This window comes from Oncorhynchus clarkii, chromosome 25 (assembly GCF_045791955.1).
Source record: "Oncorhynchus clarkii lewisi isolate Uvic-CL-2024 chromosome 25, UVic_Ocla_1.0, whole genome shotgun sequence".
Taxonomy (NCBI): Eukaryota; Metazoa; Chordata; class Actinopteri; order Salmoniformes; family Salmonidae; genus Oncorhynchus; species Oncorhynchus clarkii.
The window spans coordinates 26,167,982-26,240,032 of NC_092171.1; the positions used below are offsets into that span (position 1 = coordinate 26,167,982).

At 42.6% G+C, this 72,051-nt stretch overlaps 2 protein-coding genes across 3 annotated transcripts; one reads left to right on the top strand and one right to left on the bottom strand.

Moving 5' to 3' along the window:
* Nucleotides 1–1,092: 1,092 nt before the first annotated feature.
* On the bottom strand, nt 1,093–9,032 carry LOC139384159 (spermatogenesis-associated protein 7 homolog). Of its 2 annotated transcripts, XM_071128856.1 has the most exons (12): nt 8,890–9,032; nt 5,125–5,196; nt 4,903–4,992; nt 4,750–4,797; nt 4,517–4,653; nt 3,888–4,342; nt 3,598–3,646; nt 2,842–2,969; nt 2,691–2,741; nt 2,431–2,508; nt 1,951–2,008; nt 1,093–1,788 (listed from the first exon to the last, which is right to left on the bottom strand). In XM_071128856.1, the coding sequence occupies exons 1-12, from the start codon at nt 8,927–8,929 to the stop codon at nt 1,201–1,203; spliced, it is 1,794 nt and encodes a 597-aa protein (XP_070984957.1). In that variant the 5' UTR covers nt 8,930–9,032; the 3' UTR covers nt 1,093–1,200. The 2 variants fall into 2 exon arrangements, with proteins under 2 accessions (XP_070984957.1, XP_070984958.1); XM_071128857.1 differs by lacking the exons at nt 5,125–5,196; nt 8,890–9,032 and having other exon boundaries at nt 4,919–4,992.
* Nucleotides 9,033–13,417: 4,385 nt separating this feature from the next.
* Nucleotides 13,418–56,994, top strand: LOC139383606 (potassium channel subfamily K member 10-like). Its single transcript, XM_071128164.1, has 7 exons — nt 13,418–13,475; nt 21,287–21,699; nt 52,975–53,092; nt 53,701–53,861; nt 54,786–54,978; nt 55,494–55,636; nt 56,311–56,994. The coding sequence occupies exons 1-7, from the start codon at nt 13,418–13,420 to the stop codon at nt 56,992–56,994; spliced, it is 1,770 nt and encodes a 589-aa protein (XP_070984265.1).
* Nucleotides 56,995–72,051: the final 15,057 nt, after the last annotated feature.

Here is a 72,051-nt window from a genome sequence, read left to right on the forward strand (position 1 = left end):
AGTGAGCTCCAGATTTAGCTTGTTACAAAGAGATCAACGACTTTTGCTAATACCCAACATTCTATTACAACGTTTAATACAGGTTAGATGGTAGAGACGGACAGTCTATCATATCTTATTTGACGTTAGCTAGGTAGATGACGTTAACTATAGCTAAATTAGCACGTTGGCTAGCTCATTGACCCTATCAACGTTAGCCAACAAGCTGAAGCAACACGTTACCAATACTGTTATAAATCAGAGAAGCTTCCAAAACAACCGAAACGTATGGCTACGTAACGTTATCTAGTTAGCTGGCTAGCTACAAACTAGTAAGTACACTAGCTAATTAGCAAGCAGACTGAGCATTGCTAACGTGAACGTCGTCGGCGTCAAAACGGTCTCTTCTCTCCAGGCGTCACCTAACAAAATCCCTGTAAATAACTAGCTAGTTGATATTAGCACGGTTACCTTATTGATGTCCGCCAAAACCAAATGAGTCCATTTGTAAATCGTGCATATCCAAAGCGGCTATCAGTGATAATATGTGATACATATGTCCAATATAAAATAAAGTGTAGTTTGTTTCAAGTTTAACCTGCATCATGCCAAAACGCTTCACTTCCTGCCGAAAGAGCATCAAGTGTATGAATCTCTATCTACATCTGCTGATCTACGTTGATTTAAATGCACAAACAAAACTACGAACAATAAAATAATTCAGGTCCACTAGCTATGGTTTAATCGGCTGTATTCCTTATAGAAGTTTGAGTAGTTCCTCAACAATAGCGTAATACACGGCAGATTGAGGCCATGACATCATACAGCCGGAATGCCAAGTACAAAAATGGGACAGCTGCCTCCATGCTTGATTTACCTTATTCAGCACCATCACTGCAAATCTATAGTTCTGCTCATATTGCACTCATTTGTGAACTGTCAGTTTAATTACTTCATGCCAGGTTGCTGTAAAATATGAATATACGGTCTAGTTCCTTCTCATCATTGTGTAACAATAATCCAAATATATATTGGTCAATACTTTGTACTGGAAATACACATGGCAATAGTGCCCAGAACAGGAATAGGCAAAAAGTATGAGATATACCTATCAGCTCCCATTTATAAAACACATTTAAGATGCAAAAACCTATACCAAATTGTTGTTATCGAAAATAGTCTCCTTTGACTACAAAACTCATCCCTAAAATACTAATAAAATCAGAACTCATCATCACTGAAAGAGGCTACTGTGTTTATATTCTCAGTGACTACTGGCCCTGCGGAATTAGGTGCATTGGAAACATGCAATGACTCGGACAGATTTCTCTCGAGATCTTCCAGGTCTTTGGATAGTCCACCATAATTGTCTTCTAGGTTTTGATTGTGGTCCTCCTCAAGGGTCAGAGGGGTATTTTCACCAAGTGAAGGAGGAAAGTCATTTTCCCTGTCATGATTGTGCTCATCCAGGCCCTCTGCACCTCCATCAGCATCAGGTGAACCAACAGGCAGACTGTCAGAGTCAGTCCTCTTAGGAGGGCTACCATATAACGGTGTGGACACTGACAATGGAACAACATTCTCCAGCCCACCACTGTCCTGGTTAAACAATGCATAGGGAAAAGGGTCATTGTCCTCTTTGGTTTCTGATAGTGCTCCTCTGTCCAGAGACTCCAGACCCTGTAGATGACTATGAAGAAGGCCAAGCTCTGTCTCCTCACCATTCTTAGGCTCTGCACTAAAGGTAGGTGTGTTGGCTGGACTTTGCAAGTCATTGCGCAGAGTCTCCAGAAGGTGGCACATTTTGTCCTTAAAAAAGAACAAAAAATGTTCACTATGACCCTGACATCTCTAATTTTAAGTACAGAACATATCAGCTTTTTTTGGTTCTCGCTTTGCCATTTTGAATGTAGCATTAGTGTAAAAAACATGATGCCAGTGCAGATGCCCATGTCAAGTTTAGACACCCACCTCATCCAATAGATGTTTATTCTTGTCAACGTGACGTTCAAACACCCGCTCTAAGACCCTTTAGAAGGAGAATGAATTGGTATGAATACCTACTTGAGGTAACACATTCATATTCAGTGACACACAAGCTGCGTTTACACAGGCAGCCCAATTCTGATATTTGTCCCCCACTAATTGGTCTTTTGACCAATCGCATGAGATCTTTTAACGGCAGCGCTTTTTCAGAACTGACCTGATTGGTCAACAGACCAATTAGTGAAAAAAATATCAGAATTGGCTGCCTGTGTAAAAGCAGCCAGAGAGCAGTGCAGCAACATTAACATGCCCCCTATTACTGGTTTCATCAGGTGGGATTATTACGAATATCATCGAGGCCATCACTTGTGATTTATAGCCTAGCATAAATACCAGACACGGTGCTACACTGTAGCTACAAGGTCTCATGTCCTGAGAAAAACAGTTCATATAAAAGTGACATACCTGTCAGAGTACAGGCCCCTGGACAAGATTTCATTTGTTACATCAGCAATAAATTCAAGGTACATAAATTCTTCCTCCCTGTAGAGAAAGGAATGGTAAGTCAGAATGGTAACTTTACAGGGAAACTACATAAGTGAGACTGCTTGGAACTGCTAGGGTTCAGCAGTAATCATGAATTTATTATATCAGCCTATCATCTTTTCCTATATTTTATAGAAAAGTAGTGATTAAAGGTGACAAGGTTAAAACATGGTTCTTACTCTGCAGACACCCTCTTCATGATAGGAGATGTCATTCCTTCTGGTGAAACCCTGGAAGAAGCCAATCAAGACAAAATATGTTTTAAAAAAGTGTACAAGAAGCACAGGTACAATACCACAGCACATAGTCTGAAACCAGTATAAACATTACCTGAATGAGGGATGGAAGTGATCGCTGCTTACACTCTTGTTTCCCTTGCTTCGTTGTCCAAATGCTGACAGATTCAGTGTATGGGACTCATCGTCTGCATCCGACCACTCATGCTCTGTACCATGTCCCTATAATAGAGTGATCAATTAATTCAGTTTTAATCAGGCTCCATGTGTTTAATTAAGATGTATAATATTTACAAGTATAATCTGCTCTAGATTTGATCATTGTTTATGAGTTTGTTTCCTTATTTAGACCAGAGTTGGTGACTCTGCAACTGAAATATTATAGTCACTCCAATAACATTGACCTTGCAGTACAGCTAGTGTAATGCACCTCTCTCAATTTGAAAGAGTATTTTATTGGATGCCGTTCCTTGCTACTCCAAGCCAAACCAGGCTGTCAATATGATGGATGCTGGATTAGTCATCTCCACCTGTATTATGGCAAGACCTTGGCACTGCATCCATATCAATCATATTTGTCTCAATTCTCAGCCAATCCTACTTCTTGTCTATCATCTCCTTAGCATTTCCGAACACCACTTAGACCTAATTGTAATGGATGCTGATCTTGCATTGTCTTTCATTTGTGGTAGGTGCTCTTGAAAGACTTCCTCTACTTCCTCTATTCACACTACTGTCTCTCAATATAACAGCAAATATAATCAACTAATGCTACCACACTTTTTCCCTGACTATATCCTATAATACTGCAATATGTTCTTCCAGGGATGAAGGGTTTAATCTAACTTGCCAGGGGTTGATCATCCCATTCAGCCGATGAGCATTCCTTGGTTCGTGTGCTGCAGGAAAAGAAACAGGATTCAGGATACTGTCTGGACTAGCTGCTGTGTGCGAATGATGAGCATGCTCATCTTATTAGATCCTGTTCAAAGGTGAAACAACTATATGAAAGGATGTTAATTAGCCAATGTTTCCATGGTATCACCCTCTCATCCTGTCTACATCTCTCTCTTTCTCTCACCTCATTCACACAAACAGAAAAATAAGACACCTGTGCTGTCAAACAGGGAAACACGTCACCTTCCATGATAGGTCTCCTGCCGTGTCAGCCTGGGGATGGTCCTCTCCTGGTCCTGGGCTCGTTTACCGCGAGGAGGTGTGTAGTAGCGATACTGAGACAGATAGGACCTGCTGTCTGACTTCAGAGTCCTGGGAGTGAAGGGCTTGTCCTGGGTGAAGCGGTGGGCGTGTTTCTGAATCAGGTCCCCACTGTAGGTCTTCTGGACAGGGTCCTGAAAGGCCTTGTAGCTACTCTGGGTACCTGTGGTGGAGCGGGCTGGCTGCTGCCTCTGGGAGTTTGGGCTCCTATAGCTGTACTCTGATGCACAGTGGAAGAAGTGCGGGGGGCTCCCAGACCCTCCGACCATTTGGGACGGGTAAACTATTTGCTTGGTGTGAAAGGAGGTGTTGATTCTTGGAGTAGAAATCATTGAGCTTCCCAGGTAGAAATAGGCACTTTCTTGACCTGCTCCACTCTGAAAGGTAAGAGAGACCCATCATTAAAATCAATACAATAATCTTTACCATCTATTTCCATGTAATATTACACACTTATAATGACGGTGTGAGTGCCAGTGTACACTTCAAGAATGATTTAAAATGAGGTGATAACTAAACTACATGCAGAAATCACTGCAGTGCCTTCTTACTTGCGTATTTTGTGATGGGCAGGAGGCTTTGGTGTTGGCTCTGCTGCTCCTCTGTGAGTGTGAACCAGCTGACTGAGGTCGTCTATCAGACCTGGACGCATCTTTCCTCAACTGCTCCCGCCGTAACTGGTCATTGTCTGTGAGTGTACACACAACAATGATCAACTAAATCAGATCATATAGCCTATGGGCAATTTATTTCGATTTTGTGATTTCAGATGTAAAAAACGTACATTTTACACTGCTTAGCATACTTTTGGGTACTGATGAATCAATGGCAGCTGAAAGACATTGGAAGAGAATATTTATGTCAATAACCAAAGTCAGCATATGATTGAAATTCTAGAGGACACAAGTTATTTTACTTCACCGGTTGTATCCCTTACCTTTAGCTGAATATACCTTTTTATAATGGGACACCATATGGTCTTGAATAATGCACTGAGTTAGTCTGCTCGACGACCGAGGGCAGAACGCTGTAAACCCAAGACAAACATGAGCGGAATGTGGAGATTGAAGCAAGTAAACACATATCACCCCTGTGTGGTGTGGAGCTGTATGTTGAGGTATACATTACACTGTACACATTGTTATAGCCTAATACTTACGTCTGCTTTTTAAACTCATCTGTCCTCTGGGTGGTCCAGTCAGACTGTGGCCTGGGCCAGGCGATGCATTACCTAAAAGTGAATTAGTTTGTTAGCTAGTCAATGTTACTTAACATTGGTTAAAGGAGTGCTTAGCAGTCAGTGAGAGGAGTAATGTAATATTCAACCTCTTCCTATCCTAGTCTGGTGTCCCCATCTGCTTCAAGAGGTCCACCATTGTTCCCGTACCCAAGCAAGCTAAGGTAAATTAACTAAATCACTATCGCCCAGTAGCATTCACCTCTGTCATCATGAAGTCCTTTGAGAGGCTAGTCAAGGACCATATCACCTCCACCTTACACGAAACCCTAGACACACTACAATTTGCATACTGCCCCAACAGATCCACAGACAACGCAATTGCTGTGGCACTGCACACCTCCCTATCCCACCTGGACAAGTGGAATACCTATGTGACAATGCTGTAGCACCTTAGAGGCTGCTGCCCTATATACATAGACTTGAAATAACTGGCCACTTTAATAATGGAACACTGGTCACTTTAATAATGTTTAGATATTTTGCATTACTCATCTCATAAGTATTTACTGTATTCTATTCTACGCCGCTCCAACATTGCTCGTCCAAATATGTATATATTTTTAATTCCATTCCTTTACGTTAGATTTGTGTGTGTTGTGTGTATTGTTGTGAAATTGTTAGATAGTACTTGTTAGATATTACTGCACTGTTGGAGCTAGAAACACAAGCATTTTTCTACACCCGCGCAAGCGGCTGAAGAAATTCAGCATGGCCCCTGAGACCCTCACAAACTTCTACAGGTTCCCCATTGAGAGCATTACGTCGGCATGAATGTCTCTCCAGAGGGTTGTGCGGTCAGCCCAACGTATCACCGGGGGCACGTTGCCTGCCCTCCAGGACATTTACAGCACTCAGTGTCAAAGGAAAGCCAAGAAAATCATTAGGGACCTCCGCCACCCAAGCCACTGTCTGTTCACTTTGCTCCCATCTGTGGCTCCCTACCTTTTTCGATTACGGTACCAACAACTGAATTTTGCCCTGCCTGGAGTACCCCTGAAGTACCCCCTCGTGCATTTTTACCAGTAAGCCTATGGTCTCATGAGTCTTCTCAATCAGACTGTTGAACAGCCATCACTAGCCAGCTACCTGCCCTGCACCTTGAGACTGATGCCCCATGTATATAGAGACATTGAACACCTCTCACTTCACATAGTGTTGTTCACTCAATGTGCAGGTTTCTCCCCAAAGAATGTAAGAGGGGCTCTGCGCCACCTTGTGTATTGGTTGCGCCACTATGTAAAAGGAAATGGCAGATACAGGTGTTCAAAAACGCTTACAGTTACAGTCCCATTGTATATACCATTTTGTTTTCCAAATTATATACTGTCATCTATACACATCACACACATATTTATATTCTGGATTCTAACACTGCTTTCTTTAGAATGTATCTACTTGGGTTGTTAATTGGACTCGTTCTGAAATTTCTTGATTTCTTTAATTATTTGTGTATTCGCTAGACATTTTACTGCACTGTAGGAGCTAGTAAGGTAAGCATATCAGGCAGTAGGAAGCTCTCTCATCCATGTATATGCAGATGATAGTCTTCTACTCAGCTGGCCCCTCCCCGGGTTTTGTGTTAAACGCTCTACGACAAAGCTTTCTTAGTGTCCAACAAGCTTTCTCTACCCGTAACCTTGTTCTGAACACCTTTGAAACAAAGGTCATGTGGTATAGTAAGAAGAATGCCCCTCTCCCCACCGGTGTGATTACTACCTCTGAGGGTTTAGAGGTTGAGGTAGTCACCTCATACAAGTATTTGGGAGTATGGCTAGACGGTACACTGTCCTTCTCTCAGCACATATCAAAGCTGCAGGCTTAGGCTAAATCTAGACTTGGTTTCCTCTATCGTAATCGCTCCTCTTTCACCCCAGCTGCCAAAATAACCCTGATTCAGATGACCATCCTACCCATGCTACATTACGGAGACGTAATTTAAAGATCAGCAGGTAAGGGTGCTCTCAAGCGGCTAGATGTTCTTTACCATTCGGCCATCAGATTTGCCACCAATGCTCCTTATAGGACACATCACCGCACTGTATAATCCTCTGTAACCTGATAATCTCTGTATACACATCGCAAGACCCACTGGTTGATAAAACCCTCTTAGGCCTCACTCCCCCCTATCTGAGATACCTATTGCAGCCCTCATCCTCTACATACAACACCCGTTCTGTCTGTCACATTCTGTTAAAGGTCCCCAAAGTGCACACATCCCTGGGTCGCTCCTCTTTTCAGTTTGCAGCAGCTGCAAAAAACACTCAAACTGGACAGTTTTATCTCCATCTCTTCATTCAAAGACTCAATCATGGACACTCTTACTGACAGTTGTGGCTGCTTCTTGTGAAGTATTGTTGTCTCAACTATCTTGCCCTTTGTGCTGTTGTCTGTGCCCAATGTTTCTACCATGTTTTGTCCTTCTGCCATGTTGTGTAGCTACCCTGTTGTTGTCATGTGGTGTTGTTACCATGCTGTGTTGTTGTCTTCTTTTAGTAGTGTTGTGGTGTCTCTTGTCATGATGTGTGTTTTGTCTTGTATTTTTTAATCCCAGCCCCCGTCCCTGCAGGAGGCCTTTTGGTAGGCCGTCATTGTAAATAAGAACTTGTTCTTAACTGACTTGCCTAGGTAAATAAAGGTTAAATTAAAATATTTAAATGAATGATTTTCACTGCACCTGCTATAGAGCCCCACAGTGGAGGTGTGATAATACCCATAAAACCTAGAGATCAAACAGGGAAAATTGTTAAAATTTTTCCCATACAGGATTTTAGAAAGCCCCCTGGCGTGACGCCTTCATAACCATGTAAGTCTCTCTCGGAAAAACTTTTATCAAATAAATAAGATCTAGCTAGTTTAGGGTAAGAGGGTGGAGGAGCCTCAATTAAGTGAATGATGGTATTCAGTGATTTGGAACTGTGAGGTTATTGGTCCGTTTGAAATAATAGTTTGTATGCTCGGATTGGTTGCAGCAGGTACACATCCTCCACCTCCGGTTTCCTATGGTGGTGCATTTCCTGCCAGAGGACAGAAAGGGAAACAAGGCAGAGCTGCTGGTTGATAAATTAATATAGCATGTAACCACTAAATTATTGTAGCAGACCTGTTGTACTGAGAGTTTTGAGACTAAACATGTAAACAACTTTTTGTGGCAGTCCAAGCCTGCCAGCATACAGCTAAGCTTGTACATTTTAACTAGCTAGTTTATTTGTTATAAAACTAAGCTATATATTTTTTTGGTATCTCTGTTTGGCGTGTATGTAGCCTACCCAGTTCAGGTCTATATTGACCTAGATAAAAAATAAATAAAAAAGTAATCGTGTAACCTAAGCACACTATGGCACTGTAGTTAAAATATTTAGCTAACAATTAACGTTACTGAATATGCCCTATCTAACCTGGTTAGCTAGGTAGCGCATCCAATTTCATTTGCCTTGTTAAATTAGCTATCGAGCTAACTAGCCAGCTTTACATAATAAATCGCCATGCAGCTAAAAGTAGCCAACACAATTTGATAGTTACAGTTTTGCCATACACTTGTGACATGACTAACGTTACTTGCCTTGTCTAACCGTAAACTTGTGACTTGTTGAAGTAAACATGAGCACATTTCAGAGAACCTTTGCTAACATGTGGTTAGCTAACGGTTAGTAAACTAACGTTAGCTAGCAAACCGTATCTACCAACCTCTTTTTGGATCCATATACTCGGTGTATCCCATGCTCATACCAAGTTCTTCAGGTAGATCAATTGTGTATAGGTTGATTTACCAAGTGCTAGGTTATGGATTTACATATTTTAAACCCTCACATTTCTGGAGTCGAGCTAACAAATCCCTGAACTGCCGCTGACTCCGCAAGATTAGGTTAGGAAGCTTCTTTGTCTCCATGCCGGTTGCTATGACTGCGTCATTACGCTATACATAGAACATGCGTAAAGTTTTTCACTTGCAAAAACTCTAAAGCATGCGCACTATACATTTCTCTGGAACACATTTTTTTATTTTTAGCTGTCTTGATGTGTAGTTGTCTCTTGAAAACAGGCATGATTGATGTTTGGAATGTGCAACATTGACCTGTTTTTAATTGTGGCTTGTTTGATCAGTAGCAGCCTATGGAGGGATGGGACCTGTCCATGGTTCTGAAACACACACACGTGCGCGCTCTCTATCTCTATCTCTCTATCATAAACACTAGGCTACCACATCGGGCCACAACAAACATCTTGTTGGAAATGTGCACACACATAAGGCACATTTCAATATTTAATGTAAACCTATTTTTCATCCTGAAAGTAATATCATGACTAATTCATGCTCAGCCTTGAGGAGGTCCATTTCATTCATAATTAAACAGATAGTAAATGGAATTCTCAGTGGTGGTCCCTCACTTGCAAGTGAATAATTTAATTTACAGAACCAAACTAATTATAGTACAATACCTTTCCAAGACTTTGTGTTGGACAGAGCTTCTCTATAACAGAACTAACGATACTTAGTGATTTGTGTGTTTATATAGCATTATAATCAAGTGACCATGTTAATCTTATACTCTTTTCTTCCCTTTTGTGAATCATGGTGGTGTAAAACGCTGTCTCAGGTGCCGCTCCCGAATCTCCCATAAGTGTTCAATTGGGTTGAGACCTGGTGACTGACCTGGTGACTGAGACCTGGTGACTGAGACAGACATGGCATATGGTTAACATCGTTTTCATGTTCGTCAAACCCTTCAGTGACCACTCGTACCCTGTGGATGGGGGCATTGTTGTCCTATGAGAGCATTGCAATGGTAGCCAAAATAATGGCCTGCCCAGAATTTGTATACATGACGCTGTATACTTTGTATCCCTTGTTTACTCAAGTGTTTCCTTTATTATGTCAGTTACCTTTATCTCTCTTGGGGGGGAAAGCCAATTCAGACTCATCATTGAGGGAGCGGCAGGTAGCCTGGTGATTTGATTTGATTTAGAGCGTTGGGCCAGTAATTGAAAGGTTGCTAGATCGAATCCCCGAGCTAACAAGGTAAAAATCTGTCGTTCTGCCCCTGAACAAGGCAGTTAACCCACTGTTCCTAGGCCGTCATTGTAAATAAGAAATTTGTTTTTAACTGACTTTCCTAGTAAAATAAATGAATTGCTAGTGGGCATGGCATTTGGACGGAGCAATGTGGATGGGTAGTCAGGCTAGTGTTTAAATGTACAACCCATAATTTGCATTAATGTCAACAACCATTCAACAGCTGTGAGTATACTGTGTACCTTTAAGTCTTGGGAAGTTTAAGGTTATTGGAAGAGGCCTAGTATAGATACTTGTGTAAAACATACATATTAAAGACATGTCCGGAACTTTAACGACTAAGCTTTGTGCTGGATGTGTCAATGCTTAGTTCATGCATGCATAATCTATGAATAGAATTACTGTCTTACCTCAATTAGCCACAAAATCCCTAGTTTGATATCAACTGTTTTTCTCGAAGCTGTGCATTTTCCCTACATATTCCCCCACATGGGCCAGCCCACTAGCAATTTGAGTTCAACCAATGAGCTTCAGCCCCTCTCCATTTGAGTGACAGCTTGCAAAAGGTAAATCATGCACACACATCAGAGCTAGAGAGAGAGCAATTACGTGGGGCATATATCTGCACATATACGATGTAGTACGCAATTTCCGGGGACCACTTTTGTCTTGTGAGCACTACTTTCAGGGTTACTGGCTAAAAAGTATGCAAACGTACTAGAGTCTCTTTAAATTTAAGTACATGAACCATAGGGTCAAGTGTCATGTGAGCCAAACTTTTGTAATCATGACAACTTTGTGTACAACAAAGTAACCATTAGTTGTTGTTTATTGTCTCCAATGTATCATCCATGTAAAAACCTGAGTGCTATTCATTTCGCCACTATTTTTGCATCACAACATTAAAGTCTAAGAGGCCTCCAGTTTTTTAGATGGACAGGATCTTTGTATTTAGCATCTGGTTCTTGTTTTAGTAATAGTGACATCAGACCTTCCTGCTCCCTGACAGACTACAATTGTTATAGGAGTAGTTAAATCAAGCTAATAATGGAGCTTGAATACATAAAAATCAGGCTTGACATAACTCTACCGATTTTTCCAGACAGAAAGGATTTAATAGCCTCAAAGTTATTCCTCTGTAATTTGACCTTCACACTGATCTTTTTGTGCATTTGTTAATTTTCCTTCTTTTCGTTATTAGGAAATAAATCTTTACAGAAATCGTCATTCGGTGGGTAAGGAGGAGACTGGAAAGGAGAAGGAGGAGACATGTACTTAAAATATTTGGGGGGCCTGGACCAAGTTTATCTACCTGTACTGTTAGTTCCTGTCACAGGAGGTTGGTGGCACCTTAATTGGGGAGGATGGGCTCATGGTAATGGCTGGAGTGGAATCGTATCAAACACATGGTTTCTGTGTGTTTGATGCCATTCCATTTGATCCGTTCCAGCCATTACTATGAGCTGTCCTACACTCAACAGCATCCACTAGTTCCTGTATTTCCCTTGTTAGTGTTGTCTCTTTAGACCAAAACGGCTTTTTCTTTACTGATTAATATTGAGTTGAATGACCTGTGAAGTTACATTTAAAGGTATCCCAAACAATAAGGGGATTTGCTGAACATGTATTGTGATGGAAAAAAAATCAGTTATAGATTATTCGGTCTTATTTAAGAACAACTTGTCCTCCAGTAGACTTTGATTAAATTTCCAATATCCCGTTAGAGTGGAAAGGGCCATTAGATTATGGTCTGATCGCATTCAGTCTCATATCAATACTTTTTAAACCTTTGGTGCCAGAAAGTAGTTAAGACAACTAGCTTGATTAAGTCTCCTCCGTGTATATCTCACTAGATCTGGGTCTCCATATATCCACCAGTTCTAATGTATCCATGATCAATTTTGTGATCTCAAGGGCACAAGGTTGATAGTTTGTAGTGTGATTTCCTTTCTGGTCCATTGAGGTACTTAACATTGTGTTATTGTCTCCCACCATTAAGATTTGGTATACATATTTTCAAAGAGGTGTGGGTCATCCTGATTTGGACAATTTACACATGTATACAGCTACATGATTTTGTTATTTTGTATTATGTATTTTTTACAGTGGTGGCCTAGATTCAGCAGCAGTAGCGCACCGCTGCTAAGTGCATAAATCAAATCAAATCAAAATGTATTTGTCACATACACCTTTAGCAGATGTTATTGCGGGTGTAGCGAAATGCTTGTGTTTCTAGCTCAAACAATAAGGTAATATCTAACAATTCACAACAATACACACAATACACACAACCTAAAAGTTGAATTAATTGAATTAAGGAATATAAACATGTTAGGACGAGCAATGTTGGAGTGGCATAGACTAAAATATAGTAGAATAGAATACAGTATATATGAAATGACTAAATAAAAAATATGCAAACATGATTAAAGTGACTAGTGTTCCATTATTAAAATGGCCAGCGATTTCAAGTCTATGTATATAGGTGAAGCACTGGAAGACGTAATGGTTTTAGTAGTCTATTATTGAATTATGACTTTTACTCATGTGCCATGTCCCTGCAGTAAACGCCGATACCCAATCAGGAGTGGAGTGGAGCACTTGATTTAACCCAAACGAAAGGAGGAGGATAGGCGGTATCCCTCCCTGGCACAAAAGAGTAAGTAACGCATTTACAAACATTTGTTGATGATCATTTATATGCCTATAATTAGCGTACAGTAGGCTATTAGTGGTAATATAATTAGAACTTTTAGAAAAACGTGCATTGATGGAGAGGTAGACTACTAGACAATACACGTTGTTCCTCATTTATTGGGGGTGACATCCTCATTCGTGACTGTGAAATTCATGGTTCTAAAAGCGCGCAACTCACTGTCCACTTCTGTTCCCGAGTGGACTGGAGTGTGGATTGGCGTGTGAAATGAGTTGTAGCCCATTGGGTGTTCCTGAAAGGTGCGTCAGACAGTAGGCCTACAGAAACCTTATTACGAACAATTTGTCCAGGCGTGTACCCATGGCTCCAGACAATGCAATTTTCGCGTTACTTTTAAGAAATATATATTTTTTAATGACATTCTAAGCAAATATAACACAGAACTGTTACAAGGGCGCTGGCAGATTTGGTTTATTTTCCTTTATTTTCTCACGCGGTATTGAGCAGATTTATGGTCTTAGTGTGTATTGAGAAGAACAAAAGCTATGAAATTTCCACTGGAAAACCCTAGAAAACAAGTAAAATTGGACCCGGATCAACAAGGTTAGTAGCCTAAATATACCTTTTCCTCAGAAAGTGGAGTTTGACCCTGAATAGTTTGTCTATGCTGACTGAAGAAATGCTTAGGCTGGGTACAGTTGTCTTTACCATCCACTATCTAAGATAAAATGTGATTTTTTTATTTTTATTATTAGGATTGTTAATATATATATAATGCATCTTTCATTGATGTTATCTAAGATAGCTTTTTATTATTATGCAATGTGATTTTTATGTTGCCAGGTAGTTGGGAGTAGATATCTAGACTCAGCAAAAAAAAGAAATGTCCCCTCACTGTCAACTGCTTTTATTTTCAGCAAACTTAACAAGTGTAAATATTTGTATGAACATAATAGAATTCAACAACTGAGACATAAACTAAACAAGTTCTACAGACATGTGACTAAATGGAATAATTTGTCCCTGAACAAAGGGGGGTCCAAATCAAAAGTAACAGTCAGTTACACTGCATTAAGTACTGTAGTGTATCTCCTCCTCATTTACTGCACCAGATTTACCAGTTCTTGCTGTGAGATGTTACCCCACTCTTCCAACAAGGCACCTGCAAGTTCCCTGACATTTCTGGGAGGAATGTCCCTAGCCATCACCCTCCGATCCGACAGGTCCCAGACGTGCTCAATGGTATTGAGATCCGGGCTCTTCACTGGCCATGGCAGAACACTGACATTCCTGTCTTGCAGGAAATCACGCACAGAACGAGTAGTATGGCTGGTGGCATTGTCATGCTGGAGGGTCATGTCAGGATGAGCCTGCAGGATGGGTACCACATAAGGGAGGAGGATGTCTTCCCTGTAACGCACAGCGTTGAGATTGCCTGCAATGACAACAGCTCAGTCCGATGATGCTGTTACACACCGTCCCAGACCATTACAGACCCTCCACCTCCAAATTGATCCCGCTCCAGAGTACAGGCCTCTGTGTAATGCTCATTCCTTCAACGATAAACACGAATCCGCGACTTGTCAGTGAAGAGCACTTTTTGCCAGTCCTGTCTGGTCCAGCGACGGTGGGTTTGTGCCCATAGGCGAAATTGTTGCCGGTGATGTCTGGTGAGGACCTGCCTTTACAACTGGCCTACAAGCCCTCAGTCCAGCGTCTCTCAGCCTATTGCGGACAGTCTGAGCACTGATGGAGGGATTGTGCATTCCTGGTGTAACTCGGGCAGTTGTTGTTGCCATCCTGTACCTGTCCCGCAGGTGTGATGTTCGGATGTACGGATCCTGTGCAGGTGTTGTTAGACGTAGTCTGCCACTGCGAGGACGATCAGTTGTCCGTCCTGTCTCCCTGTAGTGCTGTCTTAGGCGTCTCACAGTACAGACATTGCAATTTATTGCCCTGGCCACAGCTGCAGTCCTCATGCCTCCTTGCAGCATGCCTAAGGCACGTTCACGCAGATGAGCAGGGACCCTGGGCATCTGTCTTTTGGTGTTTTTCAGAGTCAGTAGAAAGGCCTCTTTAGTGTCCTAAGCTTTCATAACTGTGACCTTAATTGCCTACCGTCTGTAAGCTGTTAGTGTCTTAATGACCGATCCACAGGTGCATGTTCATGAATTGTTTATTGTTCATTGAACAAGCATGGGAAACAGTGTTTAAACCCTTTACAATAAGATCTGTGAAGTTATTTGGATTTTTACGAATTATCTTTGAAAGACAGGGTCCTGAAAAAGGAATGTTTCTTTTTTTGCTGAGTTTATGGCTTAGCATCAGATGTTGCTGCCTGTTATAAGTGGACAAGAAGGTATGAAATTATCATACCATAGTCACCAATTATCATCATCATCATGGACGGTGGATACAAGTAAAAACACAACTTCATCTTCGTCATCCAGTAATTTTTCTTGGATTTAGATCCCCCACTGCATCACCTCACACTTGTCTTTATCCTGTCAGCGTTCAGTATTCCTCTTGTAAAGTCTGGATGAGAGACAGAGGTGGAAGACCAAGGGCAGTAGGAATGTATTGGATAAAAGCATTAGCCTACTCTCCCACATAATCAAATCATGTGGAACAATGGAAATCAATAGGAGACAGGTTTGTATCTTGTAACACAATTCATGATTAATGTTTTATACAGTATTTTGTGAAAGCTGAACTTGGAGCACAATAGTAATTTCAAAAACACGGTAGTGTTACGTTCGTCGTTAGAATAAGACCAAGGTGCAGCGTGGTAAGCGTACATCTTTCTTTATTGATCAAAAAGAAAAGAAAAAGATAAACGAATGTAACATTCTGCATGCTACACAGTAACAGTACAACAACAAGATTCCACAACTGAGGCTGCGAAAAAGGGCTGCCTAAGTATGATAGACAGCTGCCTCTGATTGGGAACCATACCCGGCCAAAAAATAAATATACAAACTAGAATGCCCACCCAAATCACATCCTGACCTAACCAAATAGAGACTCCGGAGACTGTGGACTGCGGACCGTCGCCGGAGACTCTGGAATGCGGACCGTCGCCGGAGACTCTGGACTGTGGACCGTCGCCGGAGACTCTGGACTGCGGACCGTCGCCGGAGACTCTGGACTGCGGACCGTCGCCGGAGACTCTGGACTGCGGACCGTCACCGGAGACTCTGGACTGCGGACCGTCGCCGGAGACTCTGGACTGCGGACTGTCGCCGGAGACTCTGGACTGCGGACCGTCGCCGGAGACTCTGGACTGCGGACCGTCGCCGGAGACTCTGGACTGCGGACCGTCGCCGGAGACTCTGGACTGCGGATCGTCGCCGGAGACTGTGGACTGCGGACCGTCGCCGGAGACTGTGGACTGCGGACCGTCGCCGGAGACTCTGGACTGCGGACCGTCGCCGGAGACTCTGGACTGCGGATCGTCGCCGGAGACTGTGGACTGCGGACTGTCGCCGGAGACTCTGGACTGAAAAAAAAAAAAGATAAACGAATGTAACGTTCTGCATGCTACACGGTAACAGTACAAAAACAAGATCCCACAACTGAAGGTGGGAAAAAGGGCTGCCTATGTATGAACCCCAATCAGAGACAACGATAGACAGCTGCCTCTGAATGGGAACCATACCGGGCCAACAAAGAAATATACAAACTAGAATGCCCACCCAAATCGCCAGGTCGTTTTGAGATATAGATTACCCTTACAACCATGAGTTATGCTAATAATGATGGAACCATTTGTTATTCAGAATGTGATTGGAATTTAATGGCTATTTTTAGACAGAAGCAGACTTAGTGGTAGATAGCTCAACCCCTTTCTTAAAGCACTCGTCCAAGTATGATGTACTGTGGTGCCCATTTATTCCATTCCACTCAATTTATCAGAAGCGATGAAAACCAAATAATGAATGGTTTTGTCAGATTAGTCAAGACACTTGACCCAGTTGGATGTTAAATGGGTGGGTTGTAAAGTTGGATGTTCTATAAAGTCCATCAGCAGGCTCTTCTCTGCAGCTTGCAGGTCTGAAAATATTAGATAAAATGTCTGCCTAAAGCTAATCCCACCCATCCTAAGAGAAATTTCATTGTGAATCCCCTTTATTGTGAAGTTACTGTTTTTGGGGCAGTTTCCCAATCGCCTAGTCATGGACTAAAAAGCAAGCTCAATCGGGAATATTAATCAAAAAATAGTTTTAAGACTAGGCTTAATGTGTCCAGGAAACTACCCCTTAATGTCCTAAAAATAGCTTGAGAATGTTCTCCTATGTTCTCCTCCTGTGGCTATGTTGATGTTGGTGAATTCCTGACCTTATGTACCCATCCTGATGACAAAAGTTTGTTTTGATTCATTTAAACTGTGATCAGTGTCAAAGAATGGACTAACAGGATTTAGATCCCTGGAAGTGATTGAGACTTCCTTGATGTCCTTGACTCATCATAACCGGTTGTGTTGGTGTTAGTGTTAGTGTTGTTCATACAGAAGGGTGCTAGACAGTTGTTTCAGGAACATAGTATGTGGTAGTGTAGTAACTGTATAATATAGCGAAATACACAGAAAGCCTACAGTGTATATTGAAAAATACAATTCTTTACAAATCATGCATTTTCTCTCAGGTATGCTGACATTACTGTATTAAATTCACAAATTACATATAGTATGCAAGGTGTGAGATTTATACTGCAACCAAGTCGCACAGTCCCCCACCTTGGGTGACCTCCCCCGTCTCCCTGCTGACGTACATTTATGACACACCCCATTTGGAAAGCAAGGACCCAGAGTGGCATTTATCCCCCTCTCTTACTGGCCACGCTTGTCTGTTAGACAGATTGAATCCTTCTTTTTTTCTATTGAAGAGGGTGGTTTTGCACCTCTCGCCAATGCTCTCCGAGTCTCTGTGTATCAACAACACATTGTCCTCCCCTTGATATCAAAGCACCCACCGCATAAAGTTGTTTAGATACAGCTGTGGAAATTAGAATTGAGGCTTGAATACAAAACAATTCTCACTGTTGTAGCACTGTGGTAGCTACTTTTATGTCTGTTATAGATTATGGAGATATTATCTACATGCATGCTACGGCATCCACACTTTAATCACTGGATGCTACTTATCATTGCGCACTTAGGTTTATTATGGGTGCTAGCTACAGAACTAACCACTTTGTTTTATATCAAAATGTGGGTTGGACTTCGCTGTCCATGAGACGAGAACAACATGCTCTCGTGTTTGTCTATAAAGCACTTCTGAATAATCTACCTTCTTATTTATCATCACTCATCAATATTAGAATTAGAATTCCTTAAATCAGGTCTCAAGCATGGATTACACTTGAGGCCCATGCGATTTCCACAGAGTTGTGTATGGCTGCCTTTTCCTGTTACGCTCCTTGCCTATGGAATAGCCTGCAGTGTCACGCCCTGACCGTAGATATCTGTTTTCTAAATATTTTGGTTAGATCAGGGTGTGACTAGGGTGGGTACTCTAGTGTTGTATGTCTAGGGTTTTGTATTTCTATGTTGACCTGATATGGTTCCCAATCAGAGACAGCTGTTTATCTTTGTCTCTGATTGGGGATCATATTTAGGCAGCCCTGTTTCCCACATTCTGTTGTAGGATCTTGTCTATGTGTAGTTGCCTGTCAGCACTCGTTTGTATAGCTTCACGTTTAGTTTTATTTTGTTAGTTTGTTTAGTGTTCATTCTTTTAATAAATAAGAATGTACGCATACCACACTGCGCCTTGGTCTGATCTTTATAACGAACGTGACATGCAGACTAAACTTAAACTTGAGACTCTTGTCCCCCTTGCCCATTTTAAACATTTATTGGGGGATTTTTATTTTTATATTGCTTGTAACTGTTTTGGGTAATGCAAGTTCTTGTGCTGTTAGGGGAATAACCTGTGTGTAAATGTAACAATCTGCTGCTGTATTTTTGTGTTATCTGTGATCGTTTTGTTTGTCTTGTGTAGTTTCTTAATCATTGTACCTAAATTGTATGTGTAAACATGTATATGCAGGGCCCAGCTGTAAAAGAGACCTTGGTCTCAGTATGTGTTCCTTGTTGAAATAAAGGTAGAATAATAATTATCACATACAGTGCCTTCAGAAAGTATTCATACCCCTTGACTCATTCCATATTTTGTTGTGTTCCAAAATGGATAAAAAAAAATATTTATAAATAATCGGTGAAAACAACATGTTTTATGAAATACAGATATCTAATTTACATTAAGTATTCACACCCCTGAGTCAATACTTTGTAGAAGCACCTTTGCCGGCAAACACAGCTTTGAGTTGTCTTGGGTATGTCTGCATCAGCTTTGCACATCTGAATTTGGGGATTTCATCCCATTCTTCCTGGCAGATTTTCTCAAGCTCTGTTAAATTAGATGAGGAGTCTTTGTACAGATTTTCAATGGGATTCAAGTCTGGGCTTTGGCTGGCCAGTCAATGACTTTCACGTTCTTGTTCTAAAGCCACTGCAGCGTTGCTTTGGCTGTATGCTTGGGGTCATTGTCCTATTGGAACGTAAATCTTTTCCCCATTCTAAGGTCGTTTGCACTCTGAAGTAGGTTCTCATCAAGGATTTGGCTTAGAGCTGACCCCATTTAGTTGACTGGTTGATTGTTTTGTCAATAGGCTGTTGGTTGACCAAGATTAGTTTTTTGTAGTCGAGCAGTGGCAAATATATTTTAAAAATCACTTCACATGAGAACCCTGTCCGATTTGCGCCTGTTTCAGTAGACTAATCCATTCAGGAGACGTGGCATTGGTCTAAGAAGAAGGGGAGTGTGGCTAAGATGCACAAGGCACATCTCTCTCCAGAATGCCATTTCATTGTTTCATAACTTCCTTGTGTGAATTGTTTGCCTTTTGATTGTTAGTGTCTATCAATTCGCCATTACATATATCACCAGTAGTAGCCTACATTTACCGTTAATACCCATGATTTCTAATCGGCAATGTTTGTTTGGTTACGGTAATTAATGCATTCAATATATGATTATTATTATTATTACAACAACAGTCGTTTACTGTTGTCATTGTCGGAGTGGACACGCTATTTGCAGAGCTCACAACCTATGCTACACTTGTGAGAAACACGTTTCTTTTTATTTCAATGCATTAAGTGTTTATAAGTTACTCAGTGTCTTTTTTTTGGAGCACTCCTGTCAATGTTGAGTAAGGACGAGCACCTGATCACGCATATAAAGTCTAGGCAACTTGGCCTGCGCGCAAATGTAGGCCTATAAATGTGCTCATTTGGGGATGTCTGATTAGTATTTCTGATTGTGTTATCTCACCAGCACTAATGACCTGTGGAGCTTCTCAAAGTAAAACAGTCTGTTTTTAGAATCCATTGAGAATGACAATAGTTCCTCAAGTATTAGAAACATATTTCCAGCTCTCTCTCCGATAACAACAGCATGAGAAGGAAACATGTAATGTTCTGATCCAATGGAAATACCTGATTACTTCTTATCCTGTGCACAAATTGCATACATGTGCAGAAAACTGAGGGCCAAGAATATTTTATACAATGTTGCAAGTTTGCTAGTGTTTCAAGTTCATTGCAGACAGGCCATCCATGAGGAGGGGGGTTGGAAACAGGTTTTTTTCTTCTGGTTGATCTTGATCTCTTTATAAATACATTTGATTTGATATTAAAACACACATAGTGTGTCTATATATGGAAGACTCGGTCAAGATTTTTTTTGTTGGGTGGACAGCTCTAAATTTACCCCATTCATTGGTATCCGTTAATCAAATACAACCACCGACTGTTTCCTCATTGCTGTTTCTCTAAAATGGCAACTATGTGCTAGTCCACATGTGCCAAATGAATCTCAACAAGTAAACCGTCAGGGGTTGTATTTGATTAACGTTTTATTAAAATGTACGGATTTCAGCAAACAAAGAAAGGTATGCAACAACGGAGAACAAACCTCGGTACAGTGTTTCAGAATTTACGTTTTTGAAGTATCATGCAAAATTAAATAAAATGAGTCTGAGGTTAATTTCAAAAACTTGAGTCTGTGCTCAACTCTGTGGAGGTGTTTAAGTGCTTGACAATGCTACTCCAGGCTATATGGAATGGGGCATCTGTCCAGGGCTGCAGACTGGAGTAGCACACAAATGGCTTGTATCATTAGTCTGCTGGAATAGATAGATACAGTTATCCCATCTGCGTCTGTTAGTTTCTAGAACTTTGATACTGAAGTTGCAGAGGACCATGAACCATACTGTAGCTGTTTTTGAGTATTATTCAGGGATGGAAAGGTTAATGACCACATTTAAGCTCCTAAAAGCTACATTCCCAGACGTTAATTATGAAAATAGTTTGCTAACTTGTACTTTATACGCTCTCTACTTCGGTTTAGTGGTGGTCCAGACCAACTTGGCCCCTCCCAAGAAGGTCCAATCAGGGATGATCCAGTCTAGCCTTGTCCAGGCCAGTGTGGCGGCCATGCAGAACCCCATGGGCTGTAATTCCAAGGGGGCCAACGGCCACTGCCCCTTACCTCGGCTCTCCATCTCCTCCCGCTCCGCCAGCGTGGTGGCCAGCATGGACACAACCGGCGACCTCTCGGCCCTCCACTCTGTGATGAAGCTGAAGACGGTGGTGGCGGTTTTTGTGGTGGTTGTAGCCTTCTTGGTGGGGGGTGGCCTGGCCTTCCGCTCCCTGGAGCAGCCCTTCGAGAGCAACCAGAAGGACAGCATCACCCTAGAAAAAACTTTGTTCCTGCGGAGGCACCCATGTGTCACGCCTGCTGAGCTGGAAGAACTGATCAAGGTGAGTTTTGCTGGTGGTGTGTGTGAATGTGTGTGGGTCAATGGCGAGTGGCACGAGGAATGGTGATGGTTATCACCACTCAGGCGTCATGCCCATAGGGGCACAGGGGCACGAGCCCCCTCAGATTTATCCTGTTTGTTTTTCTCTGTAATACACCTAGCAATTTTATGAAGTTGGCTTTAGCTAGACCAGATAGATTTCCAATCTCCCAACCTCAAAACTAGATACCAAGAAGCCATTTCAGGTTATCAATCAAGTTAGAGTAGCTAGCTTGCCTAATTATCTTAGCTGGCATGCCTGCTGGCATGGTTGGTAGACTTTAAAAAGCAAACAATAACTAAATGTACTGAATAAGACTCACAATCTTTGACCCTGTTTTGAGCATAGATGCAGAGAAGCATATTCAGTTTCTGTTTATATGAACACTAACCTCTTCAAATTCTATTCTATGCTCTGGAGCAATTTTGAGTAGCCATGTCATAGTAAATGGACTTAGGTATTGGCACATCTCAGTTCTAGATGTGCAGCAGTAGTGCAGATGTACATAGATCTGAGGAGTATCTTGAGGAGTTATATAGATGCCCAGCTAGTGAAATGTAAAATAGGGTTGTTTGTATAGATGTTACACTATTAATGCTGCTTTAGTAGCTTGTTAGAGTCCCTTCAGTGGTGCCCATGAGTCAGGATGAGTTATGACCTAGGAACTTCCTTCCTATGAGCCTACCATGGACACACACACACACCCCACTGACTACACACTGGCCGGCTGTGTGCTCTAATTTATATGTATATGTCATGTGCCCTTCTTAAAGTAAACACAATAAGAGCCCCAGGGCCTGTCAGTAGCCATGGTATAAACCATGATAGCTACAGTATAATGAACAATGACACATGTATATAAACATCCACTTCAGGCATCATGTTAGTTAAGTGGCATAATTGACCAGCAGTCTTATGTTACATAGCTGTCAGCTGAGAAACAGGACTTGGGGGAATAACTTAATAGCTGATAGTCTGGATAAGAAATGCAGCCTTACGTAAAAAGTTGTAACTGTTGCAACCTCTAGAAATGTCCTTGGGCCTGATATTGTGAATAATTAAGGCTATGTATTGATTTGTTGCTCTTTAACGACGCCCACACATTGCTAAATCAGCTGGTGGTCACTGGTCATGGCAGAGTTCATGTTTCTTTTATGTAACAACAGGCTGTAGAAACAGAGCTTTGTTTGTGTGGGAAAAAGCGAAAAATTGTAAACAATGACGAGTATTATTGGAAGTATGCTCTATGAATTTAGTTTTATATTGTACATACCAGTAAGCACGCATCTCTAGCACAATCCTCCCAGAATATACCTTAGACTGACCAATGATGCAAATAAGTCTCTAAGATTATCCTGGATCTGAGGACCTGCAGTTGATTTAAAGCTAGAATGATGTTTACTGCCTCTAGTAAACAGTGACCTACACAGAAACTGATTAAATGTGTCAGTTGGGGCTCTTTCTGCAAGGACCTAGGCTCATGAACCTTTCAGTTCCTGAGCCAGAACTTGTGAAAAATTGTGAAAATAACAAGCAGAAAATACCAATCACAGACTGTCTCAAAAGGGCCATCTACACCAAGGACAATAACTATAAGGATAAATATAAAAAATATATTTTCTAATTCTAGTGAACAGGAGCGATCACACTATAACGATAACTACAAAAAGAGTGAAAAATGATAACGAGAGCTATCGTTTGGATCAATTTCAGTGATCTACCAACCAACCAGAGTGTAATTGGGATTTTAGAAATCAAAAGCGGACCAAGTCACATCAAGCTCTGAAATGACAGCTAATTTTCCCTTTTAATTTGTTTGAACTGTTTTCCATTGACATATACACTGCTCAAAAAAATAAAGGGAACACTTAACAAACACAATGTAACTCCAAGACAATCACACTTCTGTGAAATCAAACTGTCCACTTAGGAAGCAACACTGATTGACAATAAATGTCACATGCTGTTGTGCAAATGGAATAGACAACAGGTGGAAATTATAGGCAATTAGCAAGACACCCCCAATAAAGGAGTGGTTCTGCAGGTGGTGACCACAGACCACTTCTCAGTTCCTATGCTTCCTGGTTGATGTTTTGGTCACTTTTGAATGCTGGCGGTGCTTTCACTCTAGTGGTAGCATGAGACGGAGTCTACAACCCACACAAGTGGCTCAGGTAGTGCAGCTCATCCAGGATGGAACATCAATGCGAGCTGTGGCAAGAAGGTTTGCTGTGTCTGTCAGCGTAGTGTCCAGAGCATGGAGGCGCTACCAGGAGACAGGCCAGTACATCAGGAGACGTGGAGGAGGCCTTAGGAGGGCAACAACCCAGCAGCAGGACCGCTACCTCCGCCTTTGTGCAAAGAGGAGCAGGAGGAGCACTGCCAGAGCCCTGCAAAATGACCTCCAGCAGGCCACAAATGTGCATGTCTCTGCTCAAACGATCAGAAACAGACTCCATGAGGGTGGTATGAGGGCCCGACGTCCACAGGTGGGGGTTGTGCTTACAGCCCAACACCGTGCAGGACGTTTGGCATTTGCCAGAGAACACCAAGATTGGCAAATTCGCCACTGGCGCCCTGTGCTCTTCACAGATGAAAGCAGGTTCACACTGAGCACATGTGACAGACATTACAGTCTGGAGACGTCGTGGAGAACGTTCTGCTGCCTGCAACATCCTCCAGCATGACTGGTTTGGCGATGGGTCAGTCATGGTGTGGGGTGGCATTTTTTGGGGGGGCCGCACAGCCCTCCATGTGCTCGCCAGAGGTAGCCTGACTGCCATTAGGTACCGAGATGAGATCCTCAGACCCCTTGTGAGACCATATGCTGGTGCGGTTGGTACTGGGTTCCTCCTAATGCAAGACAATGCTAGAACTCATGTGGCTGGAGTGTGTCAGCAGTTCCTGCAAGGGGAAGGCATTGATGCTATGGACTGGCCCGCCCGTTCCCCAGACCTGAAACCAATTGAGCACATCTGGGACATCATGTCTCGCTCCATCCACCAACGCCACGTTGCACCACAGACTGTCCAGGAGTTGGCGGATGCTTTAGTCCAGGTCTGGGAGGAGATCCCTCAGGAGACCATCCGCCACCTCATCAGGAGCATGCCCAGGTGTGGTAGGGAGGTCATACAGGTACGTGGAGGCCACACACACTACTGAGCCAAAGTTGGCTAGCTGACGTCGGATGGCGTTAGCTCTCTATGGCAAGAAAATCTAATTCATGTTTTGAAACATTGTTGCCGAGGTATGAGTGGCAAACAGCAAGGCTCATACAAACCTGTGCTGCTGCAAACTAAATGATAGCTAGAAGCATGAGGAAATAATGTGTTTAAAAACAGCATACCCTCTTAGATAAAAAAAGGGGTTCTAGACAGGTTGGTTGTTTAGCAACAAAACCGAAGCCTGTCAAGTATACTCCCTCTCCGGCCTCTAGGTCATCAGGCTGCTAATTATCCCGCACACTTATCACCATCGTCTCGCGCACCTGCGCCTCATGACACTCACCTGGACTCCATCTGCCGATTATCTTGATTATCTAATTATCTGCCCTATATCTGTCACTCCCCTTGGTTCTTTCCTCAGGTGTTATTGAGTCTGTTTTCATGTCGGTGCGTTGTTTGTGTTTCGTGTTCATTGTTTATTTTATTTAATAAAACACTCACTCCTTGAACTTGCTTACCGACTCTCAGTGCACTCGTTACAGTGTGTGCAACTAGGGGGGGTTCACGTTGAGTCAAAATGCAAGCTGAGATCCAATGCTCAGATTTGTTTTAAACATGACAAACTTAAGCCTATGCAACATTAACCAATTAAAAAACATTCTGTAGCAATGAGGTTTGTGCAGTAGGCTATAGGCCAAATATATTATCACTTGAATTGCCCTGTCAATGTTGTTCTCCTCAGACCATTTTGAAATTACATTTAAAAATTGTAGGTATATGACCACACTGGTAATAGACCATTTGTTGTATTACTTGTGATACACAGCTAAGTGAGCATAATATAATATACTATATATTTGTTTTACTGGACTGATGGTCTGCATCTGGTCGTCAGTCTGAAGGGAGGCTGCCTCTCTCCTGACTCAACGTCCCTCTGCTCTCCCTCCACTGAGAAAAGGGAACACAGTCTTCCAGCTGATGGCAAACTCAAGATGCACTCATGCCTCATGCACCTATTCATGTTATTACTCCTATGACCAGAGAAAGTTAAATATTCCTTGCTAATAATAACAACGCAAGCTTATCACAACACTTTGGTATACTCATTCATTGCAGCTGCAGTGCTGTTTGGGAGAACGCACATTTTATAGCTTATATGTGTTGTACAAAGTGTTGACTGTGCAATTAAAAAAAATAGGAAGTAAGGCTTTATCATAGTTTTTTTTACATAACTGTTTGATGATCGACTAGAAATGCTTTGGAGATCGCCCAGTCGGTGATCACTGGCTTAAGATTGTTGACTACATGTAAACTGTAATTAGTCTCCAATGTTTTATTAAAAACATAAATGAGCGCAATGAGCACTTGTTGTCTCTCAAATATATTGTTACAGTTGTTGGTTAGCTAGCTAGTGAATTTGAGCCATATTAGCAATGACATGAAATCAGTCAAAACACCTCAAAACAAGACATGGTATCAATAACAAGACGGAACTAGCTGAAATGGGTGACTTACAATTCCCCACATGGCAGTTGTCTTGTCATTGTTGGTAGTTACAGTACATGTATCTGTCCATCCAGTATCACAACAACCCAAGGACTTCTGCACCATTGAAGCGTGCACATCGTTTTCGTGACTTTGTCAGCTAACCCATTGTGAGGGATCAGCCAGATGAAGTGGTCCGACTGCGCCCTCTCCTGGAGGTGGGCCACAGTACAGCCACTACTGATGATCTCACATGAGGGCAATTGACTAATTGTTGTTGGTGCTCTCTTAAGGACCTGAAAAGAGGCAGAATGATTATGAGCCGGAGGCCACAGCGAATTCCACAGCACTCTGATTCCCTGTTGTAGGTTATGCTCAAGCTGTTGGTTTGGTGTTTAGTACCAACTGGTATTTTACATTTTTTTGTGTGTTTTGTGTGTTTACACAGGCCTTTTGTTTGTACTGCCCCAGGGAGAGTTAAAAGAAAAACACCTAATACAGTTTCCTTCTTTTTGTTGAAGTCACGTCTCTGCTTCTCATTTCGTGCTATCCCGCTACCTCTCCTAGCCATAGCAGAGACGAAAGCGAAGTGCAGAAGATGAGCAAGGCCATTTTAGCCCAGCTGGCAGCATGCGGCATACAACAGGCGCAAACACTGGCCGCAATCCAACAGGACCCGGCCCGGGAGAGGCCTGTCACCAGGAGAGCCACGCCGAGCGTGAACAGCCTGATCCCACGAATGAGCATGGAGAGCGACATCGAGGCCTACTTCATGGCCTTTGAACGGATGGCCAGGCGAGAAGGTTGGCCCCTGCTATCGGGGCCTGCACAGGCAGCGTATTACGACCTGGGTGAAGAAGCTGAGCTGGACTATGGCAAGTTGAAGGCAGAGGTGTTGGCTCAGTATAACCTGAACGCCTGCGAGAGAGCCCAGAGTTTCCACGGATGGATCTACAGGGATGGTGAATCACCCAGAGAACAAGCGTTCCAGTTAGTCCACCTAGTGAAAGGCTGGCTGGGGTCCGCCCAGTCCGTAGCGGAACTGAAACATTTGCGTTCCTGGACTCCGGCAGCATGGTCTCCCTCAGCCAAAGGGATATACAGGATGACTGGACAGTGAAGTGAAGGCATCGTGCATTCACTGCGACGTCCAATGGTACCCCCGGGCCCGAGTAAAGATGACCACACCCGTTGGAAAAGTCACTAAGGCGATGGGCCTGTCACCGAAATTGTCAGTTCCCGTCCTCCTCGGCCGAGACTGCCCACTCTTCGACTGGTTGTGGTCCAATGTGAAGAAGCAGGAGTGTGGCCGACGAGAAGAGGAGCTCACAGTGCCTTATGAGCCTGACATATAACCCGGTGGCCCGCCATAAACTCAGCCGAAAGAAAGGAAACCACACTGGGCAACTAGACGGTCTACTAAGGGAACGGGAGAAGCAGGATGAGGAGTTTACATGACGGCTGCGGCGGGTCTTTGAAGAGACGTCCAGTGATGAGACGTGCCACAGAGTTGAGAGCCAAGTGAAGAGGGAGCCAGCCTGTCGGGTGAGGATAGGAGTCAGGAGGAAAGAGAGCAGCTGTGACAGATCTTCGCTGAGTCCACACCAGAGGAGTCCTGGCCGGGGTTTGGCACGAAGTCCAAAGACGGCGACATAGATCACCCCCCCCCCCGCAAACCCCGTCCGAAGGCTACGGAAGTTTACGTATGGGTCAGTTTGGCACGGCCCAACAGCAAGATCCGGAGGTGCTAAGGCTAATGGCCAAAGTGGCAGTTATTGATGGGAAGAGGCTACAGGATGAGTGTGAGTTACGTTTCCCATATTTTGCCATTTGGAACGGCCTATTCTATTGGGTATGTAGGAGAAGGGAGGGCGAGTTCGAACTATTGATAGTACCGGGGGCGAGTTCGAACTATTGATAGTACCGGGGTCATATGAAGACACTGTGCTGCACTTGGCCCACTCCCATGTCTTAGGCGGACATTTGGAACGTGAGAAAACGGCTGAGAGGGTACTAACCTGGTTCTACTGGCCGTGGGTGACCAGGGACGTAGCCAAATATTGCAGGTCATGCAATAGGTGTCAACGTACGGCCCCCAAGGCCCATTTTTGCATTCCCCTAATACCTCTTACCATTATAGAAACACCAGTCAAACAGATTGCCATGGATCTAGTGTGGCAGCTGCCACTATCATCCCAAGGACACCAATACATCCTCGTAGTAGTGGACTATGCGGTCAAATATCCAGAGACTATTCCGTTACCCACTATGGCAACAAAAGTCATAGCCAAGGAGCTGATCATGTTGTTTTGTGAGTGGGATTACCCTTGACTACTCTAACAGATCAAGGCACTCCCTTTATGCCGCGGCTCGTGAAAAACCTGTGTAAACTGTAGAGTGTAAAACAGATTAGAACAAGTGTTTATCACCCCCAGACGGACGGACTGTGCGAGAGGCTGAATAAAACCACCAAGAGCATGTTAAGAAGTGTAGTGGATAAGGACGGAAAAAATTGGGACATGCTGTTGCCCCACCTTATGTTTGCCCTGCGCCAAGTTCCTCAAGCCTTTCCCGGGTTCTCCCCCTTCAAATTATTGTAAGGGCAACCACACAGAGGTATTTTGGATTTCAGCAAAAGAAGCCTAGCAGAACCAAGCATGCCCCTACCGCTCGTTCGATCACATAGTCCTTAGGATGGCCGCTATATGGCCAGTGGTTAACTAACACATGGGGCGAGCCAGGCTGCGCGGGCTGATCCAGCACCATATCAGGACAGACCCCGGGGCCAAAGTATGTTTAACATCTTCACATGTGAGTTCCAAATATCTCTAACGGTTGCCCCAGCGAGAGTTGTTTTATGCACATGTCAGAATGCACTCACTGTTCCAAAATGTGATTATTACGCAACAGGACAGTTACCACGCACTGCCGGCTAATTATCTATAGGCTATGTTTCAACTTGTCAATTTCTAATTATTTTCTAACAACAGTTTGAATTGAGGTGTGTTCCACCCCCTCATTAATTCACACTCAGCATTGCAGACAATTTATGTTTGGGGTTTTACTGAGCCGGATAAACTTCTCTCTTTGAGGAGAGCCTACACCGCACTTCACTCATGTTTGCGCAGATCAAGTATGTATATGAACTCAGCAAAAAAAGAAATGTCCTCTCACTGTCAACTGCGTTTATTTTAAGCAAACTTAACATGTGTATATATTTGTATGAACATAAGATTCAACAACTGAGACATAAACTGAACAAGTTCCACAGACATGTGACTAACAGAAATTGAATAATGTGTCCCTGAACAAAGGGGGGGGGGGGGTCAAAATCAAAAGTAACCGTCAGTTTCTGGTGTGGCCACTAGCTGCATTAAGTACTATAGTGTATCTCCTCCTCATGTACTGCACCATATTTACCAGTTGTTGCTGTGAGATGTTACCCCACTCTTCCACCAAGGCACCTGCAAGTTCCCTGATATTTCTGGGGGGAATGGCCCTAGCCCTTACCCTCCGATCCAACAGGTCCCAGACGTGCTCAATGAGATTGAGATCCGGGCTCTTTGCTGGCTATGACAGAACACTGACATTCCTGTCTGGCAGGAAATCACGCACAGAATGAGCAGTATGGCTGTTGATATTGTCATGCTGGATGGTCATGTCAGGATGAGCCTGCAGGAAGGGTACCACATGAGGGAGGAGGATGTCTTCCCTGTAACACGCAGCATTGAGATTGCCTGCACTGACAACAAGCTCAGTCCGATGATGCTGTTAGACCCCCCCACAGACCATGACGGACCCTCCACCTCCAAATTGATCCCACTCCAGAGTACAGTCCTCATGGCTCTTTGCAGCATGCCTAAGGCAAATTCTTGCAGATGAGCAGGGACCCTGGGCATCTTTATTTTGGTGTTTTTCAGAGTCAGTAGAAAGGCCTCTTTAGTGTCCTAAGTTTTCATAACTGTGACCTTAATTGCCTACCGTCTGTAAGCTGTTAGTGTCTTAACGATCGTTCCACAGGTGCATGTTCATTAATTGTTAAAACTTACCGACGTGGTTCCTGCACAGGAACACCTCAACGGAAATTTCAGAGCGCCACCTATAGTACTATAGTATAGTACTCGATAAATCTCAAACTTTCATTAAAACACACATGCAAGGTACTGAATTAAAGCTACACTCGTTGTGAATCTAGCCACCAAGTCAGATTTGCAATCCCCTAATAATCCCCTCACGTCTGTCAGACCAAAGATGTTATAATGAGGTGAAGGAATGGTTCACTCCTCTTTCGGGTAAACTTCTGGAAGTGAATGAAGGGAAGTGGATGATCGTAGACGAAACACCCCCTTCAACATGCATACTATAAACAGACCAAACTCATCTTGTTTCCTCTTATCTTTGGTTGATACAAAAAAAAACATTCCGGAGTTCACAAACTACTCATCGGATTACTTTCGATTTCTAGAAAGTGTTTTACTCAATTATTTTGACCGATGGTGAGCTCACCCGAGATGTGATTAATTATAAATAGTAATTGCTGTTAGCTAATTCATATTGTTGTTTCTGTCAGCCTAGAGTTATAAACATATGAGCGCTTGTGTAATCTTTCCTCAGTTAGCGCTAGTACAAATGTAGCCTACATTTTCCGGTTTGGCTGATTGTGTTCTGCTGTAGCTACTTCTGTGAATGGCTGAACGTTGCATCCAAACGTTGCGTCCATTCTGGACATAAATTTGTAAGGATCGTGTTTATGCAAAATGTTTCTGTGGAAAAAAAGTGTTGCCAGCTCAAATGCTGATTGTTGACTCATTCGAAAATTGCCGTCTAAAAAAGAGTTCTAATCACACCGGTTTGATCGTATGCAACAGGGACCACTATATAATGATCACACCCATTTGTTGGTACATGCGGAAAGGTTAAGGCTGTATAGAATCCCCGAAGCTAGGAGAGAGATGAGGCATGCCGCAGTGGGAGAAATGGTATGACTAGGAGTGGTGGAGCCATCCACAAGTGCGTGGTCTAGCCCGATCGTGCTGGTGCCAAAACCGGATGGGTCAACAATAGTGATGCACCAATATGAAATTTTTGGCCAATACCGATATCCAATAGTTTCCTTGGCAAAAAAAAAACAATACCGATAACCGATATTTAACATTTTTGCGGCATTTTGAGCATTCTAGTACAGTTTAAATAGTTACCACACACATGGATGCAGCGGTCTAAGGCACTGCATCTCAGTGCAACAGGCGTCACTACAGTTCCTGGTTCGAATCCAGGCTGTATCACATCCAGCTGTGATTGGGAGTCCCATATGGCGGCGTACAATTGGCCCAGCGTCGTCCGGGCCGTCCTTGTAAATATAAATTTGTTCTTAACTGACTTGCCTAGTTAAATAAAGGTTGCACACACACACGCACACTGCACTCACCAAAAAGTAATTTTGTTGGCATTTACGTATGTCCCCATTACCAGTAAAACATAATAAAAACCTATTTCTTTCACTTACTTGGTGTGCTGTTCATTTGTTCAGTAATTTCATTCTCAACCAGGATTTCTATAGAACGCCGTTTTGGTCTTTGCGTGTCAAAAAAGATACACATCAAATAACACAACATAATCTGTTTCAGTAGCTATAGTTAGCTAGCTAACTATATAGCTAGGTGTCATCATCTAAAATAACCCTAATTTATAAGAAAGTCCTTATTTTATTAATGGTTGTCGGACCCATCTATGCTAGCCACAATAAGGATTAGCCACAATGGTGGACTTTGCGGTAAGCCTTCAAAATAAAAGTATGTCATTGACAGTGATGCAAATGAATACAAATAGTATAATTATGCCAATTTGTATTAATTTGCATCACTGCAGTTACATAGTTTTATTTTGAAGGCTAACCGCAAATTCCACTATTGTGCCTAATCCTTATTGTGGCTAGCTTCACAACACATAACCCAGTCCGGTCGAGCCTCACTAGCCAGATGAAGCTAGCTGGCTGCTTATAATGTTGAGCAAATGGGTTGAGTTACAGGCTAGCTATTTATTTTCATGAACTGAAGTTCAATTTCAATAGGCGAACAACAAGTGGCAACCTAGCTAATACTCACAAGGATTCCTAAATCATTGCTAAGAATTGTGAAAATGACTGCAGTTCTACAGGTCATTGTTTTCAGGCTGGTTGTATTGGTGCAGGCTAGGAACCAAGCTAAAGCTAGCTACCACAGAAGTTGCGGTCGAACAAATGAAGCTTTATTACCAACACGGTATTGTAAACACATCGTTCATGGCCGGTGTTTTCTTGTTTGCAGACTTTTTTGGACAGCTTTGACAGTGTTACAGTATCTTTTTTGACACGCAAAGACCCAAACAGCATTCCATAGTATGTATGTCGTGAAGCTAATAGCAGTGACGCTATTACTGTGGAACTCTGGTAGGGCAACATCTGAAAAATAGTGCACTTTTGGTAGTGTGTACCGGTGCTCGACCAGTCGGCGAAAGCCAACATCACCCACGACAGAGAACTGTTGATTGTCATGGGCAATGAATTCCATTATCTAGGCTTTAATGGATTTCGCCTTTGAGTTGTCTCGCTAAAATGTTCTTACTCTTTCAAATGACTGCTCGACTTGTTGACTGCTCGATCCACACAGCAGACATTGTGGGCTAGGTTAGGAATGCCGTGTTGCACGTGTAGCGCAACATTTTACATGGCGTTACTATCTTCCTATTCTACCCCATGCCACGTGTCAATGAGCTCATAGAGCGGCTAGCGAAAGCTAAGTACATTTCCACCTTAGACCTAACCAAGGGCTATTGGCAAGTTCCTTTAGTCCCTGAGGATCGCCACAAGATCGCCTTTGCCACGCCGGAGGGGCTTTTCCAATACGTCTGGATGCTGTTCGGTCTACATTGAGAGGCGGCAATGTTCCAACGACTGATGGTTAACCTGCTTAGACCCCATCAGGCTTACACAGCCCCCTATATTGACGATGCTGTCATACACACAGAGGACAGGGACGACCACCTAAACAAGGTACGAGATATGTTGGCGAGCCTGGAGGCAGCCGGGCTTGCGGCCAATCCTAAGAAGTGCCACCTAGGCTTAAACAAAGCCGAATACTTGGGGTACACTATTGGCAGTGGCCTCATCAAACCCCAGAATGAGAAAACACAGGCCCACAGGTGCGGTAGTGGCCTAGGCCCGCTAACAAGAAAGCGGTGCACGCCTTCCTGGGCATGACAGGATACTTCCGGCGCTTCATACCGAACTATTCCACCATAGCAGTGCCACTGACCGACCTTACCTGAAAATCAGAACCAGTGCGGGTGGTATGGACCAACAAGGCGGAAAAGGCTTTTAATGAACTTAAGACTGTGCAATGCACAAACCCTGTTTTGAGGATGCCAGACTTTAACATGCCTTTTACTGTGTTCATAGACGCATCAGACACAGGATAGGGGCCGTGTTGTTGCAGGGGGAGGGGAGGGGGAGGAGGAACACCCCGTTGTGTATATCAGCCGTAAGCTGTCCCCGAGGGAGTGAAACTATGCTACGGTGGAGAGACAGGTGTTGGTGATTATAAGTGGGCGCTGGGGTTTATGAGGTACTACCTCCTGGGAAGAAGTTTCCTCCTGGTCACCGACCATGCCACCCTCAAGTGGATGACGGGACAGAGGGACAACAATAGCCGGCTAACAAGGTGGTTCCTAGCTCTGCAGCCATTTAAAATTTGAGGTGTTTCACAAGCCCGGACAACTACACGGTATTGTGGATGTGCTTACTCGCCTAGACCTGGTGGGTCCAGCTGACGCGAGTCCCCCTGGGTCTGGTTTGAGGGGGGTGATGTGTGAGGGATCATCCGGATCAAGTGGTTCGACTGCGCCCTCTCCTGGAGGTGGGCCGCAGTACAGCCACTACTGATGAGCTCATCTGAGGGCAATTGACTAATTGTTGTTGGTGCTCTGTTAAGGACCTGACTGAAGCGCAGGAAGAGGCAGAATTATTACGAATTCCACAGCACTATGATTCTCTGTTATAGGTTCGGCTCAAGCTGTTGGTTTGGCGTTTAGTACCAACTGGTCGTTTTTTTGTTGTTTGTTTGTTTAGGGGAGAGTTGAAAGAAAAACACCCAATACAGTCGTCTCTGCGTCTCATTTCGTGCTGTCCCGCTTAGGATCATGTTAGTGAATGGGTACGGCCTTTCACTCCATCTATAGAACCTTTTTGGTAAATTATAAATTTAACTGCCATTCTAATTCAAAAACCAATCCATTCCAGCATGATAACTTGAGGACGTGGTTGAACAAATATATGAAGCCAAAGTCAACTATAGGATAGATAAATAAATTGAACCGTTATTAGAATTTGAGCACGTTTGTAAGTTAGCTAGCTAACTTAGCTAAAGTTAGCTAAACCAAAAAAGCTAGGCTACTTTAATTTGCCACTTTACAAGCTAGCTCTTTCAAATATACATAATTGTTTTTATGGGATATGCCAAATAGAGCTACAGACCCAGCCTGACATTGGAAATGAGCTAATTGTTTGTTTTATTTCAGTGTGTAGTCATTTGAAGGGACTAGCCTATATTTCATGAAGCCATTAGAAGACTCTTGCTGTCTGAGAGGAGGTATTTATAATACATTTAACTAGAAGTCTTGGGGATTCAGTAGCCTAGTTACAGTGGCTTGCGAAAGTAGTCACCCCCTTTCCCTATTTTGTTACCTTACAACCTGGAATTAAAATTGATTTTTATTTTGGATTTCATGTAATGACCATACACAAAATAGTCAAAATTGGTGAAGTGAAATGAAAAAAATACTAAAAGTGGTCCGTGCATATGTATTCACCCCCTTTGCTATGAAGCCCCTAAATAAGATCTGGTGCAACCAATTGCCTTCAGAAGTCACGTAATTAGTTAAATAAAGTCCACCAGTGTGCAATCTAAGTGTCACATGATCTGTCACATGATCTCAGTATATATACAGTCGTGGCCAAAAGTTTTGAGAATGACACAAATATTAATTTCCACAAAGTTTGCTGCTTCAGTGTCTTTAGATATTTTTGTCAGATGTTACTATGGAATACTGAAGTATAATTACAAGCATTTCATAAGTGTCAAAGACTTTATTGACAATTACATGAAGTTGATGCAAAGAGTCAATATTTGCAGTGTTGACCCTTCTTTTTCAAGACCTCTGCAATCCACCCTGGCAAGCTGTCAATTCACTTCTGGGCCACATCCTGACTGATGGCAGCCCATTCTTGCATAATCAATGCTTGGAGTTTGTCAGAATTTGTGGGTTTTTGTTTGTCCACCCGCTTCTTGAGGATTGACCACACGTTCTCAATGGGATTAAGGTCTGGGAAGTTTCCTGGCCATTGACCCAAAATATCAATGTTTTGTTCCCCGAGCCACTTAGTTATCACTTTTGCCTTATGGCAAGTTGCTCCATCATGCTGGAAAAGGCATTGTTCGTCACCAAACTGTTCCTGGATGGTTGGGAGAAGTTGCTCTCGGAGGATGTGTTGGTACCATTCTTTATTCATGGCTGTGTTCTTAAGAAAAATTGTGAGTGAGCCCACTCCCTTGGCTGAGAAGCAACCCCACACATGAATGGTCTCAGGATGCTTTACTGTTGGCATGACACAGGACTGATGATAGCGCTCACCTTGTCTTCTCCGGACAAGCTTTTTTCCGGATGCCCCAAACAATCGGAAAGAGGATTCATCAGAGAAAATTACTTTACCCCAGTCCTACGCAGTCCAATCCCTGTACCTTTTGCAGAATATCAGTCTGTCCCTGATGTTTTTCCTGGAGAGAAGTGGCTTCTTTGCTGCCCTTCTTGACACCAGGCCATCCTCCAGGTCTTCGCCTCACTGTGCGTGCAGATGCACTCACACCTGCCTTCTGCCATTCCTGAGCAAGCTATGTACTGGTGGTGCCCCGATCCCGCAGCTGAATCAACTTTAGGAGACGGTTTGGCCTTAATGACCATCGTTATGTTTGGAGGAAAAAGGGGGAGGCTTGCAAGCCGAAGAACACCATCCCAACCAAGAAGCACGGGGGTGGTAGCATCTTGTTGTGGGGGTGCTTTGCTGCAGGAGGGACTGGTGCATCAGGAGTAAGGACAATTATGTGGATATATTGAAGCAACATCTCAAGACATCAATCAGGGATTTAAAGCTTGGTCACAAATGGGTCTTCCAAATGGACAATGACCCCAAGCATACTTCCAAAGTTGTGGCAAAATGGCTTAAGGACAACAAAGTCAAGGTATTGGAGTGGCCATCACAAAGCCCTGACTCAATCCTATAGAAAATGTGTGGGCAGAACTGAAAAAGCGTGTGCGAGCAAGGAGGCCTACAAACCTGACTCAGTTACACCAGCTCTGTCAGGAGGAATTGCCAAAATTCACCCAAATTATTGTGGGAAGCTTGTGGAAGGCTATCCAAAACGTTTTAGCCCAATTAAACTATTTAAAGGCAATGCTACCAGATACTAATTGAGTGTATGCAAACTTCTGACCCACTGGAATTGTGATGAAATAAATAAAAGCTGAAATAAATAATTCTCTCTACTATTATCCTGACATTTCACATTCTTAAAATAAAGTGGTGATCCTAATTGGCCTGAGACAGGGATTTTTTTACTAGGATTAAATGTCAGTAATTGTGAAAAACTGAGTTTAAATGTATTTGGCTAAGGTGTATTTTTTACTTCCGACTTCAACTGTATGTGGATCCAACCCTCGTGGCAGCCAGTTTACTACTATTTGTGAATCCAACCTCCAACATACTATGAAATGGGCACCAAGCCTACAGAGCCTTGTTGGAGCATATAGTGCCATGCTGTGTAATTCACGTGATGAATGAGAATGGAATAGGCAAGATGTACTTAATTGTCTGAATAGGTCCATTTTTGTCTCAGTTTTCAGTTATGAACCCAAAGATCCATGCAGCCTATGCATTTGATTTGCTCCAGTTTTCACTAGACTCATTTTGATGGTAGCATCTTCAACACTGCTCCAGTGAATATCTGAGTGGCCCTCTTTCTTTCTCTCTCTTTTTCTTTTATCCCCACACCCAGCTCCATTCCTATTAATGGAGCATTATCCATGCGGTGGCCAATATTTCAGAGGGAAAAAACAGGCTATTGCAACCAACTGCAGTGTTTGTGGAAATCATGGCAGTATTTCATGAAGGAGGGGTTGAAATAAAAACCTTTGTGCCTAGGGGCTCCGTGGGGAATATATTATTCATTCCATGTCCCAACAGTCACCGAACTCCTCCATAAGCAGCTGAACCAGCAGAGCCAATTCTCTAGCATTACTTTTAGATTATTATGGTATAGAGGTCGACCGATTAATCGGAATGCCGATTAATTAGGGCCGATTTCAAGTTTTCATAACAATCGGAAATCTGTATTTTTTTAAATATTTTTTTAATATATATTTATTTGACACCTTTTTAACTAAGCAAGTCAGTTAAGAACACATTCTTATTATCAATGACGGCCTAGGAACGAGGCAGAACGACAGATTTTTACCTTGTCCGCTCGGGGGATCCAATCTTGCAACCCTACAGTTAACTAGTCCAACGCTCTAACCACCTGATTACATTGCACTCCACGAGGAGCCTGCCTGTTACGCGAATGCAGTAAGCCAAGGTAAGTTGCTAGCTAGCATTAAACTTATCTTATAAAAACAATCAATGACTGTCGTTGCTCCAATGTGTACTTAACCATAAACATCAATGCCGTTCTTAAAATCAATACACTTCATATTTAGCTAAAATAAATCTAGGTTAGCAGGCAATATTAACCAGGTGAAATTGTGTCACTTCTCTAGCGTTCATTGCACACAGAGTCAGGGTATATGCAACAGTTTGGGCCGCCTGGCTCTTTGCGAACTAAATTGCCAGAATTTTATGTAATTATGACATAACATTGAAGGTTGTACAATGTAACAGGAATATTTAGACTCATGGATGCCACCCATTAGATAAAATATGGAACGGAATAAACGTTTTGTTTTCGAGGTGATAGTTTCCGGATTTGACCTAAGGCTCGTATTTCTGTGTGTTTATTATAGTTAAGTCTATGATTTGATATTTGATAGAGCAGTCTGACTGAGGGGTGGTAGGCAGCAGCAGGCTCGTAATAGTCAAAGGTATATGGTTTAGAGAGAAATAGTCTATGCGTTATATTTCCTGTAATAACTTGGGGCTGAACTTGAAAGGGGTTCCTTCGTTATTTTATCGTTCATGTCTTCCATAGAGAATGTCTTGATCTACTTTAAATAAGGTCTGTGTTTCGTTCAGGCTTAAACCGCCTCTGTTCATGTCTTCCATAGAGAATGTCTTGATCTACTTCAAATAAGGTCTGTGTTTCGTGCTTAAACCGCCTCGGCGTTTTGATACCCGTGTAAATCTCACTAGGATAAGGTAATGTTTGTCAACATATTTTCATAAATCCACTCTACAAAAAAAATGATCTTTGCTTATATTTAGACAATATTGATCAGACTTACCTTGTCCTATGGATATCTACACAGTTATAAAATTGGCAAAGTGGTGTAAGCCTACACGAAACACAGACCTTATTTTAAGTGAATCTAAAAATATCCTATGGAATGAATGAATGGAATAAATTAATGAAATGAAGGAACCACTTTTCAGATTTTGCAAGGTGTCATGGGAATTATGACTCACACTTCGGTAGTCAATTCTTACCATGTCCATTATTAAAATAGGATTTCCTGCATATAGAAATTACAGTTTTTGTTTTCAACATTCATCACAGGTAACTTAAACTCTATTTTTATTCAAACAGTTGAGAGTATTTGTCTCCTCAGCAGACTCTTCAGTATCATTGTCACTTCAGGGCTGTGTGTGTGTGTGTGTGTGTGTGTGTGTGTGTGTGTGTGTGTGTGTGTGTGTGTGTGTGTGTGTGTGTTTTACAGATGGCAGAGAAAAGCAGAGAACCAGTGTGAGACTGTTACATGGAATTGGCACCAGGAAAAGCAAGGTGTCTTATTTGTGATGAAGATGTAAGCATGGGGTCAGCAACGGCTAAATTAAAAAATACCACCCACCTTTTGAATCACCTTAAGAACACCCATCCAAAAGCCCATAATATGTATTATATTAAGTTAAAATAAGTGTTCATTCAGTATTGTTGCAATTGTCATTATTACAAAAATGTGTGTGTATGTATATATATATATATATAAAAATACAAATTGTCAGATTAATTGGTATAACGTCTTTTTTTGTCCTCCAATAATCGGTATTGCCGTTGAAAAATCATAATCGGTCGACCTCTATTATGGTATTGAGCAACTAGAACATTAGTTAATTTTTTCAAGTTAATTCTATAGTATCCATGGGATATCAATATTTAGAACAAGTGTCACTCTTGCCTTTTTTGCTTATTTTGTTTACAGTATAAAACCACAGGAGGTTGGTCGCACCACGAGCCAGGATAGACCCATGGTAATGGCTGGAGTGGAATAGGTGGAATGATATCAAATACATCAACCACATGGTTTGATGCCATTCCATTTGCTTAGTTCCAGCCGTTAGGGGAGCCGTCCTCTCCTCAACACCCTCCACTCTATAAAACAATTCATTGGATGATGTTCAGTTTGTCACTCTTTAATTGATGTTGAGAGCGACGAACCCATCAATATTTTGCCGTTTGTCCAGCTTCTTTCATTTATAACAACCCATATATGTATATTAGCCTTCATTTGAGAGAGCAAACCATATTCTGAAGCTCAGCTAAAGGAGGTTACAGCAAAACCAGTAACTGTACTCACTTGAGAGATGGCCCTTGGGGTGTGCACTTTTAAAACAAGCACTCCATCAAAATGTCTGGGATTTATCTGTTCCCCTAACAGGTTCTATATCCTGGCCATTAGTGTTGTGTCAAGCCTGTCATTCAACCATCTTTCATCTTATGTTGTCAAACTGTTTGACTTGGGCATCAGCTGCGAAGTGGCACTTTCGAGAACAGAGTGTGTGTATGTGTGTCTGAAGTGTTTCTGCTGCCCACCCACTGTGTGCCCACTGGGACGTTGGGCCTAATTGGCAGTGCCTAGAAGGGTCGGTATGACTCAGTGTGTTTGGCACAATGTAGCTTCATGGTGTCATCCACTCCAATCAAGACCTGCTGTTTTTCATATCCGCTCTTAGCTCGAAAATAGAGCTTCTGAATGTTATACTGTCCAGAGGCAGTTTTTTATAGTAAGCAAGTATATTATTTGCCCTATACTGTCTTTAATGGGTGGAAAAGCTGTAATTTACTGCGCAACTATAATGGGTTGTATGACCAGATTCTCAAGATATTCCTTCTGCAGGCATGCACAAACATACTCCTGTGCGACATTGCAATGACCTTGGTGAAGTTGCAGTCACTACCTCTTTGTGGCACTAGTAATTTGTTAATATGATTTGCAAAATATGCAATTTGATTAAACTCATGTTAAACAAATATTATGGCTGAACTCAAATGTGCTGGTTGAAAAAATTATGGAAAAGATGTTTGAAAAGGGTATTTTGCTTTTAAATTATATTGTCAATTGGAATGGTAGAGTTGGTCAAATAGCTCTTACACAACCTGGTGGTGTGTTTTGGGTCATTGCCCTGTTGAAAAACAAATAAAATCATTAAAAAAAATTATTTGCCACATGCGCCGAATACAACAAGTGTAGACTTTACAGTGAAATGCTTACTTACAAGCCCTTACCCAACAGTGCAGTTCAAGAAGAATAAAATATTTTGGTTAAAATAAAACATAATACGAAAAAGTAGTAAGACAATAAGAATAACAATAATGATGCTATATACAGGGGGCACCGGTACCAAGTCTGTATGCAGAGGTACAGGCTAGTTGAGGTAATCTGTACATGTAGGTGGGGGCGAAGTGACTATGCATAGGTAATAAACAAACAGCGAGTAGCAACAGTTTACAAGGGGGTTAAAAGCTGTTGAGGAGCCTTTTGGTCGTAGACTTGGCGCTCCGGTACTGCTTGCCGTGTTTGGAGTCTCTGACAATTTTATGAGCTTTCTTTTGACACCGCCTATTATATAGGTCCTGGATGGCAGGAAGCTTGGCCCCAGTGATGTACTGGGCCGTTCACACTACCCTCTGTAGCGCCAGAGTCAGATGCCGAGCAGTCAGATGCCGAGCAGTTGCCATACCAGGTGGTGATAAAACCGGTCAGGATGCTCTCGATGATGCAGCTGTAGAACCTTTTGAGGATCTGGGGGCCCATGCCAAATCTTTTCAGTCTCCTGAGGGGGAAAAGGTTTTGTCGTGCCCTCTTCACGACTGTCTTGGTATGTTTGGACCATGATAGTTCATTGGTGATGTCAACACCAAGGAACTTGAAACTCTCGACCCACTCCACTACAGCCCCGTCGATATTAATGGGGGCCTGTTCGAACCACCTTTTCCTGTAGTCCACGATCAGCTCCTTTGTCTTGCTCACATTGAGGGAAAGCTTGTTGTCCTGACAGTTCTCTGACTTCCTCCCTATAGGCTGTCTCATCGTTATCGGTGATCAGGCCTACCACTGTTGTGTCGTCAGCAAAATTAATGATGGTGTTGGAGTCGTGTTTGGTCACAGAGTCGTGGGTGAATAGGGAATACAGGAGGGGACAAAGTACACACCCCTGAGGAGCCCCAGTGTTAAGGATCAGTGTGGCAGATGTGTTGTTGCCTTCTCTTACCACCTTGGGGCAGCCCATCAGGAAGTCCAGGGTCCAGTTGCAGAGGGAGGTGTTTAGTCCCAGAGTCCTTAGCTTAGTGATGAGCTTCGTGGCCACTATGGTGTTGAACGCTGAGCTGTAGTCGATGAACAGCATTCTCACATAGGTGTTCATTTTGTCCAGTTGAGAAAGGGCGGTATAGAGTGCGATTGAGATTGCGTCATCTGTGGATCTGTTGGGGCGGTATGCGAATGTGTCTAGGGTGTCCGGGAGGATGCTGTCGATGTGAGCCATGACCAGCCTTTCGAAGCACTTCATGGCTACCGACGTGAGTGCCACAGGACGGTAATCATCTAGGCAGGTTACCTTTGCTTCCTTGGTCACAGGGACTATGGTGGTCTGCTTGAAACATGTAGGTATTACAGACTCGGTCTGGGAGAGGTTGAAAATGTCAGTGTAGACACTTGACAGTTGGTCTGTGCATGCTTTGAGTACACGTCCTGGTAATCCATCTGGCACAGTGGCTTTTTGAATGGTGACCTGTTTAACCTCTCTAGGGTATGTGAGACACTAGCGTCCCATCTGGCCAACATCCAGTGAGGTTGCAGAGCGCCAAATTCAATTACAGAAATGCTCATTATAAAAATTCAGAAAACAAAACATATTTTACATAGGTTTAAAGATTAACTTCTTGTTCAACCAACCACAATGTCATATTTATAAAATGCTTTTCGGTGAAAGCATACCTAGCCCAGAACATACCTAGCCCAGAACATAGCCCAGTTGACAAATTATTACAAACAGTAACCAGCCAAGCAGAAGCTTTACAAAACTCAGAAATAGAGATAAAATGAATCCCTTACCTTTGATCTTCATATGGTGGCAATCAGAAGACATTAATTTACTCAATAAATGTTCCTTTTGTTCGATGAAGTCTCTTTATATCCAAAAACCTCGGTTTTGTTAGCGTGTTTTCTTCAGTAATCCATAGGCTCAAACTCAGTCAAAACAATCAGACAAAATATCCAAACTGTATCCGTAAAGTTCATAGAAACATGTCAAACAATGTTTATATTCAAGTCCTAAGTCAATGAATACTGTAATGGCATTGAATATAAAACTACAAAACCAACAAAAAAAACTACTTCCTGAATGGATTTTTCTCAGGTTTTGACCTGCTAAATCAGTTCTGTTATGCTCACAGACACGATTTGAACAGTTTTGGAAATGTTAGAGTGTGTTCTATCCAAATCTACCAGTTATATGCATATCATATCTTCTGGGCCCGAGTAGCAGGCTGTTTAATTTGTGCATGCTTTTCATCCAAAATTCCGAATGCTGCCCCCTACCTTAGAGAGGTTAAAGGTTTTGTTCACATTGGCCTCCGAGAGCGTTATCACACAGTCATCCAGAACAGCTGGTGCTCTCGGGCATGCTTCAGTGTTGCTTGCCTCAAAGCGAGCATAAAAAGGCATTTAGCTCATCTGGTAGGCTCGCGTCTGGCTTCCCCTTTGTAGTCCGTAATAGTTTTCAAGCCCTGCCACATCCGATGAGCATCAGAGCTGGTGTAGTAGGATTCAATCTTAATCCTGTATTGACGCTTTGCTTGTTTGATGGTTCGTCTGAGGGCATAGAGGGATTTCTTATAAGCGTACGGATTAGTCCCCCACCCCTTGAAAGCGGCAGCTCTAGCCTTTAGCTCTATGCGGATGTTGCCTGTAATCCATGGCTTCTGTTTGGGATATGTATGTACAGTCACTGTGGAGACAACGTCATCGATGCACTTATTGATGAAGCCGATGACTGTGGTGGTGTATTCCTCAATGCCATTGGATGAATCCTGGAACATAGTCCAGTCTGTGCTAGCAAAACAGTCCTGTAGTGTAGCATCCACGTCATTTGACCACTTCCGTATTGAGCAAGTCACTAGTACTTCCTGCTTTAGTTTTTGCTTGTAAACAGGAATCAGGAGGATATAATTGTGGTCAGATTTGCCAAATGGAGGGCGGGGAAGAGCTTTGCATCTCCGTGTGTGGAGTGAAGGTGGTCTAGGATTTTTTCCCTCTGGTTGCATATGGAGCGGCAGGGTAGCCTAGTAGTTAGAGCATTGGACTAGTAACCAAAAGGTTGCAAGTGCGAATCCCCGAGCTGACAAGTTAAAAATCTGTTGTTCTTCCCCTGAAAAAGGCAGTTAACCCCTGTTCCTACGCCGTCACTGAAATTAAGAATTTGTTCTTAACTGACTTGCCTAGTTATATAAAGCTATTAAAAAAAATGTGACAATTTGGTAAAACTGATTTAAGTTTGCCGGCATTAAAGTCTCCAGCCACTAGGAGCGCCGCTTCTGGGGGAGCATTTTCTTCTTTGCTTAAAGGCCTTATTGAGTTGGTTGAGAGCAGTCTTAGTGCCAGCTTCGCTTTGTGGTGGTAAATAGACGGCTACGAATAATACAGATGAGAACTCTCTTGGTAGATTGTCATAATGTACTCTACCTCAGGTGAGCAATACCTTGAGACCTCTTTAATGACGCACCAGCTGTTATTGACAAAGACACACACTCCCACCCCTCTTCTTACCAAAGGTAGCGTCTCTGTTCTGCCGGTGCATGGAAAATCCCACCAGCTCTATATTGTCCGTTTCTAAATTCAGCCACGTCTCGGTGAAACATAAGATGTTTAAATTTTTAGTGTCCCGTTGGTAGGATAATCTTAATAGTAGGTCATCAATTTTATTTTCTAACAATGAGCAAGGAGAATGGAAGGCATTGGGAGTTTCCTCGCTCGCCTCCGGCTTCTCAGAAGGAACCCCAATAGGCGTCCCCTTTTTAGAGTTAACTACACCTCAGATTGCATCCCAAATAAATGCTTCACAGAGTTCAAATAACAGACACATCTCAACAACAGCTGTTCAGAGGAGACTGGGTGAATCAGGCCTTCATGGTCAAATTGCTACACAAGCAATGGACATTACACCGGTGGAAATCTGTCCTTTGGTCTGATGAGTGCAAATTTGAGATTTTTGGTTCCAACCACCATGTCTTTGTGAGACGCAGAGTAGGTGAACGGATGATCTCTGAATGTATGGTTCCCACCGTGAATCATGGAGGAAGAGGTGTGATGGTGACACTGTCAGTGATTTATTTAGAATTCATAGTTCCACTAAGCGCAAGTCCCACTAAGCACAAAAAAGATGGGTTGGCGTATCACTGCAGAATGCTGTGGTAGCCATGCTGGGTAAGTGTGCCTTGAAATCGTATTTAATCAGTAGTGGTGTCTTTGCAGCAATTCGACCATGAAGGCCTGATTCACGCCGTCTCCTCTGAACAGTTGATGTTGAGATGGGTCTCTTACTTGAACTCTGTGAAGCATTTATTTGGGCTGCAATTAACTCTAAAAATGGTTGAATAACAACCACAGTTGTTGTAGAGGGTACAACATGCCAGCACCTCAGGAGGAAATCTTAGTTGGCTTTGAGAGAGAGCGAGAGAGATAGAGAGAGGAGACCCCGCTCGCACGAGTCCGAGGGTGCACAAAACTGGACAGGACGATCAGGTCAGTGACTCAAGCCTGGCACGACGTGACGCACCCCGTGACGCACCCTTCCTAGGGAAGGCATGGGATAGCGCCAGTGAGTCAGCCCCCGTAATAGAGGCAGAGAATCCCAGTGGAGAAAGGGGAGCTGGCCACGCAGAAATATTAAGGACGGTTTGTCACTCCAGTGCATTGCCATTCACCTTGCACTCCTGGGTCAGACTACACTTGACCATAGGACCTACTGAAGAGAGTAGTCTTCAGTAAAGACTGAGTCTACGTCTCTCACATGAGTAGGCAGACCATGCCATAAAAATTTAGCTCCATAGGAGAAAGCCCTGCCTCCAGCTGTTTGCTTAGAAATTGTAGGACAATAAAGAGGCCTGCGTCTTGTGACCCTAGCGTACATGTAGGTACAGTGCCTTGCGAAAGTATTCTGCCCCCTTGAACTTTGCGACCTTTTGCCACATTTCAGGCTTCAAACATAAAGATATAAAACTGTATTTTTTTGTGAAGAATCAACAACAAGTGGGACACAATCATGAAGTGGAACGACATTTATTGGATATTTCAAACTTTTTTAACAAATCAAAAACTGAAAAATTGGGCGTGCAAAATTAGTCAGCCCCTTTACTTTCAGTGCAGCAAACTCTCTCCAGAAGTTCAGTGAGGATCTCTGAATGATCCAATGTTGACCTAAATGACTAATGATGATAAATACAATCCACCTGTGTGTAATCAAGTCTCTGTATAAATGCACCTGCACTGTGATAGTCTCAGAGGTCCGTTAAAAGCGCAGAGAGCATCATGAAGAACAAGGAACACACCAGGCAGGTCCGAGATACTGTTGTGAAGAAGTTTAAAGCCGGATTTGGATACAAAAAGATTTCCCAAGCTTTAAACATCCCAAGGAGCACTGTGCAAGTGATAATATTGAAATGGAAGGAGTATCAGACCACTGCAAATCTACCAAGACCTGGCCGTCCCTCTAAACTTTCAGCTCATACAAGGAGAAGACTGATCAGAGATGCAGCCAACAGGCCCATGATCACTCTGGATGAACTGCAGAGATCTACAGCTGAGGTGGGAGACTCTGTCCATAGGACAACAATCTGTCGTATATTGCACAAATCTGGCCTTTATGGAAGAGTGGCAAGAAGAAAGCCATTTCTTAAAGATATCCATAAAAAGTGTTGTTTAAAGTTTGCCACAAGCCACCTGGGAGACACACCAAACATGTGGAAGAAGGTGCTCTGGTCAGATGAAACCAAAATTGAACTTTTTGGCAACAATGCAAAACGTTATGTTTGGCGTAAAAGCAACACAGCTGAACACACCATCCCCACTGTCAAACATGGTGGTGGCAGCATCATGGTTTGGGCCTGCTTTTCTTCAGCAGGGACAGGGAAGATGGTTAAAATTGATGGGAAGATGGATGGAGCCAAATACAGGACCATTCTGGAAGAAAACCTGATGGAGTGCAAAAGACCTGAGACTGGGACGGAGATTTGTCTTCCAACAAGACAATGATCCAAAACATAAAGCAAAATCTACAATGGAATGGTTCAAAAATAAACATATCCAGGTGTTAGAATGGCCAAGTCAAAGTCCAGACCTGAATCCAATCGAGAATCTGTGGAAAGAACTGAAAACTGCTGTTCACAAATGCTCTCCATCCAACCTCACTGAGCTCGAGCTGTTTTGCAAGGAGGAATGGGAAAAAATTTCAGTCTCTCGATGTGCAAAACTGATAGAGACATACCCCAAGCGACTTACAGCTGTAATCGCAGCAAAAGGTGGGGGCTGAATAATTTTGCACGCCCAATTTTTCAGTTTTTGATTTGTTAAAAAAGTTTGAAATATCCAATAAATGTCGTTCCACTTCATGATTGTGTCCCACTTATTGTTGATTCTTCACAAAAACATACAGTTTTATATCTTTATGTTTGAAGCCTGAAATGTGGCAAAAGGTCGAGAGTTGTATGTCATTGAAGCTCGTCTGGAGGTTAGTTAACACAGTGTCCAAGGAGGGGCCAGAAGTATACAGAATGGTGTCATCTGCGTAGAGGTGGATCAGAGAATCACCAGCAGCAAGAGCAACATCATTGATGTATACAGAAAAGAGAGTCGGCCCGAGAATTGAACCTTGTGGCACACCCATAGAGACTGTCAGAGGTCCGGACAACAGGCCCTCCGATTTGACACACTGAACTTTAACAGAGATGTAGTTGGTAAACCAGGCGAGGCAATCATTTGAGAAACCAAGGCTGTCGAGTCTGCCAATAAGAATGTTGTGATTGACAGAGTCGAAAGCTTTGGCCAGATCGATGAATACGGCTGCACAGTAATGTCTCTTATCGATGGCGGTTATGATGTTGTTTAGAACCTTGAGCGTGGCTGAGGTGCACCCATGACCAGCTCTGAAACCAGATTGCATAGCGGAGAAGGTATGGTGGGATTCGAAATGGTCAGTAATCTGTTTGTTAACTTGGCTTTCGAAGACCTTAAAAAGGCAGGGTAGGATAGATATAGGTCTGTAGCAGTTTGGGTCTAGAGTGTCACCCCCTTTGAAGAGGGAGATGACCGCGGCAGCTTTCCAATCTTTGGGAATCTCAGACGATACGAAAGAGAGGTTAAACAGGCTAGTAATAGGGGTTGCAACAATTTCGGCAGATAATTTTAGAAAGAGAGGGTCCAGATTGTCTAACAATCTTGATTTGTAGGGGTCCCGATTTTGCAGCTCTTTCAGAACACCAGCTATCTGGATTTGGGTAAAGGAGAAATGGTGGGGGCTTTGGCGGGTTGCTGTGGAGGGTGCCGGGCAGTTGACCGGGGTAGGGTTAGCCATGTGGAAAGCATGGCCATCCATAGAGAAATGCTTATTGAAATGATCAATTATAGTGGATTTATCGGTGGTGACAGTGTTTCCTAGCCTCAGAGCAGTGGGCAGCTGGGAGGAGGTGCTCTTATTCTCCATGGACTTTACAGTGTCCCAGAACTTTTTTGAGTTAGTACTACAGGAGGCAAATTTCTGTATTTTTTTTCTAACTGCCTGTGTATATTTGTTCTTAACTTCTCTGAAAAGTTGCATATCACGGGGGCTATTCAATGCTAATGCAGAACGCCACAGGATGTTTTTGTGCTGGTCAAGGGCAGACACGTCTGGAGTGAACCAAGGACTATATCTATTCCTAGTTCTACATTTTTTGAGAGGGGCATGCTTATTTAAGATGGTGAGGAAGGCACTTTTAAAGAATAGCCAGGCATCATCTACTGATGGGATGAGGTCAATGTCATTCCAGGATACCCCGGCCAGGTCAATTAGAAAGGCCTGCTCGCAGAAGTGTTTCAGGGAGCGTTTGACAGGGATGAGGCGTGGTCGTTTGGTCGCAGACCCATTACGGATGCAGGCAATGAGGCAGTGATCGCTGAGATCTAGATTGAAAACAGCAGAGGTGTATTTGGAGGGCGAATTAGTTAGGATGACATCTATGAGGGTGCCCGTGTTTACTGATTTGGGGTTGTACCTGGTAGGTTCATTGATAATTTGTGTGAGATTGAGGGCCTCAAGCTTAGTTTGTAGCATGGCCGGGGTGCTAAGCATGTCCCAGTTTAGGTCACCTAGTAGCACGAGCTCAGAAGATAGATGGGGGGCAATCAATTCACATATGGTATCGAGGGCACAGCTGGGGGCAGAGGGAGGTCTATAGCAAGCGGCAACAGTGAGAGAGTTGTTTCTGGAAAGGTGAATTTTTAGAAGTATAAGCTCAAATTGTTTGGGTACAGACTTAGATAGTAATACAGAACTCTGCATGCTATCTTTGCAGTAGATTGCAACACCGCCCCCTTTGGCAGTTCTATCTTGGCGGAAAATGTTATAGTTAGCAATGGCGATTTCAGGGTTTTTGGTGGTTTTCCTAAGCCAGGATTCAGACACGGCTAAGCTTCTGGGTTGGCAGAGTGTGCTAAAGCAGTGAGTAAAACAAACTTAGGGAGTAGGCTTCTAATGTTAACATGCATGAAACCAAGGCTTTTACGTTTACAGAAGTCAACAAATGAGAGCACCTGTGGGGTGGGAGTGGAGCTAGGCACTGCAGGACCTGGATTAACCTCCACATCACCAGAGGAACAGAGGAGAAGTAGGATAAGGGCACGGCTTAAGACTATACGAACTGGCCATCTAGCACGTTCGGAAAGAGAGTAAAAGGAGCAGGTTTCTGGGCACGATAGCATAGATTCAAGGCATAGTGTACAGACAAAGGTAAGGTAGGATGTGAGTACATTGGAGGTAAACCTAGGCATTGAGTAATGAAGAGAGAGATATAGTAACACAAGGTCCTTCACAGTTTTATTTGAGACGACTGTACAACCATTACGATTATTTGTCAGATCAAACAGCAGATTTCTTTGTTTCTTGGGACCTAGAACTAGCATATCTGTTTTGTCCAAGTTTGATAGTAAAACATTTGCCACCAACCACAGGTGTGTTTCCTGATTTAATTAAGCAATTTACAACCCATCATGATAAGTGTGATGTATAAAATGCTGGGCAGGCCATTATTTTGGCTTCCATGCCTATGCCTACATTGGATGACAATGCCCCCATCCACAGGGAACGAGTGGTCACTGAATGGGTTGATGAGCATGAAAACAATACCATAAGCCTCCTATTAAGACACTTTATGTTGTTTCCTTTATTTTAGCAGTTAACTGTATAGGTGATTTCCAGATTCATTGGAAAACAGTACACATATGCCTGAAAACAGCATGTTCTATCATGCTATCAAAACCGACAGCCATATTCAACCAATCCAGGTAATCAGGTTTATAAAATTAAAAGATTATGGCTGTTTTTAATACTGAAATCAGCCCAATTAGATACACACGTCGTACTTGATGTCTTACTTTTTAATACCAACATTAGGAGGACCTTCCTAATATTAAGTTGCACCCCCCACCCCCCTCCTTTGCCCTTAGAACAGCCTCAAGTTGTCGGGGCTTGGAAGATATCAAAAGCCTTTCACAGGGATGCTGGCCATGTTGACTCCAATGCTTCCCACAGTTGTGTCAAGTTGGCTGGCTGTCCTTTGGGTAGTGGACCATGGATGGAAGGGATGCTCCTTTGCTGAAGATATGCGGTTCAGTCCATCTCGCTCCATATATGTGACAGGAGGGTAGATACATCCATATTTCATAAGGGAGTACACATCACCACCACTTGACAGCATGAAGGACAAGTGAGGAGGTGTTCACTAAGCAGGTGTGTCTTGATCTTGTATTTGTATATTCCCATTAAGAAGGCTACAGAAGTGCTGAGGCAATTTAATTTGAATGTTCATTCTAATCCACGATTCACTCCCCTGAAATGGCTCTACTTCAGCAGAACTGCCGTTCATTCTATTCTAGCGTCCCACCTGGCCAACATCCGGTGAAATTGCTGAGCGCGAAATTCAAAATACAAAATTTGTAATATTAAACATTCATGAAAATACAAGTCTTACATTGTTTAAAAGCTTAATTTATTGTTAATCCAGCCGCTTTGTCAGATTTAAAAAAGGCTTTACTGTGAAAGCACACCACCCAAGCAGAGGCGTCACGGAAGTCAGAAATAGCGATAAAATTAAAGCATTACCAACATTTTCCAGCCAAGCAGAGGCGTCACGGAGTCAGAAATAGCGATAAAATCAATCACTTACCTTTGAATATGTTCCTCTGTTTGCAATCACAGGGTCCCAGCAACATAACAAATGGTCCTTTTGTTCGATAAAGTCCTTCTTTATATCCCTAAAAAGTCAGTTTAGTTGGCGCGCTTGACTCAGTAATCCACCGGTTTCCCAGAAGTTACCAATAAACTTTGTCCAAACAAGTCAAACAACGTTTCTAATCAATCCTCAGGTACCCTAATATGTAAAAATGTAAGATTCTCCTCGGGTTTTCACCTGCTATATCAGTTATGTTATACTCACAGACATTATTTTAACAGTTTTGGAAACTTTGGAGTGTTTTCTATCCAATGCTACCAATATGCATATCCTAGCTTCTGGGCCTGAGTAACAGGCAGTTTAATCTGGGCACCTCATTCATCCAAACTTCCGAAGACTGCCCCCTATCCCTAATTAAAGGTCCTCAGGGAAATATTAATTAATTTTCAATTTATACAATAAGTCCTTATTGTATACCGCACATAAACATTGTGATTATATGATGGAGAAAAATGTGATATTGTACTGCATTTTTGGAGACTAGAGTACAGATTAAGGAGAGTCTTCGGTGAGTGTGCGAGGCAATAGGAGACTACAGTTCTTTAATGTTAATGCCCTGCCTCGGTGGCCGAGCCTGAGATTTTTAAAAAGAAGCAGAAAAGACCAAATAAGACCGAAGAGATAAGTCTTCTGGTAGGTGACAGTTTTCACGGAAGTTCTGTGCGTGTAGGATGAAATACCAAAGGAAGTGGAACAAACACTAGTATTTTTAGCAAGGCCACACATGCACAACAAACCACCAGACATTTTAACAGTCTTTGTAGTAAAAGAAGTTGGCATTCATGTAAGGATGTGCTAAGAATGGAGTTGTATGGTGTGAGTATTGACTGTGAAACGTTCCTTTGTTTATGTACACACTACACAAGATATTATGTACTAATCAGCTGTTTGGCATGCAGCCATCTTTCATTCAACACTCAGTATAAACAAAGCCCATGATGTCCTGATAGTAATCATTACAAAAGAAGTGATCCCTCCCCACCAGATCCTTAGGGATGTACCCTAACAGTGTTTACCCAACCCTTTAGATTGGCTGACTCTGAGTCTCACACACCTGGCCAGACCCCTGCTACTGCATGGGCCACAAGCACACAGCTAACCATGTGGACTGTGGAGAACACTGATCACCACCACACCCTGTCCTGCTTCACAGCCTCTCCCTTCCATCCATCCTTCCCTCCCTCTGTCCCATCACTTCCTCTGTTCTCCCACCATTGGTGACCTTCCAGGTTCACCTGAAGAGAGAGTCATCAGTCATCTGCTCTCACATGCATTAAATAACCAATGATATGGTGTGTATGATGAGTTTATATTGGCTATTAAATGCAGTCAGACACGTGTTAGGCCTATGGTTTTGTCTTTACATCATCTGAGGTGTTTTTTGGTACTGTCCTCTTTACTGTCTAGCATGTGTTGAAAGACAACTGGTTATCCATTGGTGCTAAGATATCAACCAACTGTGTATAGTTCTGGGTTAATTTTGTTCTTCATTTGTATGTTTAAGTAGATAAACTACACGTTGAACTGTATGCTATGAACCAGTTAAGATAACTAGCTCTGTCTGTTTCTCTCTTCCTCTTTCCCAGCATGCCATAGATGCTGTCAGTGCAGGAGTCAGTCCGATCGGAGACACATCTTACAACTCCAGTCACTGGGACCTGGGAAGTGCCTTCTTCTTTGCTGGGACCGTGATTACAACGATAGGTATCCTCCACCACCAAACCTATTAACGCGTGACTCGCTCCTCTGATTAACTGAGTACAATAAAGCAATAGCACTAGTCTACTTTGACGTGTAGGCTATGAGGTATCCTACAGGTGCTGTGACTCAATGTACTTCAAGTGGAGCTCTGTCAACGTTACACAACTGTAATGCAATGTGTGCTAGCAGGGAAATGGATAAAAGAAAGACTGGAAAAAATAATGCATCGTTCACAGGATGTACTTCATGCTAATGTGTGTGTGTGTGTGTGTGTTTACTGTTCAAGTCTCACAGCGTGTCTTCACAGTACATAATTTACTGATGATAATAGCTTTCTATCAGTAGGTGGGAAGGAACAGTGTCACTAGGGTGTGTTTTTAGCAGAACATATGAATACCATTTAATCTGTTTACACAATTACTCTGCTTCTCTCACTGTGGATAGGGACAAACATCCCACCGTGCTGGTTCAGTCTGTGCTCTAGTCATCCACGCCCATGTTCAATCTCTCCATTCACGTTCTCAGAGTCCAACCTGATTATTTCCTCACCTCTAACCTCCAACTCCTGGAACATAACACAGGCCTTGCATAACAAAACACCACTGTGACAGGTTACGGGAACATAGCTCCCAGTACGGAGGGAGGGAAGATCTTCTGCATCCTGTACGCCTTATTTGGCATCCCACTGTTTGGGTTCCTCCTGGCTGGCATTGGAGACCAGCTGGGGACCATATTTGTCAAGAGCGTCTTGAGGGTGGAGAAGATATACAGGGTAAGTTGGATTACTTGAGAATTGAAGGTCATGTACATGGGGATTTACTGAAACTGCAGATGAGCACATGATGCTTTAAGAGGTCATTTCAAGTTAACTATAAGCTACTTTCGATCAGACTGTTAAATTAATTTAGACACACCATGTTTGATGAATTATTTGGTGAAGAAAAGGGTATTTGAAAATGAGTATTTGGCACCTGCTATGTAAGCGAACAGTAACTATAATAACATAAAATGTTCCATTGACTCTAAAGAGGCAATATGCTTCCCACAGTGAAAGCCAAGCATATTACCTCCACCCCATAATGACCTTATTCACTGTAAACGGCACAATGGCTTTGATACAGTCATCCCTGTAAAGGCTATACGTCTGTTATCCAGGTATTAGGCCAGGCTCAGTGAATGGATTCCCCCCCCAAGGAGTTAACACATGAGTCAGGCTAGCTGAGGCTGAGATTACGATGTGCTCTTTGTAGTGAGGGCAGAGGTGTTTGATGGAGTAGGGAGGCTGAGAAGGTAGAAGGCCAGGACCTGATTGAGATTATGTAAGCAGGCTGTATGTATCAAATGTCTCAGAGTAGGACTGCTGATCCCTGTCCATATAATCATATTTATTGTGAACTAAAAGCTAAAACTGATCCTAAATCAGCACTCCTACACTGAGTTTATGTGACAAAGGGGCAATTTGGGAATCAGGCTTTTCCTACTGGATTAATGGAGAGTGGTTTTGGATGCTTTTCCCTTTGGTCTCTGGAGTGATTTGTCGAATAGATATTGATGCATTGACTAAACTAATTATCTTCAAACATACTGTGTCTTTCAGCGAGAAATGTAGTTAATATCTATTTAGTAAACAGTTTTATCTTTTGAGTTCTTGTTGACTTACCGTTCACCTCTGACCAATGTCATTTTTGTCCTGAAGCAAAAACAGAAACAAATAAGCCAGACCAAAATCAGAGTTACCTCCACCATACTCTTCATCCTGGCCGGGTGCATAGACTTCGTGGGTGTCCCAGCGGTGATTTTCAAACATTTCGAGGGATGGACGACTCTGGATGCTATCTACTTTGTTGTCATTACGCTAACAACGATTGGCATCGGGGACTATGTGGCAGGTACGATAGTGTTGTAACAGGTTTATGTACTGTGCCTTAGACATACATTTGTTTAGTCCTCCGTTTCTACTCACCGTTTTCTCTTTTCTCGCATTTGCATTCAATCCACGTAATGTGAAATTAGATTATCTCTATGAAATTAGCTAATGGAGTCTCCATCAACCCAAGAGGTTATGTACTTATGTTTTGTTGTGTCGTCATTGCATTTGATAATCCCGTGAATAATGATGCTATAATTGACTACCTGTAATAATAACTCAGACAATCTTATATAGGGGAATATTAGAGAAAGACTAATCCAAAAGAATTCAAAACCCAAATACAAACTTTGTGTTTGTCAAACTGAAACTTTCTGCCTCCCTGGTCCTACTAATCTGGCTTTAATTAAAACGTTTTTTTTATGTGCTACATTTTTCATTGTTGACAATAATTTGGCAGTAGCAGGCATCAATGTATATACGTAGATAATCCAGTAGTTGGCATCCAATGTAACAACTCTTCCACTGTTGTCCCAGGTGGGGATCGGAAGATCAAGTACATGAAGTGGTACAAGCCCCTGGTCTGGTTCTGGATCCTGGTGGGTTTGGCCTACTTCGCTGCGGTCCTGAGCATGATCGGAGACTGGCTCAGAGTGCTTTCTAAAAAGACCAAAGAGGAGGTGGGTGCTGCTCATTCAATTACAGTGCCTGTCATTACATTATCTAAAGCAGTGGAAACTAAAAGGTCACTCTTTCCCTCCCCTACCTTCCTTCAGTGTCTGTTTTGTTATTATGCCTCGTTGATGCCCCTGTCTGGAGCCCCTGAGACACTGAGATAGACAGACAGACAGACAGACAGCTGTGTGGGAGAAGTGGTTAGATATCCATTACCCACTGGGCACAGATATCAGTTCAACGTCTAGTTTTGATTAACATTTGGTTGAGTTGTCAACTAACGTGAATTCAACCACCATGTCACCGGGTTTACTGTTGGTTAAAAGTTGTGGGAAATATATGAAATTCCCTTATGTTGTTTGATGACTTTTTAAAATCCAATCAGTATTCCATGTTGATTCAACATAAATCACATCAAATGTTTTTGTTGAAATGACGTGAAAACAACGTTGATTCAACCAGTTTTTGCCCGGTGGGTAGTGTTTGGGCTGATGAGTGAATAGTGTGCTTACTGAGCTATTGATCTGTAAGTACAGTATGGATGGATACTGTGATATTGACTTTCTATGGAAGGAGCCTTGCTTTTGTCTGAGGGGGAATTTGTACAAGATCCAATCAATTAGATTTCCAAAGCACCCCCCTCCCCCATGCCTCAATCTCCATCTTTGTGTGATTTCAGGTGGGGGAGTTCAAGGTCCATGCTGCTGAGTGGAAGGCCAATGTGCAGAATGAGTTCCGGGAGACGCGTCGGCGGCTGAGTGTGGAGATCCACGACAAGTTGCAGCGGGCCGCCACCATCCGCAGCATGGAGCGCAGGCAGCTGGGCCTGGAGCAGAGGACCCACTCGCTGGACATGTTCTCCCCACAGAAGAGGGCCTTGTTTGTCAGCCTGGACCAGGGCTGCTATGAGACCTCCTCCCAGGAGAGCATTGACACCAAGCTGAATAACTTGAGGTTGCGAGGGGCAGGGGAGCTTTGTTATGAGCAGCGGAGAGGCAGCGAGCAGACCCAGCAGGTCTCATCAGAGGACGATAAGCTCTTCAACCTCCGCTTCCGTTCCCTTACCAAGCTAACCAAGAGACCCAAGAACCGTGACCTGAAGAGTAACATTCCTGATGATGTGCGGAGGGCCTGCGAGGCAATGGAGAAGAGGGAGGAGGACATGGAGGAGGTGAAGGAGGAGGAAAGGGGCGAGAGGAAGAAGGGCAACACCAGCTTGACAAATTTAGAATACGCAGACGAGCGCATTAATAAACTGAACGGTTTTGTACTGGCTCAGGCCAAAGAGAGGGAGAACGCTAGAATGTTGGAAGGAAGAGAGCTTGAGTTCCAGCTAGAGTGTGCAGATACCGAGACTGAGTGAGAGAGAAGAAAACTTTTTTTATGTCTCAAAATGTGCCTTGCTGTTGTTTCTATGCTTAGACTGTTCTGAGTAAATGGGACAGTTCTGTTCAAAATCAGTCACTGTGCCCTAGCAATGTAAAGACTAAGGTTGCCTAAAAGTGGAGAGAAAAGAGACTAGGCTAGGGTCTAATTTGGTGAAGACCTATTTTCTCTTGGATAGTACTGGACCTACCAGAATCTCCTTTCCTTTTTAAAGAACACCCACTTGCTACCCAGCCCCACCCCACCCCCCAACAATATCCACCAAAAAAGACGCAACGTGGGATAATCTTCTCCTTGTTAACTGAAGGTTAGCAAGTAACCCAGTGAACTAGTGTTTCACCATCCCAATGAGATTTGCACCAACTATATACATCTTTACTTATTATTATTAATTTCACACCAGATATTTTTAGCCCAGGCTGCTGAACAAATATGACTTGAGGGGGAACTGGATCGATATACAATGTGTGCATTTACTGAAATGATGTGTACAATTATTGATACATTGGTTATGAAATGTAGCCCTAGGATAATCTACTAATCTTTTATAACAAAACCCTCTGATTGTGTATGCTTTTGACACTAATTTGGTGTTCTAAAGCTGTCAATATAAAGTCTAGAAACTTTAAAGTTCTGTCCTGTTGTAATTTCAAACAAATGAAATGTACTGCATTAACATTTAGTACTGTTGAAGTGGAACATCTAGAAAATGAAGGGATTTTAAGGGCTGGGGTTTAAAAACAATTCAATAAAAATATAAAATACTTATGAGGTTTTGATGGCCATTGAACCCAATTAATTTCTGTACATCATAAGAATGATTTATTAGTTAGACATTTTGTTACTTTGTTCTTTGCTTCAAGATTATTTGATGAATTATTTTACACAGCATACAGTATGTGTGTGTCCACACAATGTGCTGTGCATTGTATGTGTTGGTGTTTTCCCCTCACACAGTCAGACGATGCATTGCATTCACCCAGACCAGGGAAGGAACTTACCCTATGGCTGTATTCACTTCGCAGATCAATGTTTTTGGTCTTTTGCTATGTCTTTGTCTCATTGATGTTTTACTCAATAAAATGTTTGTCAATTTGTTCCAATTTGCTATTTATATTTTTTGTTCATTTTTATTTTGCCCTATTACGGAATGGAGGTCTAGTAATCAGAAACACTTTTTGAATGGTGGCTATACAAACTTTACTCTGTCAAATACAATTACAGAATGTTTTCTGGTATGAATGAGGTAGCCTCCCCGCTGAGATTCGGATTAAAGCAGATTTTTCTAATTCATGATGTAACAAATTATTATTGGATTTTTAGTATTTGGAACATTGAATTCTGTCTTTGGTCCCTGTGGTCTTCTGCATAGTCAAAGAAGGAGCTGTTGCTGTAGGGACTTAGGCTCACTCGTCATATCAAAACCACAACCAACAATACTGGATAGATTGCAAAGCATGTAGTTCTGATAATGAATAACTACTGTTTGTAACCTCTAAAAAAATGGCTTACCATGACAATGACCTTTCTAAGAACCCGAGTGGATTGTCTTTGCTCAGTCTTTTTTGTTGTTCACAATTTATTTGTGCAAACATTGCATCAAATGTAGTGAGTGCCTTTCTGGAAATAAATATCACTAAAGAAAATTAAGCTACTTTTGTGAAATACTTTCTTATCAAGTGTATCATCTGTGACTTCATTCCCATGTGTCTCTTAAAGTCCACAACCACCATTATTTCCAAACCTGTGATTAACAATTGGATTTCTGATTAAGGAAATTATGAGATTTGACTTCCAGAACAGTTTCACTTAGCTAGCTTTGCTTTCCGGTCACATTGTTGACCTTGGGTGAACTGTAAGTAAATCCAGGAGAAATTGTGATGCCTATATGATCATAGTCAGTGGCGACTTGTCATTCAGGGCAGGTGGTTTAGCATTAATACATGCCACATATGAGTTTGCAAACAAAACAATTAAATACAAAATTGGATTTAATAAAGCCGCATACAAACATGGTCTCTTTTTTGCTTTCTTGAGTAAGGCATATTCGAAATGAAGGTGTTTCAGCCTAGCCCAGTGCTTTCTGTGTTGGTGGGCCAGTCAGCGGAAAATACGCAGCGTAGGGGTTGTTAATGTTCTCTAGTTGCGCGGTGAATGGCTAAATGTTCTGTCACTCATTGGGACACTACAAAATCTACAGGGAGAGCTCAAAAATGCCATAGAGCTACATTAGAAGTGCCCATCCAAGAAGACTCAAGGTCATCGTCCACATGTAAAATTACTTCAAATCACGTTATATCTACAGTAGCTTTGATTGGACTGATCATGTCAACATCATACTTTCAAAATATTAGCTAGCAAGCTAGCAGTCACCATCATGAATCGTAGACAATCTACTGGCAAATCCTTTTAAATCCTTGTCATAAGAGAAATTACAGATACAATGTATCGGTGCTCATCGGCCATTGTACATACACAATACACAAGTTGGAAATTGCAAATTCAACAATGAGTGGTTTGGACGGAGTCAGTGGCTTATTGCAAAGCAATCACCAGCCTGCTATTCAGTGGAGTGGATGTGTGGCCCAAGTCTTGGTTTAAGGGTCTCTTTTCCAAGATTAAAAGGATAAACATTCAACTCAAACTCGGGAACTCAAAATAAAATACAACTATACAATTTTTGGGGAGTTTGCCCCACCAAGATGTATATGCTAAAATTGCCACTGATCATAGCCTATGCCTGATGTAAGTATATTGTAGTGTGTGTGAAGACTTTGCCAAGACTCACTGAGTTCTGTTTTTAGGGAATCTTCCTGGGCTGCTAGTTTCTCAGCAGTCATTCATCGATTAAAAAGTAGTGGAAGTAGAGAAGAGAAAAAGTAGAGAAGAAACACATGGTTGGAAACTAATTAGCTTATTAGCTCACAATTTAAAATACGTTTTTGTGTGTGTTTTGTTTGTATGTACAACAAGCACCATTTTGAGTTCAACCTTTAAATAACAAATAATAAGTTATCTACAGATACCAGTTATAAGAAACAGCGTAATGCTAAACAAATGGCAACATAATGCAAAATGTTACTTAACTAATGACTGACAGAACATCTCCTGACATTATGTAGGAGCTAGATAACTGTCATAATACCCCAGAGCTCTGACTGTGTCTCTCTTACAGGCAGCTGGGGTCACTTGTGGTGTTTCGCGCTGGATCGGGTAAAACCTACTGACTGGACCACAAATTAAATGAATCAAGGAGACTCAATAGAATAGGGAGTGAAAGTCATAAGTTATATCTAATAGAAGTGGTTGGGTTATGAGAGAGATGGGGGCTGCCGCTGCCTTCAAGTTTGAGCCGACCTCCACTTGCCTGCCTTCCCTCGTCTCTTTCCCCCTATCGTCTTTTCCACTGAGAAAGTAAAAATACTTTAAAGTACTACTTAAATCATTTTTGGGGCTATCTGTACTTTACTATTTATATTTTTGGCAACTTTTACTTCACTACATTCCTTAAAATGTACTTTTTAATCCATACATTTTCCATGACAGCTAAAAGTACTCGTTACATTTTGAATGCTTAGCAGGACAGGAAAAGGTTCCAATTCATGCACATATTAAGAGAACATTCCTGGTCATCCCTACTGCCTTTGATCTGGCAGGCTCACTAAACACTAAATGTGTTTACAAACTTTGTTTGTAAATTATGTCTGAGTGTTTGAGTGTGCCCCTGGCTTTCCGTAAATAAATAAAAACAAGAAAATGGGCCATCTGGTTTGCTTAATATAAGGAATTTGAAATTATTTGTACTTTGCTGTTTGAATTGGTGGGATGTAGTTTTGGCCTGCCTTGTGACATTATTGAATAGACCAATAAGAGAAGAGAGTTCCAAACCTCTCTGCCAATAACATATGCTTTTCAGTATTCCCCTCCCCACTCAGATCATTCCCAGACAGTCCTAGCAAAATTCTTGCTTGAGAAATTGCTCTTCGCTGGTTCGAATCCCCAAACTGACAAGGTAAAATATATTTCCATGTACCTTTGAGCAAGGTACTTAACACTAATTGCTCCGGGGTTGCCGTTGAACAGCAGACCATGGCTGTGAGGTTGTCTCGGGGAGAGTGGGATATGCAAAAAAAAACACATTGCCAATTAGGACAAATATCAGCACCCACTAAACGTTTTATGATTCAGACAACTCCTCACAAATATTTAGTTCAGTTTGATGAGAGACACATTTGAAAACATGTCCTGACAATTCAGTTGCACTCACATCATGGAGCTGGAAAAAGACCTCTGTATGCGTTCCACATATTCTCGAAAAGGTAGTGACTCCATTGTTAAATGGTCCATGATTAATGTCAACCAGAATTAAGTCTATAGTTGTCATGCTGAGTTGCTGCAGGGCCGGTTGCTCACGGTTTCTCCTCTATTAGGGGATGTAAATGACATTGAAGGGACGGGACCAGGGTAGACCAGGGGCTGCAGAGAGAGAGAGAGAAAGACCCTGCCCATCTTTAGAAAACGTCTGAAACCCTACCTCTTCAAAGACTATCTTAAACAATCACGTTAGTCATCTTATCTGCTTCAGTAGGTTTAGGCCCTGTATTCATTAGCCATGCTTAATCATGTGTCATGCATTTTACATAGGTAGTCCCTCCCTGTCGGTCCATCTTGTAGTCTAGTTGTATTCAGTGACAGCATAGTGACAATTATTCTTCCATATGCTATTGTACTGTATACTAATTAGTATATTGTATACTTCATTCTAGTATCATGTATTAGCTCCTGCTATTAATTCACCTTCTGTTGCATTTTGTTATCATGTCTTACATACTGGTTCTATAATGTGTTATGCTGCAACTCTTAGTGTTGTGGTGATGTTCACACACACTCAGGTGTTAACTAATGTTCTTGCTTCATTATCTACACACAGTGTTGCATTATGGCATGGCTACTGATATTGCATTTGTGGGAGCATGTGCATGTTAATGCTCCGCATCCATCACCTTGCGAGGTGAATGTTGTGCTACTCATGCATTGTGGGTTATGTCCTGTATCATTTGCATGGTTGCTACTATTGCCAAGAGCACATGGTGAAGTCATGGTGACATACAGGCAACACTATCCACCCCTTCCACAGCATTGGGTTGGAGCGTCACAGTACAATGGCAGATTCATTTTATCCAGGTGCTAATAGAACATTTCCACGCTACGAGGTATTTACATGAACACTAGTGTATTTTCATTAAATATGTGCCGTGTTTACAGTTTGTCTTGTGTGTTTATAGTGTATTATTGTGATGTATGTATTGGACGGCACAATCAAATGTTATCGTCAGTTTTTTCCCGGATTGCCCCCTGATAAAATGCTTGTTTATCCTGTAGTCTATTAATTAGTTCTGTCATCTTCATTCTCGCTGTAGTGCTCATGAAGCAGTAGGTTAGGCATACTTTGGGAGCATATTAAACCTCTTTGGGCTAGGTCAGCCACTTTGTCTGATTTCAAAAAGGCTTTACGGCGAAAGCACACCATGAGATTATCTGAGGACAGCACCCCGCGTTCAAAAGCATTACCAACATTTTCCAACCAAGCGGAGGCATCACGGAAGTCAGAAAAAGCGATAAAATAAATCACTTACCTTTGAAGATGTTCCTCTGTTTACAATCACAAGGGTCCCAGCTCCATAACAAATAGTCCTTTTGTTCGATAGTTCTTCTTTATATCCCAAAAAAGTCAGTTTAGTTGGCGCGCTTGACTCAGTAATCCACCTGTTTCCCTCGTTCAAAATGCATACAAATTAATCCCAAAAGTTACCAATAAATTTAGTCCAAACAAGTCAAACAACGTTTCTAATCAATCCTCAGGTACCCTAATATGTAAATAAACAATACTATTCTCTTAAACTTAAATTTGTATGTTCATTACTAGAGATAAATAACGAAGTGCGCACCCTCACCGATGTGCGCCACAACACTACAGCCAAAATAGGAGCCACCTTGAAAAACTACAAATTCTAGCTCATTTTTCAAAAAACAAGCCTGAAACTCTTTCTAAAGACTGACATTGGCTGGAAGCCCTAGGGACTACAATCTGGGAGGTTTTCCATTGATTTCCCCATAGACAGATATTTTAAATGGTGTCACCACCAAAATTAATATTTTGGGATATATTCTCCTCGTGTTTCCACCTACTGTTTCAGTTAAGTTATACTCAAATACATTATGTTAACAGTTTTGGAAACTTTAGAGTGTTTTCTATCCAATTCTACCAATTATATGCATATCCTAGCTTCTGGGCCTGAGTAACAGGCAGTTTACTTTGGGCACCTCATTCATCCAATCTTCCGTAATACTGCCCCCTATCCCTAAGTTAAGGATAGTAGTAGCCTGTTACACTCTTTATCATGCATGTTTGTACATTGTGCGTACACAGGTATTTATACCCTGATGCAGTCATTATTAAACCTGAGCATGACTCATATCTACCACCATCGTTCTGGCCCAAATGTTGTGGGCCGCTAAGTGCGCTGTCCAGCGGTCGAGCAGCGTAATATCTTGCGACACTCAAATGGCGTCAGTCTGTCGGGGACTTTCATCATTTAGCATATATTTCACAGAAGTACAGCAAATTTTTTAGATGATTACTACTGCTAACCCTAACCATAATCCTAATTAGAGGCGATTTTAGCATGTAAATCTTGGTGGGGCATAAAATGTATATATATATAATTGGAATGCGTGCCAGCAAAGCCACTACACAACACTAAACAATACATTTATTGCATTATAACAGTGACAAACTGTTGGGACAGCTTTATGTAGGCCCTAACAGCAGTCCCAACATCTTACATACATGAAGGGCACATTTTGGCATTTGCTGTATGATCGATGAGAAACTCCATATTGCAAATGTATGGTTCCTTACTAGACGTCCGCGAATGTTTGTAAAATTCGCCGACGGCGGCGGGCCGTGCACCGGGGCCAGATCTTCCGGGAAGTTATTGAATGAAGTCTCTCGGACTTTCGGTTTCCGTTTTATAACATTTTCAAATTTTGGATATTTTTCCGCTGTCCCGGTAAATTCCACCAGATGGCGAATGGAATCTTATTGCAAATGTACAAAACATCAATCACGACATGGCCATTTCTCCTAAACGGAAAAGACGAAACTTGGTGAGCATAGGTTTGGACTAATGGGCTGTTAGCCCCGAAAAAGATGACGTCGAGGCCTCAGCACTTTTTGAGTTAAGGCCATTCTTTTGGGATTAAAGGTCAAAAACGAAAATAGAGCACTAATTTGACCACTTCATGTCAAAGTACATGAACCTACGGTGTAAGGGAAAAAAGAACCAGCCATTTATCCATCGTAATTTAAGAGAAATCGTACAATGTACAATTGGTGATGCTCAAAAAAGGTTGTTTTTTCCCCCCAATAAGTTAAAGATCCAGTTGCGGCGTGTCCAGACGAATCTGTTAAGGTGTGTTTCGGAGCTTTGCGAGATTTCTGTGATTTTCTGTGATTTTTTGAAATCACACACACTCATTCAACCTTCTGTAAATCAGTCAGTTCTTAACGTAAAGACAAAAACCTCAAAATTCTGTAAGATCCTACCCCAAAGAGGATATTTAACTAGGCACAGCCTAGAGATTATGGTAATGCCATTGTAGGCTCTGTGTGTCTTTAATCCCTGCACTGTGTCACTGCATCCTTGCTGTTTGTGTGTGTTTGTGTGGGAGCTTTTCTTTGACATCTGTTGGGAGAAATTACTGATTTACAGTTCATGAGGGTTGCCTAATCACACATATGAAGTTTTGAAAAGATCTGACCTTTTTAAAACCTTCGAAATAGCCCCTATGACCCCAATTTAAGGCACTTCCGGTTGACACAGGAAGCTGAAAGTGAACACATATTTCTTGTTAAAGATAGGGGGCAGTATTTTCACTTTGGATGAATTGCGTGCCCATAGTGAACTGCATCAAACTCTGTCCTAGATTGCTAATATATGCATATTATTATTGCTATTGGATAGAAAACACTCTGAAGTTTCTAAAACTGCTTGAATTATGTCTGTGGGTATAACAGAACTCACAGGGCAGGCAATCTTCCAAACAAGAAGTGGAAATCTGAAAGTTGGGGCAAATTTGACGTCATCGCCCCCTCCTTTCCCAACAAGATATGGATCTGGAAGCACTTCCTACGCCTTCCACTAGATGTCCTCATTCAGTAGAAAGTGTATTGGAGCATTTGCTGTGAACTTTGACCTAATGGGAGAGAAAAGAGTCAGTGTCCCAACAGAATGCTATTTTGCTGTGGCGCATTTCTCTGTGGGTGCTACGGCTGTTCCATTCGGCCCCAGATGAAAACGTATGATTCGGTTGGAATGTTATTGGATATATATGATAATAACATCCTGAAGATTGATTCTCTACTTAGTTTGACCAGTTTATTCGACCTGGAATATATATTTTGGAAAGTTTTTGTGCGAGTTATGGACCAGCAGGCAGTTTTTGGGCACGTGAGCTGAAAGTGATAGCAAATGCAGCTACTTGGACACTAGTATTGGACATTATGGAACAAAACAATGATTTATTGTGGAACTAGGACTCCTTGCACTACATTCTGATGAAAGATCATCAAAGGTAAGGGAATATTTATGTTGTAATTTCATGGCGGTTACGTCTGAGTGTCGTCTCAGATTATTGCAATGTTAGGCTTTTTCCGTAACGTTAAAAAATCTGACACAGCGGTTGCATTAAGAACCAGTGTATCTTTAATTATATGTAGAACATGTATCTTTAGTCAAAGTTTATGATGAGTATTTCTGTTATCTGGCGTAGTTTTCTATAATTCCTATATCGATAATATTTCAACCGGACTGTAGCTTCTTCAATATGTCTGCTCCACTCTGTTGGTGCATGCAAAACGCTGCTGGCACCCAGCCATCCAATGACGCAATGTGATCTTTCTCGCTCATTTTTCAAAATAAAAGCCTGAAACTATGTCTAAAGACTGTTCACACCATGTGGAAGCCATAGGAAAGGGAATCTGGTTGATATCCCTTTCAATGGAGGGAAGGCATGCAATGGGTTGGATTTTCCTCAGGTTTTTGCCTGCAATATCATACTAACAGACAATATTTCGACAGTTTTGGAAACTTAAGAGTGTTTTCTATCCTAATCTGACAATTATATGCATATTCTAGATTCTGGGCCTGAGAAATAGACAGTTTCATTTGGGTACGTTTTTCATCCAACATCAAAATACTGCCCCCTACACTCAAGAGGTAAAAAAAATATTACAATAAAATATGACAAAGTATGTTCATACAGTTCTTATACATGTATAATTGACAAACAAATCAAAATAATTTCGAAAACGGTCCAGAAAGCACTTTAAGAGGGTGATAAGTTTTTACATTTTCTTTCAAATTTTCTAAATTTGACCCCTGGTTCTTGACTTGATGTGAATTTGCAATATGAAAGTTTACCGTGGAGCGCGCTCTCCATCTATTGGATTTTTGCTGTGTGACACTTGGCATTTGCCATATGCAATAAGTTTTGAATGAAACGACGTCCATTTGAGTGGTATTGTACATTGTGTATATGTTTTGTACGGTGCCAATAAGTTCCCATTCATTTTTGTCCATTTCAGGGTGGTATTCCCTTACCACTGCTACATCTGGCTTTCAGCGGAGCCTTGTCTGGCAGCGAAACAGTTCATTCAGCCTCATTTATTGCCTTTGAAAAAAACATAGCTGATATGGCTGACTTGCTTAAACAAATGTGGTTTTTAATGACAATTGAGATGTACAAACTATGCCATAAGGGGACAACAGGCGGATAAGAGGCAATCCATTATTTTGATTAAGACAATGAGTGAGCTAGGACGGACATAGTCAATATAACTATTTGTACAGCAACAGAATTCAGAACATGGGCCGTTCTTACAGTACTCTCCCTGTACACCAAGTCAGAAACATAGGATAAATGAAGAGGGCATATAAGCAGACAATGAAAGCTCTTACAATATTCAATGATTACATTTCTCTAAAACAGGTTATAGGCTACAGTAGAACAGTCAGCAAAATTAAGAAGGGTAAATAGACCTAATTATTAGCGTGAGGCACATGGGCTACTAAATTCTTACTACATAACATACACTAAGTATTACTTTCTTAGCTACAATATACATTTCTCCCTGGCATATTACATCATTTATGAAGCAGCATACAAAATATTTTTGGACTCACATTGTGCTCGGTGGTCCTCAGAGTTAAGTTGTTTTGAGCACGGCACAAATGTAGTCCCTTAATCCCAGATTTGGGACCACACAGCCACTGTCACCGATTCCTTCCAAACCAGGGGAGTCGACGGACCAGTGTGAGGAGGGATACCGGAGAATGGAGTTGGCTAGGAGTATGCGGCAATGCAGGTGTCATCAGGAGCGTGTCATCAGTCCGGTGAAACCTGGGCCGGCTCCACGCATCTGGCCTCCAGTGCGCCTCCCCAGTCCGGTACGTCCTGTGTCTCCTCCTCGCACTCTCCCTGAAGTGCGTGTCCCCAGCCCGGTACGTCATGTGCCTGCTTCCTGCACTCGCCTTGAAGTGCCAGAGACGGTCAGGGAGGCATTGGGGAAGTTTGGAGAGAAAGAGATGAGAGAGCTGTTGTGCAAGTTTGTTCTGCTCAACATCCGACCAGGGGATCCAAATAGCAGTCTGGTTCAACTTGGGCTGGCTCCACCCTTCTGGTCTCCAGTGCGCCTCCCCAGTCCGGTACGTCCTGCGTCTCCTCCTCGAACTCCTCCCTGAAGTGCGTGTCCCCAGCCCGGAACGTCCTGTGCCTGCTTCCTGCACTCGCCCTGAAGTGCGTGTTACCAGTCCGGTGCCCCCTGTGCTAGCTCCACGCACCAGGCCTCCGGTGCGTGTCACCAGTACGGTGCATCCTGTGCCTGATCCCCGCACTCACCAACACAGTCCAGAGCTTTCGGCGACAGTTCACAGTCCAGAGCTTCTGGAGACAGTTCACAGTCCAGAGCTTCCGGCGCCGGTCTCCGTTCCAGAGCTTCCGGCGACGGTTCACAGTCCAGAGCTTCCGGCGACGGTTCACAGTCCAGAGCTTCCGGCGACGGGTCATAGTCCAGAGCTTCCGGAGATGGTCCCCAGTCCAGAGCGTCGGTCGACGGTCGACAGTGCGGAACCTCCGGCGACGGTCAACGGTCCAGAACCTCCAGCGACGGTCGGCGGTCCGGAGAGTCCATGCATTGCGTCCAGTCCCACTCCAGGGCAGGAGCCTTCCTCTGTGCCAGGGCCCGGTCCAGGCACGGTGTCCAGTCCCACTCCATGTCAGGAGCCTTCCTCTGCGCCGATGTCCAGTCCAGGCACGGCGTACAGTCCCACTCTGACCATAGAGAGCCCTCAGTTCTCTATTGTGTATAGGTCAGAGTGTGACTGGGGGGTTATCTTGTTTATAGATTTCTAGGTTGGTGGTTTGTGTGGTTCCCAATTAGAGGCAGCTGGTAATCGTTGCCTCCAATTGGGGATCATATTTAGGTAGGCTTTTTCCACACCTGCATTTGTGGGATATTATGTTGTGTTTGTGCCTGTGCACCACATAGTCACATTTCGTTGTTTGTTTATTGTTTTTGCTTTAAGTTTCACTTCCAATAAATATGTGGAACTCAACATCCGCTGCGCCTTGGTCCCGTTCTTACGACAACTGTGACAATCTTGCTGAATGGGGAAACAGTGGCTTTTTGCCACAGCTGAGCTTTCACAGGTGTGACACATCAGCACTGACGACTCGCCCAGCTCCGCCCACCAATCTCCTGCAGGAAGTAAGCACAGCAAAACCAGGTAGACAGAGCAGGGGATGGGCCGTCACACCCCCACCTATAAAAACAGGGACCTCCCATGTCCCCGAAAACAGAAACAAAATGTTTTAATAAACAATCCAAATATACTTGCACTCCTGGAACATCCAACCACCCAGGTCCATCACTTACTCAACCCACACCAACCATATCACCTGGTTGCAAATTAAGAAAAGGAGAGGAAGAGAGATGAGACCAAATTGTTGGAGAACAGACAACAGTATTAAACAGGACGGCTAAGGAGAGGGCACACGGGACAACGCAGCCACCCCCTAAAGATAACAAATCTCGAGGGGGAAAAGCTTGAATTTACTGACGCCACCACATCAACCTTTGGTTCAGACACTGCATCGAGAGTAAAAAGGTGAGTGGGTTGTGATCAGTATATACAACTAGAGGCACTACACCTGTACCCGCATTGAAGTGGTGGAGAGCCCAGATCAGGGCAAGAGTCTCCTTCTCTGCCACAGAGTAATGTAGCTGATAACTGTTGAACTTCTTGGATTAGTACGCCACAGGATGCTCAATTTCCTGGCTCTGACTGCAGCAGAACCGCCCCGGCCCCCAGCTGCAGTGTAAAAGGTTGCTGCGGAGCGGCCAACACAGGAGCAGTACTGAGAAGAGTTAACATCCTCAAGGGACTGTTGACATAATGGAGTCCAAACAAAAACAGAAGCAGTGTCAACCACAGGAGATGGGAAAAACATACAAATGGAGCTTCCAAGACCTATTACAAGCTCAACCGTAGTCTTCATGCGGTTTCTGGCGGTGGGTATTTATGCACTTCAGCCCGCTGTCACTGAAAAAGCTCCCAGCAAGCGGATTAATATGAGCCATGGATGTGTTCCCGAGACAACTGCTCCAGCCACAGTCACCACACATAAATAGAGCTAACACTGCCCAATGTGTTGTAAGGGACATACGTCGCTAACCCTACCAGGGGAGAAGAGTCCAGGTAGCCAATCCACACTACCCCAAATCTCACTGCTAACACCGCACAAACACTAACCTGATGTCCCAACAATGAGCAAAGCAGGATCTCCAACCGGAACAGGGAATGGAGATTAACTGCATTCCTTTCTCCACTGCAGCACAAACCAGCACTACTTCAACACCAACCACAGGCATGTAACTTAAGTAGCAACAGGCAGTATCCAAATCTCATAAATACTTTGTACATGCACCTCAGTATGTAACTCCAAATCAATAATACTCACAACATAACCCCATAGACAAAAGGGTTAGCCAAGCAATAATCACAGAGCACTTTACTTTGAAATACCACCTTAAAACCAGTCAGCAAATGCTACCAAACAAATGAAATGCCAGGGAGTAACTCCAGAGATCCCAGATGAGGCCCCATTTATTACAACCTGGCTCAAGATTGTAACAAACAATGGGAAAACACACAAAAATGTAAAGGAATTACAAAATGTATTTATTCCATAAATAAAGTAAACACTCACAATAATTAGATGAGGCATGAAGGTCAGTAAATTAAGCATCAACTGCCAAAGGTATGCATGGAGAGAGGAATCTCCTGCTGAATGGGGAAACAGTGGCTTTTTGCCACTGCTGAGCTTTCACAGGTGTGACTCATCAGCACTGACGACTCTCCCAGCTCCGCCCACCAATCTCCGGCAGGAAGTAAGCACAGCAAAACCCAAGAGACAGAGCAGAGAGGGGCCGTCACACATACATACTGATGATAGTATCTTCTGACCAGGAGAGTTTTGTTGAACGTTAAAATGCATATTTTGCAATACGATTTTGGAAACATATCTTTCATATCAGCGAAAGAATAAAAACGTAAATTAGTACACACCTTTTGTAGGGTTAGGGTTAGTGTTCCCACACAGCCATATCTCCATGTTACAGTGCATGTTTATGGACAACAGATGGAAGACAGAGGTGGCCACCTGTACTTATTAGCTATCTAGCGTGCTTCAAACACCTGTGTGTAAAGGGTAACTGGGGAGGAAGAGCAAACTGCTACAGTAAGTATCTTTTTAATTTGAAAGATTATTTCTCTCTGATATGAAATATATGGGGCATATCAGCATCTGTTTCGAAAACCATTTCACAAGTGATGATTATTTGCGTTTCTAAAGGTTAAAACACAGAGTCAGAATTGCAGTTCACACACAGCCAACCATGGGCGACGCTAACCTCTGAAAACCCGAAGGGTTTTCAAGAGCTAGTCATCATCAACAGTTCCTTCAGAAAGTATTCACAGTTCTTGACTTTTTCTGCAATTTGTTGTGCTCCAGTCTGAAATTACGGATTGAATTGCGATTTAATTTTTTTAGTTTTAATTGTCACTGACATAATACCCAATAATGTAAATATGTATTTAAAAAAAAAACTTTTTTACAAATGGATTAAAAATGAAAAGCTGAAATGTCTTAAATCAATAAGTATTCAACCCCTCTGTTATGGCAAGCCTAAATAAGTTCAGGAGAAAAAATGTGCTTAACAAGTAACATAATAAGTTGCATGGACTCACTCTGTGTTCAGTAGTAGTATTTGACATGCCTTTTTAATGACTACCTCATCTCTGTACCCCACACATACAATTATCTGTGAGGTCCCTCGGTCGAGCACTGCATTTTTAACAGAGATTCAACCAAAAAGACCAGGGAGGTTTTCTAATGCCTCTCAAAGAAAGGCACCTATTGGTAAAAGTGGACATTGAATATTCCTTTGAGCATGGTGAAGTTACACTTTGAATGGTGTATCAATACATCCCCTCACAACTAAGATACAGGTGTCCTTCCTAATTCAATTGCTGGAGAGGAAGGAGACCTCTCAGGGATTTCACAATGAAGCCTTTAAAACTGAGTACTGAGTTACTGAGTTGAATGGCTGTGTTTAGAAGAAAAGTGATGATGGATAAACAACATTGTAATTACTCCACAATACTAACCTTATTGACAGAGTGAAAGGAAGCCCGTATAGAACAAAAAAAATCCAAAACATGCATGCTGTTTACAACAAGTAATACTGCAAAAAATGACTTTTGTCCTGTACAAAGTGTTATGTTTGGGCAAAATCCAAAACAACTCATTACTGAGGACCACTCTTCATATTTTCAAGCATAGTGGTGGCTGCATCATGTTATGAGTATGCTTGTAATCGTTAAAGGACTGGGGAGTTTTTCAGGATAAA

What these genes read in the sequence shown, in the direction of transcription:
- LOC139383606 (XM_071128164.1), top strand. Translation starts at nt 13,418, where the DNA reads ATGAAATTTCCACTGGAAAACCCTAGAAAACAAGTAAAATTGGACCCG. An exon ending in GGGTGGAGAAGATATACAGG is followed by an intron (nt 53,862 to 54,785) that starts GTAAGTTGGATT and finishes TTTGTCCTGAAG; the next exon opens with CAAAAACAGAAACAAATAAG. An exon ending in CATCGGGGACTATGTGGCAG is followed by an intron (nt 54,979 to 55,493) that starts GTACGATAGTGT and finishes CTGTTGTCCCAG; the next exon opens with GTGGGGATCGGAAGATCAAG.
- LOC139384159 (XM_071128856.1), bottom strand. Translation starts at nt 8,929, where the DNA reads ATGAGCATGGGATACACCGAGTATATGGATCCAAAAAGAG. An exon ending in GCCCATCACAAAATACGCAA is followed by an intron (nt 4,343 to 4,516) that starts GTAAGAAGGCAC and finishes CTTACCTTTCAG; the next exon opens with AGTGGAGCAGGTCAAGAAAG. An exon ending in AGGGGCCTGTACTCTGACAG is followed by an intron (nt 2,009 to 2,430) that starts GTATGTCACTTT and finishes CTCCTTCTAAAG; the next exon opens with GGTCTTAGAGCGGGTGTTTG.